Raw genomic sequence first — 55,858 nt, forward strand, 5'->3', positions numbered from 1 at the left:
CGTATTGCAGCCCCAAAATTAATTTGAAGGAGATTGGGCTCGGATTTATTTTGCAGCCCTAATGCTAATTATTTTAATGGCCCAAACCGTTTAATTCACTAGCCCAAAACTTAGGCCCAACAAAAGAAACCCTATGTAACCTAAGTCTTCTTCCTCCCTCTTTTCATTCACCAAATGAACGAAACAGCCTCTCTCTCTCTCTCCCCATCGGTTCGCCGCCGATCCGTCGCCCTGCCAGCGCCGCCTCTCCGGCGGCGCCTGCTCCTCCCTCTCGTCCCTCTCTATCTCATCTCCCTCTCTCTCTCTCTTCCCTTCTCTCCTCACAATCACGCCGCCGTCGCCGCTGCGGATCGCCGTCGTCGCGGGTCCGCCCCAGCCGCTGTCCCCACTGCCGATCTGCCGCCACCGTCGCCGACTCCTCCTCTCCCTCTCCCCTTCTTTCTCTCCAGGGTCTGCCGCCGCCGCCGCCACTGTGCATGCACAGGCGGCGGCTTCAGCCTCCTCCGCGCCTCGCACCGCCGGCCGCCGCCACAGCCGAGACCTCCCCCAGCCGCCGACATCGATTCCCGATAGGTAGGGTGGTTGTTTTTTGTTCATCCACTTCCTCTCTTTTTTTTGTTGTTTATGAAGATTATATTTTTGATGTTGTAACCTTGTAAATTCAAAATTTCAGATTCTAAAGAACGAAAATAGTGACGAATTTTTGGAGCGTGGGCTGTCACTGTCGGCGGCGGAGGGCTGAGCTTGCTGCCGGAAGCTTCTCCGGCAGACTCCTCTGTTCTTTCAAGCTAAGTTTCTATTATTCTTAGATAATCTGCATAATATCTGCATTTTTTTATGTTCTTGGGATGCTATAACAACTATATTATTGAGGCTCTAAATTGTCTATATGAAATGTTTCAATGTGTGAGAAAAGTGAGGTGTGGTACCTTTGTGTGATTGTGAAAAAAAAAGACTTGTTGAATTTGTCTCCCTTGTGATATGCAATGGTCCTGATGGATTGCCTCCTTCCCTTGCTTTGGCTTTGTTGGGAGAATGATGTGGAATAATTGTTTATGTGTGGTTTGTGAAGGGAATTTAGGATATTGATGATGATGTGTGTGAGTGACAACAAAATTTGTATACCCGTACATATACCTAATAAGATGCAAGTGGAGACCTATATTTCAAAATATTACAGAATAGGATATGATTTTACAATATGATTTTAGGATATGCTCTGTCAAAGGATAAGATATGATTTTAGGATATGATTTGATATGATTTCTTTTGCCATTCAATTAATGCAACATTTAATGCTCTTGATACACAAGATCGGCCCCTTTCTTCTTTTTTTTTATTTGTTTATTAAATTAATTATTTAAGTATTTGTTCACTTATTCTTTTAATTTGGTGTAGGTATAATCGGTTCAAGTTCGTGGCCGTCCGCGTTGAAGTACCCGCTTTCTTAAAACATACAATGTATAAATTATATTTTGTTGGACTTTTGTTGGATGTATCGGACATTAATAAATAAATTTTGGGGTCTTAATTATATTTTTTTTTCACTTCCCTATCGTCAAACAAACAACGACAATCTAACGTAGATCGGATTTAATCGCATAAAAGCCACTTATATAGATAATCAGGCTAATAATATTGTTTCTAATAATATTGGTTTAGCGGGTCGTTACATTCTACCCCTCTTAAAAGAAATTTCGTCCCGAAATTTAGAAAGTATTTAGGCAAAAAGTTCAGGATATTTCTCCTTCATTTTCTCTTCTAGCTCTCATATAGCTTCTTCCTGTCCGTGGTTTTTCCACAAAACCTTCAATGTAGTAATTGACTTGTTCCGAACTTGCTGCACCTTTCGGTTTAGTATTTCTACCGGCATTTCTTCGTAACTCAGGTTAGGCTCTAGGGCGATTTTCTTCGTGGCGAATCACATGTTTTGGGTCGAACACGTAACTTCGACTTGTCGTTTTAGTCTTGACACATTTGGTCGGCTCATTATTTTTATGGATGTCAACTTCAGATTATTTAGTTTTTTTTTTTTTTTTTGCGTTTTCTGCAGTGGTCAATGTCTTGTCTCCCATGAGGGTCTCACGCGAGGAAATATGGAGTTGATCTAACCGTTTTAACTTTGATAGGAACTGAATTTGGGATTCCAAGAGAAATATTCGAATCGTTCTTGCTTTGTGTAGGCTCCAAAGTAGTCATGAAAATAAAACGATTATAATTATTTCAATTACGTGAGGGTTTGGTTCACCACAAACTCTCACCAGTTGCTTGCAACAAAGGTTTTTTTATGAAATGCGAAGACTAGGCTCAATTGAGCTCATTATGCTCACCCCCAGAAAAGAAAAGATACAACTTCAAAGGGCTTGAGCTTTACCCATAGAGCTTGAAAATTTTATTGTGGGAAGAGCTTGCCAGAAGGAATAAATTGCGAAAGTGAGAGTATGATGAATAGAATGTAGATGTCAATAATATGTTGCCAATGATATAATCAAAATGAACAGTCAAGTAGAAAAGTTTCAAGTATCCCCAGATGATAACAAGAAGACCTGAGATGGTTGGTTACAAATGGATTTGAAAAGAATGGGAAAAACAAACAATTGAAATTTGCTCAACAACACTAGATAGAAGATCATATCGACGAAATTTTTAGAGTTTATAAGCAGTTCAGGGAAACTAACTAATAAAGAGGGCAACAAGAGGAAACTAGTCAAGGGAGAAGCAATGTGCCAGCTTTAACATAGAGCTTGCAGAAAAGCTCAAATCAAGAGACAACAGTCATATTTGAATTCAGAAAATGAGAGTACTCATGTAAAACAAATAGCTTGTCAATAAGTATGTCTGAAATCACAAAGGGTCAAATTAAATGGTTTAAGGTCTCACCAGATGGCTACTCCAATATAGTAAGACTGAAAATGATTGGGCTCAAGTGGATTTGAGAAAGAAGAATAACAAGGAACTACCCTTTTGGGTCAACAACATCGTGATACTATATCACGTTAACGAATTTACAAAGTTTATAACCAAGTCACGGAAATTAATTAGTAGAGAAGACAACCAGAGCAAACTAGTTCGGGAAGAGAGCAAATTACTTTAGACTTGGAGTTGCTAAAGAGCTCAAAGCATGATGGAATAATTATAGTGGGATTAAGAAGAAGTGACTATTCTTTATAAGTTAATGAGTGTCAGCAAGCACATTTGAAAACACTAAAGATCTACTAATGATCTTTGAAGAATATATTATCATTGAAGAGACAATAGTTTAGGGAAACATGTTCATTATGAAGGCTATAAATAAAGCAGCTCTTAGTATAGGAGTTTGGTGGCAAGAATTCAGAGAGTCAAAGTATTGCTTTTATACATAATGAGTAAAGAATGACCGTAGTCACTGCAGGTTATCAGAAAACATGAGGGAGCAAGCTCAAAACTGAAAGTGATTCACAACCTTGACATAGAAGAGGGAAAATAATGGCACATTACCTTGCAAAGGAAGTCATTCCAGATCTTAATTCAACAAAAGTATTTTGATCAAGGGAGTGCGAGAAAATGGAATTCATGGGAATCTAAGTAAGCATTGCTGATGAATCTTCTTGGTTAACTACGACGGTGATACTCCGTTGTTTAACTCTTTATGGAGGATGGTAACTGAGTTATGGGAAACTTTGGTCACAAGCTACTTTCACCTTACGATTACATCAGATGACCATATGTGGCGATTACAACTCTCTGGTACTCTTGGTTCGTCATAACGCTCATCCTCGTAACACGTTGTTACTTTCTCGTAACGAAGATTCTTTCTTATTGTGTCATTTTTCTTTTCGTCGCTCGGGAAAGCGATAAATGCCCATACTGTACTTCTAAGTTCGAGTTCATATTGTGTTCTAGAAGGAGCGCATAACTAAGTATTCTAAGTTCTTGGAAATTTTGATTTCCCCATTCTAGCAACTTGATTCAATGACTACTCAAAAAGAGGTATCATTTCACAAACTCAAAAGAAGGCATCATTTCAACAATTGGTACCGGACTCATATACTTTATACTTTCATATTTCAGTGGTTTTTTTTTCCATTCAGGAAAGTTACTTCTTTTATTCATACATTCACAGTCTTTAGCCAAGAAAAGACATACTAACTCTTTCTTTAAGCACGCTACCAAATCAAGAAATATCAACTCTTTCTTTAAACTCAGTATTTTCATCTGTTCACCCAAATTAACTGCATGAGTTATTTCTCCATTTCAAACTTTTAAACATCTTGACTTTCTTTTGAAAAAGAACAAGTTACCTTTTTCCTCGTTGAGCGCGATGGGAGGGAGTGCTAAGAGTATTTTCATCGATTAGACAGTCTAGTGGAACAAGGCTAGACCAAAGATTTTCAAAGAAAACTCTCGGGTTCAGAGCGAGAAAGAATGCTCTGATACCACTCTGTCACGACCGCATTTTCTAAGGATAGAAAACACGGTTGATCGCGACTAGGGGAGGATTAAAGAAGCGGGGAAGAAAGGGGAAAATCAACACAACTCAACCACAACCCGAAACAAATGGGAATAGCTCGAAATAAATCAGAGTTTTGAACAAAATAGACTTGAGTCTTTTAAGATGCACAACGGAAGCAAATGAACGCGGTTCTATGTATGAAGACATGAACCTCCGAGAGTCAAAATCTGACTGAAGTAAGTGTCTTGTCTCAATAGCACTTCCTCCACCACTTCGCTGCTCAACCTGCACATTTAGAAATATATGCAGGGCTGAGTACAAAAAGTACTCAGTGAACACATTGCCGAAAATTACACATATACATTTGAAAATATTGTCAAGCCATCATCACAGTAACACTCGGGGTGTTAATGAAAAGGCCCGAGCTTACTAAAAATATCACATTGGGTTGCAACCCCTTTTCCTGTACTTTAGCCATATCTGATCACATTGTGCCGCTGAGATGGTGTTCTCATACGGTCACCTTCCCTGCCCAACACGTCAGAGGTATCCTTGTGCCTGGAAGGTGGCCACCTTCCACGGTCACCTTCTCTGCCGTTCACGGCCAGAGGTTCCAAGTAGGGACACCACCCTACCCGGACTAAAAATCGAATCGATTCACATATTTCATCATTCATAATTCACTTGGCCGTAGCCAACAGATAGGCATCATAACAAAACATTTGTGGCAAGACAACATCATTAAAATCACGAACATGTGTTCGTGTTTTCATAAAATACGATTTGTATTTTAGTATAAGAAAGCTCACCTTGATCGTTTAGTTTCTCTAACTTGAATTTTTCCTGACTCCACCCTTAACTCACGAAGATAGCCTTTTTAAAAACAAACAACGTACTAATAAGACTCGAGAAAATCACATACTTATATGAATGCATGCCCCTACTTTATTTCTTTTATCATTTGTTCACCGATAGAAATTTTTAGAAACTTGCATATTAATTAAATTGGAAAATTTAATTAATAGCACTTCTTTATTAAACTTAATTATTTCTGTGACTTGAGAACGTCGTTTCCCTCTTTCTTTCCATTTCCTTAGCGTCCGCCCGAGGCGTCGCGGGGCGATGCCGGTCGGCCGCTTACGCTCATAATTCCTTCGTTAGCTCCTCGTATTTTCCATCATAATATCGAACAAAAATCCCAAAATTTATTTAAGTGCATAATTGAATTATCGCAACTATTTCCCCTTTGCTAAGAAAAATTATATGTTTTCCGGGCTTGGGATAAATTATTCATACTTCAAAATTATTTCGAAATTAATTAAATAACTCCTAAAAATTTATTCAATCCCATGATTAACTTATCGTAATAATTTCCCACCGAGAATTTATATTTATTTCGGCCTTAGAAATATTCTAAAATTAATTAAACAAGTCCCCACAATTAATTCAATTATCAACCCAATGATTTATTTACAAAACCCAAATTCTCCGCCTTATCACTCAAATTAATATTTTAAAGCCCCAAAACAAAATTTAGATTCGAAAATGGCCACACATTCTCTACGTATTGCAGCCCCAAAATTAATTTGAAGGAGATTGGGCTCGGATTTATTTTGCAGCCCTAATGCTAATTATTTTAATGGCCCAAACCGTTTAATTCACTAGCCCAAAACTTAGGCCCAACAAAAGAAACCCTATGTAACCTAAGTCTTCTTCCTCCCTCTTTTCATTCACCAAATGAACGAAACAGCCTCTCTCTCTCTCTCCCCATCGGTTCGCCGCCGATCCGTCGCCCTGCCAGCGCCGCCTCTCCGGCGGCGCCTGCTCCTCCCTCTCGTCCCTCTCTATCTCATCTCCCTCTCTCTCTCTCTTCCCTTCTCTCCTCACAATCACGCCGCCGTCGCCGCTGCGGATCGCCGTCGTCGCGGGTCCGCCCCAGCCGCTGTCCCCACTGCCGATCTGCCGCCACCGTCGCCGACTCCTCCTCTCCCTCTCCCCTTCTTTCTCTCCAGGGTCTGCCGCCGCCGCCGCCACTGTGCATGCACAGGCGGCGGCTTCAGCCTCCTCCGCGCCTCGCACCGCCGGCCGCCGCCACAGCCGAGACCTCCCCCAGCCGCCGACATCGATTCCCGATAGGTAGGGTGGTTGTTTTTTGTTCATCCACTTCCTCTCTTTTTTTTGTTGTTTATGAAGATTATATTTTTGATGTTGTAACCTTGTAAATTCAAAATTTCAGATTCTAAAGAACGAAAATAGTGACGAATTTTTGGAGCGTGGGCTGTCACTGTCGGCGGCGGAGGGCTGAGCTTGCTGCCGGAAGCTTCTCCGGCAGACTCCTCTGTTCTTTCAAGCTAAGTTTCTATTATTCTTAGATAATCTGCATAATATCTGCATTTTTTTATGTTCTTGGGATGCTATAACAACTATATTATTGAGGCTCTAAATTGTCTATATGAAATGTTTCAATGTGTGAGAAAAGTGAGGTGTGGTACCTTTGTGTGATTGTGAAAAAAAAAGACTTGTTGAATTTGTCTCCCTTGTGATATGCAATGGTCCTGATGGATTGCCTCCTTCCCTTGCTTTGGCTTTGTTGGGAGAATGATGTGGAATAATTGTTTATGTGTGGTTTGTGAAGGGAATTTAGGATATTGATGATGATGTGTGTGAGTGACAACAAAATTTGTATACCCGTACATATACCTAATAAGATGCAAGTGGAGACCTATATTTCAAAATATTACAGAATAGGATATGATTTTACAATATGATTTTAGGATATGCTCTGTCAAAGGATAAGATATGATTTTAGGATATGATTTTAGGATATGATTTCTTTTGCCATTCAATTAATGCAACATTTAATGCTCTTGATACACAAGATCGGCCCCTTTCTTCTTTTTTTTATTTGTTTATTAAATTAATTATTTAAGTATTTGTTCACTTATTCTTTTAATTTGGTGTAGGTATAATCGGTTCAAGTTCGTGGCCGTCCGCGTTGAAGTACCCGCTTTCTTAAAACATACAATGTATAAATTATATTTTGTTGGACTTTTGTTGGATGTATCGGACATTAATAAATAAATTTTGGGGTCTTAATTATATTTTTTTTTTCACTTCCCTATCGTCAAACAAACAACGACAATCTAACGTAGATCGGATTTAATCGCATAAAAGCCACTTATATAGATAATCAGGCTAATAATATTGTTTCTAATAATATTGGTTTAGCGGGTCGTTACAGTTGTCATATTTAAGATTGAAACAATTTGTATGGTGGCGCATGTGAAGAACCCTCCAAATATGTGCCATGCTGAGACCACCACATCTACATTAGAAAGTAACACCCAAATTCTATACTAATTAATATTATCCCATTTCAACCAAATTTCAATCCAGCCAGCTAATCATAAACATGGACTTTTCTTTTCCATTATAAAGAATTTTGAATGACAAATATGCCTCTTCATCCAAACTCAATAATACAGCTGGATCACAGCGACCCCAAAATTAAATAAATAGTAAATCTAAGTGGACTTATATACATGAATAATACCAGTGCTATATTCTACAACTATATTCATACATAAAAAAACTTTAGACAAGGACAAACGCTAACCAACAATATAGTATTCAAATACTTTAAAAGAATATGTATGAGCTTTTTATAACACATTATAAATACAATTTAATATTACAAAGAAAAAAGAAGAATTGAAAAAATTATGCGTTGAAAAAGGCAAAACATGCAATCCTTGAAACCTTGCATGAACATACACAGTTGATGTTAAGGAATGTAACAAGCACCACCACTGCTGAAACCTTGACTGCCATTTTATCTCCTTCCAATCTCCATTTCTCTTGTTTGTTGGCCTTCACTGCTCGAGCCAGATGGGTTCAGCCCGTATTCGCTTGTCGGATTGCTGCATAGGCCACTGCTTCCGTACTCCTGCGTGCCCAGCGCCATTTTCCGGAACTTCTTCATGTCCTCGTTGTATTGCGCTGCGTCATAGTCTGTGCTTCCATTCGAACTGTACACACTGCTGTGTCCAGGCGTGATTCCTTCGTTCAGATCCGACAGCGACACATCTCCTTCCAAGGCCCTCACCACCTGTGCCACGGTTCACAAACTAGGTAAGAATATCATCTGAGTTGCTAAAAAACACATAGATGTGAGCCGCCATCACTATACCTGGCTCATTTTCGGCCTACGCCTTGCAGAATGACGGACACAGGCAGCAGCACACGCCACCAACCGAGCCATCTCATTCCTATTATAGTCACTTCCCAGCCTTCTATCAATGAGGGAATCAAAGCTCCCATCATCAAGTGCGCGAGTCAATAACGGCCTAGCCTGTATCAAAATCGCTTCAAGTTAGCATCTACTCGTATCGATACGTAATTCACAGAGGTTCATACAACAATGTTAAGCAACTGAAGTTTAAAAGACCGGTGTCACTACAAAAGTCAATTGTGTTTGTTCCGACTCACCCAGTCGACTAAACTATCATCCATGTAAGTCTGATTTGAGTCGACAGGCCGGCGTCCAGTGATCAACTCGAGAAGCATAACACCATAGGAGAACACATCAGACTTTTCAGTTAGCTTTCCAGAGGCAGCATACTCTGGAGCCAGATACCTGTTGCACGGAAACGTTGAACGGAGATGAGTTCAATAGGACATCAAAATTTGCTCCCCAAAAAGAGAAGTATTTCATACCCAAAAGTTCCCATCACTCTTGTAGAGACATGAGTATTGGCATCAGAAGTCAACTTTGCAAGACCAAAATCTGCAACCTGAGATGTAAAATTACATAGCATCACCAAAAACCCCATCTCAGAGAAAAATCCCCCCCGGTAGCGTTAAATTCCGAGAAAATACAAGACGAGCTTGAAGATGTTACCTTTGCCTCAAAGTTAAAATCCAGAAGAATATTAGAGGCCTTGATATCCCTATGGATAATCTTTGGGTGACCTGATTAGAAAATAAAAAGCATTTTAAAACATGATTTTATAATTAAAGCAGGATGAACACAGAACACTATTTATGGATCTCAATATACTTACAATCCTCATGTAGATATGCAAGTCCTTTTGCTGAACCTAGAGCAATCTTCAACCTCATTGCCCAATCCATCACTGGTCTTCCCTTACCTAAAACATGCCAAAGTTATAAGGTTTCATGTATAGACTACTTTCAGTTTAACAAAGTTGAAACGACAAAGCAACTGACCATGAAGGTGGAATTCCAAGGTATTGTTCGAAACAAACTCGTAGACAAGCATTCTCTGAATTCCGGTGATGCAGTACCCAACCAAAGATACAAGATGCTTGTGATGCACTCTGCTAATGATCTCGACCTCCGCCTGGAACTCACGCTCCCCCTGTCCGCTTCCGGCCTTCAGCTGCTTAACTGCGACCTCCTTACCATTCGGAAGGACTCCCTTGTGCACGTAACCGAAGCCACCCTGCCCAAGCAGGTTGGCGTCTGAGAACCCCTGCGTTGCCATTGCCAGTTCTTCGTACGTGAACGTGCTCTTCGAGAAGCCTAACGACATGCCTGGGGAAGGCGGCGGAAGGGGCGTTTCGGGGCCTGAGTAGTTGGAGCCAGAACCCCCACTGCTGCTCATGTAAGGAGGAGGAGCAGAATGAAGCGGTGAGAGTGGAGGCCTCGAAGCACCAACGGGCGGCGGGGGAGTAGGATTAGGCGGCATTGTGACAGCGTGATGAGGAGGCGGCGGAGGGTTGTTTTGCCAATTTTGTACTTGGCCACCATAGGGATCAGCTGGAAAAAAGGATGTAAAGATTTAAGTACAATATAATCAGCTATATGTATGATGGAGATAAACAGGGCATCATCAAATATAGCTCAAAATCAACTTCCCCACTCAATATAAAAAATTCCACCATGAATTCAACAATTTAATTCTTTGAGCAAAGCAACTAATCAAAGAATTCCCGATCGAGCAGAAGGAAAAGAAGAATTTGGGGAAAAAATGATCCATGTATTTATCACCTTTATAGGCAAGAGGAGGCGGAGGCACGTAATACTCGTGTTGCTGTATTCTCTTCTTCTTCTTTTTGCAGAATATAAACAGCAAGCTCAGAATCACTAGCAATGCAACGCCTCCCAGAGCAATCCCAACCACCAACCCCGTCGATACTCCTGAGTCTTTCGAAGGCGGCGGTGACACGGGCGAGCCAGGCGGAGACCGACTTCTAGTCGGCGGCGGCGGTGAGCGAGAGACGCCGCCGGAGGGAGCCGGCGGCGACGGAGGGGATCCAGATGGAACGGTCGGGGCAGGCGGCGATGGGGTGGTGGTGGGCGGTGGGGGGCTTGCCGGGGTTGTAGGAGTCGACGGAGGAGGAGCTGACGATACCGGCGGCGGCGGGGAGGAGGTGGTGGTCGGAGGCGGCGCTGAAGTTGGCGGTATCGGCGGCGGAGACCTTGTGGGAGCAGGTGGAGGAGTGGTCGTCGGACTGGGCGGCGGAGGTGAGGTGGCGGCGGGCGGTGGGGCCGTGGTGTTTGTAGGAGGGGAAGAGGGAGGGGGCGCGGACCTCGGCGCCGGCGACGACATTTTTGGATAAACTTTATGAAATTAAGTTTATGAAATTCCGTGGGCTGAGTTTATGTTTTTGAATGTGTTGACTTGAGAGAGGTTCCTGAATTTTGGAGAGAGAAAGAGATTGAGAATTGCCATTGCTTACTCGGTGGTGGTCTGTTTTTGGTAAGTTTGAACTGAAGCAACATGGCGATATTTTTATATTTCTATTTAATTTTATTTGAATTAATATGAATTGTTATTTGCCATTTCTGATGTGGTGAGATCTACGCGTTTTACGTTTTTTATTTTCTTAAAATTATATGGATAATGTTAGTTACGTCTTCATTTACTGAATTGTGGGAATATTTATTTATCGTTTTGCCCATTGTAATATCTTTGTAACTGAATTCTTTTTAATTTTATTAACCTGTTAAATTTGAAAAATATTACTATGTGAATATTGTGAATGTTCTCCGGTTTAGTGTGTGAATATGATCTGTAGTCAATTCATTTATAACAAAATCAATATTTTTCATTGGGACATTTTTAGCCTACCTTAGATATATTATTGAATCTTTCGTATGTTATTAAATGTCTTATGACAACAATAGATATTTAATTATATTCTGTCATTAAATATCTTATTTTATTTTATAAATATGATTGTTAATACACGTTTAATTTGAGTTTTGTTACTTTTTTCGTTATATTTTTATTTTAAATTAGTCCCAAACAAAATATTCTGCTACTATTTTTGAAATCAACAAGGTAATTTTAACATTTTTTCTCTATTCATTTAAATGATTTAATAAAGAAAAGCAATTTTTTGGCCCATTCAAAAATACATTCCAAGTAGATCAAATGCTTTCGCAAATATACATCCGCCACTATTGAAAATCATAAAACGTAGAAATGGAATTAGTCTACAATTGAAAACAATGAAATAGTCCATTCTGCTTTGCCGGCCAATCGTAGTTTGACAATTTTGGTGCTCAATTATTTACTCTCAGTGTATTTCATCAGTGCATTATTAGTTGAATTATAGACATAACCCTCAATTAAAGTATAAACCACAATAGATTAAATTTTAATTTTAAATGATAAATAAATATGCTTAATAATTAGCTGACTACCTCATGTAAAAGGGTTTGACAAGTCAGGTATAACTTTAGATTATGATTTATTTACTTTTTTCCAAACAAAAATTTATTTAAATATGTAGAAATATATTTGAAGAAAAAGTAAATTTGAATAGTGTACAAGCTCATTTGAAGAGAATTCTAACAATAACTCAAAGTTGAACAAAAATTACGAATAACAATTACAAAACACATGACGAAGTCTCCAGTTATCGAGAATTTAAGATTACGTGACTATAAAAATACACACAACCAAATACATCTTACCATGCACCGCTCAGACAACTATTAGAAAACAATAAGGATTTAGCCACTTTACCATAGGCGATGCCTAAGACCGAGAATCATCATAAATGAGGAGAAAATATATGCAAGTGAAACTAGATGATTTAAGGTAAGGTGACTATAATAATACATGCAATAAAAAACTAGCACATCACAAGGGCAAAACAAACAAGCAAAATGAAGCAACAGAAGAACGCTACTAAAGATAATATAATCATAAAGGAAAAAAATACGAAATCTACAAGGTAAGAAAACAATTAAAGTATAGCCTAAAGGCCTTAAACTGTATCAGTCGATATATTTGACTAAAGAATTTAAATTCAGAAGGAATTTGAAGTCTATGAAAATAAAAACTCAATTACTAGTATCTAAGTGACGATGTTTCAGGAATTCGACTAGTTTTTTCCTAAACAATTACATTTAGTATCGATCATGACTCATTATCATATAATTATTTATCTATAATTAAATTATAAGATTATTTTAATTGAGTGAAAATGACTATAATTAATTATCATAAAATTATTCATATAAGATTAAATTTTCGGATTCAATATTATGTACCATATAGGATATACATAATTCAAGATTATAGGACATCCCTAATGGATTATTATAGAGTAACTAATTTACGCGGCGCGACTAATATGATTAACACCGTGCCTTTGCTAAACAGAATTGACTAGTTTTCAATTGTTTTTTCCTTAATAATTACAGCTGTAATGGATTATTACAGATTAACTAATTTACACCGCGCGACTAATATGGTTAAAACTCTACGCTTTTGCTAGATGAAGTTGACTAGTTTTTAATTATTTTTTCTCCTTAAATAATTAAACCTAATGAATGGATGGATTGTTATAGATTAACTAATTTACGCGGATGATTCCTTCGGTTGAGACTCACATGGGTTTGCACATTTTATATTTGTTCAACTACTTTTTTCTACGACCACATTAAAAAATAAATCAAATCCGACAGGCTCGATTTGGTCATGAATCGTTAAAACTGATGTCCCTACTACATGAAGCTGGGTTTCCAAAATTTATAAACAACATAGTACTAGTAGTAATTATTTTCAGTAAATCAAAACAGACTTTATCATGAAAAAAACGATGCTTTTTATTTTGTTTAGGCAAATTAATTAGTCAATAATTTGACGATGAGTGGTCGCCGCTACAGCCTCCGTGATTGACGGCGCGTGACGGAAGATCGAGCGAAGATTGCGACATTTATATGGAAGAGGAAGAGTAAAGGTAACGAAAATTATGGCAAATAGGAGAGAGAATAAGTAAGAAAAGCTAACGAATCACAAAACTTGAGTTGTCTCTGCTTTTAAATTCATAAATAGATCATAATTAAATTTCATATAAAAAAATATAAACGAAGCGTTTACTTTGCATAGTCCAATTTTTCATAAATCGGCCACTGTCCTCATTTTTCTATGCTACTAGAATATAGAAGTTGATGAAATTGTTGAGTTTGTGGATAAAAGGGCGAGATAGTATCAAACTATTTTTGTATTTCTTAAATAAAATCAAACGTGTATGACATAAAAAATAGAATAACTATTTACAAACGAAATATATTATATTCATATGTCGACTATATAATCCCTTCAATCACTGTAATGTGAAAATGTGTAAAATCTTCCAAATTTTTAATATAATTTCATAGTACTATTTTTTGAAAAAAGATAACGTATATAGAAATGAATTAGTTTGGATTACCAATTCATAATTCTCACATTCAACTTAAAATTACTGAATTAACGTTAATCTCATTTTATTAAATATAGTATTTATTTTTTATGTTGACTATATAATCCCTACAATCACTGTAATGTAAACATGTTTAAACTCTTGTTCAGAGCCTTTGTCCTAGCGGCGTAGAGCTTAGACATTAATATTTGAGGGGCCGAGTTTGAGCATATTATATCTAATTTTCTCCTTTGTATACGAGTTTTAAAAAAACATGTTTAAACTCTTCCAACTCATAATATTATGGGCTCCGAAGTTGAATGTCCGAGCAGGCCCAAATTAGAGAAATATGAGCAGAGATTTTTATATTCTTAAATCCTTATGTGTATATAATGATTTTGGATAAAAATAATTTTGCAACAAACATACATCTTAATTTGTACAACAGATCAAGTTACATAAACAACTTTTTAGTATCCATCGTCACAACTACTTCACCACTTGCATTCTTCATAATTTTTATATTACTGTCACACTGATCATGTATGTATGCATAGAAGTAGAACAGTCAGATTTATATAAGCATTCACATGATATGGTACTCACAATCACAAACAAACATTTTGTGTCAAAAGAACAAGCATGCGATGTGATAGAATCAAGTTCGTCTAGTTAAGGAGGCCACTTTAAACCTATACCTTCTATAATATAAGGGCTCAGTCCAGCTATCTTAAATGTTGGGCTCGGGTCAATGAAATACGATATGGACTAGTCCATGCTTAATAAACACTACTCCATCCATCCATTAATACAAGTCTCCTTTTTCTATTTTGGTCCATTCGTTAATAGAAATCCTCGTTTATTTTTACCATAAATGACAATAGGTCTCACATTCCATTAATCTATTATCCTCACATCTTATTTAAAATTAATATTATATATATACAAGTGAGACTCATATACCACTAATTTTTTTTATATCTATTTTTCTTAACATTTCTTAAGATTCGTGTAAAAAATAAATGTGATTCCCAATATCCATTTTTGATATAAATTACTCATATACCACTAACTTTTTTACACTCATTAACATTTCTTAAGTCCGTGCCTCTAAAAAGTTATTTGGCCATAATCTATCAATATATAAAATCCGAGTTTTGAGGACATTTTAGGTAGATAAGAGATGTTTTTAGGGCGATTTCGGTAATTGAGAGATGTTAATGCCATTAAGAAAATATTGTAACAGCAATATTATAAAGTCAAGCAAATCAGAAAGACGTTAATGCCATTAAAAAATGTTGTAATATGATAAAGACCGGACCTCATATAATTCAAATAGTTCTCCACTAATTGAATAATTAAATTATGCATTTAAAGTTAATCAAAATGCCATTGAACATTTTTGACAAAAAAACGTTACATGATGATGGATCGATCAAAAGTAACTATTGGTAAATGAAACTCATAAGGTGGTTCACATTCCAAAAATTAAAGTCAATTTACATTGACATTTATGGAGTGCACTAAATTGTTACAATATACGAGCCACAATCTTCTATAAATACCGCACTATTTGTTAAGCTTAGGGATGTCAATCGGGTCGGCCCACTGGGTTTCGGGCCAACCCTACTCGGGTTGCAGGTCAATCGGGTGCGGGCTAATCGGGTTGTGATTTTTCGGGTTATAAAAGTTCAATCCTAACCCTAAAAGCCCGGGTTTTGGGCCATCCCAACAGGTTAATCGGACTACTACCGATAAAATTAACATACGGTAAATCCAATAAATAATGACGAAAATTAGTTATATTTATAAAATGTAAAATGTTTAATTATGATAATTTGAGATATATACTTAAAATCAAACATAAACACATTCAAATACTAATATTTGAGATTTATGCAAATAAAACATAAACTTATATATTTAAAAGCATGTTTTAGAGCATATTTTAGAAATTTAAATTTTTTTTAAAGAATTTGAAGTTTCTAATTTATTTATCTATTGATATAGTAATAAAAATTTGATATATAATTATTATATTTAATATAAAATAGAATAATAGAAATTTTATCAGGTTTTCAGGCCAGCCCATCTGGTTTTCGGGTCTGACCCTAACGGGTTGCGGGTTTGCGGGTTAATCGGGTGCGTGCTAATCGGGTTGTAAGTTTAGCCCAGAAATTTTGACTACCGAAAGAAATTAGAGAAATAGACCGTGAGGGATGAAGAACAATGGGTATCAGTCACGTAGGAGAGAAGACAAATAGTATTAGTCACGTATATATTGTTAAAAATTTATTTTATTTCTTTTTGCATATAGTATTATTGAGTTAAAGTCTAAAGTTGAAAGTCCACCTAAACGTTTTGATGCCAAATTAATTGTCGTAATAATATGTTTTTAACATTATTACTATTACTATTATATATTACTATTATTATTATTATTAAAAAAGAAAGAAAGAGCTAAAGTCATATTCAAGGAAAGCAAGATGAATGATTCTACTGGGTTGCCCTTTTTGTATGATGGATTCATTTTTTAACCTGAAATTAGCTTTTTATAAGATAGATTTTTTCATCATTTATGTATTAATAATGTTTGCTTTCACCCTCAATTCATTATCCAGATTATTTTGTGATTGGGGAATTGTTTTTGTTTCAATAATCTGTTAACAATATTTATTTTATCTACACATATTTATTTTTGTTTTGCGGGTAGATATTACTTTATTTTTATAAATTTTTATTAATATTAAATAAATTAAAATGTACGCATCGTACATGTATTTAATAGCACATTTAAATTGTTTTACTGATTTTTAACTCTTTGATAATAGAGTTATATTTGATTTTAAGTAATTTATTTAAAATATGAATTTACTATAACGAAATTAAATAAATTCGTGCCTCGAGTGATACTAGTTTTAATATAAAAATATAGTAGTAGTAGTAATTACCATATGTATTATATATAAAAAATATATATACTCCATAAATGAAAAAAGGAATATTTGGAAGCATCTACTTTTATCCTATGATGTCATATAATTTTGACTTCCATATTTAGGCATATCCTACGGATTGATCCGAATCTACTCGTGAACGGAAGTCACTCCTCACATAAGTCAATATCGCTATTTATCACACTTATTTTTTTTAATGTTTTTGGAGGGTGCTGAGCATATGTGGGAAATGGGAATATGAAATGTCTATATTTGTCATTTTGTATCCCTTATAAAATTCGCAAAATTCGGCATATTCCAAAGCATGTCTCTTTATTCTTTCATAGATGTTCTTAAATAATAAAGTAAAAAAGGAAAAAGGAAAAAGGAAAGGGCAGTTAAAGCAAACTATTATATTATTAATTGAAGTCATTTTAAAGCATATTCTAGTCGTTTGGTTGCTCGAGTAATTAGTGCCATTTCTATCAAAGTAGCATTATGTGTTTTTAATTACTCTTTTACATTTTAAAAATTGTCTAACTGTTTATATCGTTTTAACTCCTCATTTTTAATACTATTATCTATCATTTTATTTAAATTAAAGGATGCAAATTTTAGATTTGAATCTCGTGTGACTTCAAAATGAAAACAATCGCCTATAATAATGAAATGAAGTTTAGATTTGAAAAAATATTGTCTAAATATCAAATATTTAATTTGTTCAAATTTGTAATAGTTAGTGACATAGCTCTCGTCTTATATTGGTACTCTTTATTTTGATCATTATAAAAACTTTGTCTTGTCCAGTATTTTATCTTTCCTAAAATAAGAAAGACGCGATTTCCCACGAATTAATGCTCGACGAAATACGATCAAATTAATCTCAAGAAACAGATTTCAAAGTTGAATAAATTAAAATTAAAATTAAATAACAGAACTAATTTTGTAGACACACACACACTCTCCAGTGACTAAAAGCATCAACAACGGTGGTGGGAGGGAAGGTCGCCGTCCGTGCCAGCGAGCAGGCGACGTGGCGGCTTATGATTGGGCAACGGCATAGCCGTTGCCTTTGAATTATTTTTTTATTTTATTTTAAAAATCGTTTTTAAATTATATAAAATGATTAAAAAAAAAAATTTCAAATCCCAAAAATATGGCCGTTTTTTTCCGTTTTTTCTGATTTTTTTTGAGTTTTTTATATTTTTTTCCCCCCAAAATCATCTATAAATACACACATTCATCATCCATTTATCACATCAATTCATCTCCCATTCATCTCTCATTCTTAAAATTCTCATACAAACTATCAACACATTCATCCCTCATTCAAACCTCAAATGGATTTCACCCATATTATGGCGGAAGCGGAACACGAAGAACAAGAATACTACGAACAACATCGTGCCGCTTACGAAGCATATGTCGCGGCAAATACCCCCGCTCCTCCTCCTCAACGAACCAGATCAAATCGGCGCTACATCCATCGTGGCCGGGAGGGAGCCCACGAAAGGCTCGTTGCCGACTACTTTGCCGACCAGCCGACCAGCCGCGGTTTCCGGCAGATTACTTCAGGCGCCGTTTTCGCATGTCAAAGCGCTTGTTCATGCGAATTGTCAACACATTGTCCGCACGTGTTGAATTCTTCCAAACAGGTCAAGAAGCAGCCGGCCGGCAAAGTATCACGCCGTTGCAGAAGTGTACGTGTGCCATCCGACAACTCGCTACTGGGCAAACGGCCGACATCTTCGACGAGTATTTGCATATCGGTAGTCCACTGGAATCCTTTGTCTAAAGAATTTTTGCGAGGGCGTTCGTTCAGCTTTCGGGGATGAATTCCTTCGGGCACCCAACACCGATGATTGCCAACGGTTGCTGCGTCTTCACGAATCAGTCCATGGCTTCCCCGGAATGCTTGGCAGCATTGACTGCATGCATTGGAGGTGGAAGAATTGCCCGAATGCTTGGAGGGGGCAACACTTAAGCGGTCACAAAGGCGGCGGCCCAACACTTATCCTTGAGGCGGTTGCCAACTACCGCCTATGGATTTGGCATGCATATTTCGGCGTTGCCGGAGCCAACAACGACTTGAACGTGCTCTATTCTTCACCACTCTTCAATGATGTGATGAATGGTGTAGCACCGGCGATCGACTTCACCATCAACGGAAATACATACCACATGAGTTACTATCTCGCCGATGGTATCTACCCAAGGTGGTCGACGTTCGTGAAGACGCTCCACAACCCGCACGACCCGAGGCGGGTTCTTTTTGCGCAGCGTCAAGAGTCCGCGCGGAAAGACGTTGAAAGAGCCTTCGGGGTCCTTCAAGCCCGATTTAACATTGTGAAGGCCCCGGCTCGGCTGTGGTACGTGAATAATATCGCCGACATCATGTTCACGTGTATTATCTTACACAACATGATTATAGCCGACGAAAGGCCAAGGGCGGCTAGCTTCTACGACGAGGATGAAGCCGGAAGCTCAACAGCGAGGTCTCCCCCACGCCGAGGTGAGCATACGACGGTTGGCCAGAGGATCGAGACAAGGCACACAATGCACGATACCCGAACCCACATTCAGCTACAAGAAGACCTAATCAAACACATGTGGGCGAAATTCGACAACGAGTAGTGGTTTTTTTAATTTTTAGTATTTTAATTATGTAATTTTTAATTTTTAGGATTTTAATTATGTCGTTTTTTATTTTATTTGTCATTTGTAATATTATTTATGTTTTTTTAATGAATTTTAATATTATGGAAATGTTTATGTTTAATTGAATATTAAATTAATTGTGCTCGTCCTTGCGGAAGAGCACAGTTGTGGGTGTTGTGCTCTTGCCAGAGAGCAGGCATGAATAGTACCGCCTGTGCCCATAACCGTGCCGCTGGCAAGAGTACGGTTGTGGATGCTCGAAAGATGGTGAGGTGGCCACGTGGAATCCCACCAGCAGATGGCGGGAATAAGAAACATAAACGTCGTCGTCTCAAGGGAATAAAAGTATAAAACCAAGATATCCTCTTTGGAAAAGAATATTCCAACTATACCCTTCGCATATTCTCTCTCCTCCTCCGTTTATATTCCATTTCCCCCTTATCCCTTTTTCCTCCTCTGCATTCCAAACGCCAAACCCCATTATTCAGTCTCATTCGCATATACATACACAATTACATAATTCCACACAGGGAGGAGTCCGAGGTTTTGGAAATTGTTGATTTGCTTTTCTGGAAGATGAAGTTTGGGAAGAGTTTGAGCAACCAAATTGAGGAGACGTTGCCGGAGTGGAGAGACAAGTTTTTGTCATACAAGGAGCTGAAGAAGCGGCTCAAGCTGATCGAGCCGAATAAACCTGGCGGCGAGGGGGAGGAGAGGCCGCAGAAGAAGCGGAGGACGGAGGAGGCCCGCCGGGAAGGGGATGCCATGACTGAGGAGGAGGTGGATTTCCTCAAGCTTTTGGAGGATGAGCTCGACAAGTTTAATTCCTTCTTCGTTGAGAAAGAGGAGGAGTATATTATCAGATTAAAGGTAATTTAATCTCCGATTACTCATCTTATTCTTCCTTTTCTGCTTCAATTGTTGCGCCGGCCTTTTCCGTTGCCCTAATTTGTCAATTTTGTTGGAATTTTGTGTTTTTGTTCGGCAACAATGATTCATGAATGCAATGGTAACCAAAGTTGTAGATAGGAGTAAGATTTTATTTACTGCTCGAAATTGTAAGATCAATCTCAGCTATTTTCAGTTAAATCCCAGAAATCAAACCATGATTAATTTCACATTCCCTAATTAATGCGTAAGTCGTATACATGCCATTCAATTTTGTGAGGCTCAGTGCAGCAGTAGTTATTTAATACTCATTGTGTTGGTCATTTTAAGGAACAAACAAACCAACCTTTCTCGAACTCTGGTATTTCTTGCATTGACTATTTGTTGATTAGTAACAGCTAGTATTAACTTGATTTGTAATTTGTGATGTGTACAGGAACTACGTGATAGTGTGGCGAATGCGAAGGATAAGAAAGATGAGATGATTAAGATCCGGAAAGAAATTGTGGACTTCCATGGGGAGATGGTTTTGTTGGAGAATTACAGTGCTCTTAACTACACTGGTAAAAACCTTGGACCTTCTCCTTCTATTAACAATGCTCTGTATTTATCCCGATGCTGATTTGCACGCCCGCCTCTGTCTTTGTTATCGTAGGATACGAATTGTAAATTGTTGTTTGGTTCTGAGCTTTATGCTGCTTTTGTATATTACCAGTATTATTGCTGTTGCCTGATGTTTCCAGTTATATGGAACAGGGCTGGTTAAGATTTTGAAGAAGTACGACAAAAGAACTGGCGCTCTCCTTCGGTTGCCATTCATTCAGAATGTTCTGCAGCAGCCGTTCTACACGACTGACCTGCTGTTCAAGCTTGTGAAGGAGTGTGAGAATATGCTCGATCAAATGTTCCCTCTCCCAGTGGTTGGGAACGAACCCTCTACGAGCAGTGCACCGGAAGAGGGTGTGATGGAGGAACCTAAGGAGCTTGCAGAGATAAAATACATGAAGAGCCTGTATATGAAGAGTACATTGGCTGCGTTGCGCGTTTTGAAAGAGATTCGCAGCGGGAGCTCTACAGTTAGCGCATTTTCATTGCCGCCTCTCCAGATTAGTGGATTGGAGGATCCTTGGAACAAAATCCCTCTTCTGGAACAAGTTGCCAAGTAGAGCTGTGATGCTCCTGTGGATTAAAATAGGCGGCTTGTATATGAGTATTTATTTTGTTTTTCTTGTTTTGTTCACTTAACTCGGGCATTTGATTTTGCATGTAATGTATACTGACAAAAATGTAAAATACTCTAATACTATATCGAGGTTATAGTACCCTGTTCTGGATATGGTTGGCCTATTAAATTGGGTTTATTTGAATCTCAGTCTATTACTAGCATTTTGTGTAAGATAAAGAAAAAATACTCTGTTTTTGGAAAACACAAGGAAGCAAACTTGGAATAAGAAAAATGGCAAAACTATACCACTACTAATCTTCCAGCTATGTAGTAGTAAAAGGTTGTTTCCTCAATATGCCTTTTGCTTTTATAGATAGTGTTTCAGAATTTCAGAATATCTTCCCCTTTGTTTGATTAAACAATCGCATGCTAAATTCGAAGAATTTCATGGGAGAAGTAAATTGTCCATTGATAACACATGTTCTTCCTTTTAAGCTGGCAGAATGTAACTTGCACATAGTGGTGATTGTTTTATTTGACAATATATTGGGAATTTGATTAATTAGCTTGATTTTTCTCTCCTTCTAAAACTTTAGGGCTTTCTAAGTTATATTGGTTATTATTTGTTTTTTTAGTTAATTAGGATAAGTAAATGGAAAGTTGTTGACCAATATTAATTGGCTTCAATATTCTTTCATTCTATCAATTAAAGTTTCTATTTAGTTTACTTTCTTTCTAATTTATTTTCTTTTAAATTTTATTTTTCTTTATGTTTAAGATATTTTCCTGGCCTATATAAATGTCTCATTATTGGACTTAAAAAATATACATTTGAATATTAATATTTTGAATTTTATCTTTGTACTCTCTTAAATTTTTAATTCATTGAGAATTTTATCCGACTTATCAAACAAAATTTCACACCCATTTGTGACGTCATTCACTCCATATCACGACTTGTCAGACGGTTCCTCCATCTCGCTTGTAACGCCATTCATCTACTTGTTTCAAGTCATCCACCTCGTTCTTGCAGAATTATTCATCGTTCATCAAACAAGCGCCAAGGCATTTGGTATCTTTAGTCAAGTTACAATCAAGGTGTTTTTATCAATTTTTTTCCATTTATTATAATTTTTGTGTTTTATTAAAATTTTTTGTTTTTTCCGATTTCTTTTCAATGTTTGTATCTTGTGTAAAGTATTTCTAGAAGAACTGTCCAATACAAAATGAGCTAACTGTCCAAAACTAATACCCTAATCTTGACGATCCAGATCTCTAGATATGAAATAGAGCACAAAGAGAACACCCTGATACGGTTCCGCAACCGCAACCACGAGCGACCGAGGAGCAGCGTGAAAGAGCAGAGAAGTCGCCGATTGAAGCTCTTCAGGAAGCGAACCAATCTTCAATCGCGACATCAAAGCCCAAGAGGAATGTGCGTCCACCGAACAAGCTCGGCGAATTCGTCTCCGAATAATCGAGTAGTTAGCAAGTGATTTTTATGTTTATTTATTTAGTTTATAGAGTCGGATATTGTTATTTTTTTATTATTTATTTCGTAATTGAGTCGAGCGTAATTATAAGTTTCGTCGGGTTTTCTTTGTTGGTTCTTTCCCGAACTAACCCTAGGGTACTTATTTATAAATAGGGCTAATTTATTCATAAACCTCTTATGAATGAAAATATTAATTTGCCCAACTTCTCGTTGATATTCCACAAACCCTAGATCTTGAGCTGCCCGACGGAAAAGTTTCCGCGCACAGTCAAATCTTGCCTCCGCCGATCCCACGATTGGACGCTGGAGAGGTTATCGATCGCCAAGTGCAATCCGTCGATCATAGTTAAGGGAAAAGCCCTTAACAGACCCCCTGATATTATATGGCCAATCTATCTTAAGCAAAATAAACTAAATTTGGATCTATATCTAACAAGATTCGTCCAAATTTTCATCAAACAACATTACTAGTATAAAATTATCAAGTGGGTCGGTTGGGCTCGTCGGCCCAATACTACATCAAATTGGGCTAAAACCGGACTTATCAATTGTAACATATTTCAGTTAGGCTATTTTCTAACGCAACTCAGCTAGCCCAAATCCGATGCCCAGAGTCTACCCAGACAAAACCCACTACAATTATCAATTATGACTATCCTAACTATTTCTCTATTTATATTTTTCCAAATTCCTTATTCTCCCCCTCCATTTTTCTTAAACATAATTATAATAAAATAAATTTAGAACATCATAATTGTTTATATATACTATTAATCTTGTATTTTATGTAATTCTAAAATCAACGCAATAATTATATATGTTGGTCATAGATGAAAATTGGAGATCTTTTAAATATTCTAAGCTGTAACGCCCTAAATTTTTGTTTAGATTGGATTTTCTTTATCAATTAGAAAATTTGCGAATTATAAATTTTAAATTCTTGAATTAAGGTTTCAGGAGTTGTTTTAACACCGAAAAGGACCTGAATTAGTTAAAGACTAAAGTCTAATTTTGGTCCCTTACATTTGGTCTAAAATTCTTTTTGGTCTCTTACATTAAGTCTGTGACCTTTTGGTCCCTAACATATTGTTTTGGTCTAGAATAATAATTTTTTGTTAAAATCAACCGTCAAAATGTTTGATCAATTTAATAAATTAATTATAATTTAGGACTAAAGTCCAATTTTGGTTCTGCACATTTTCCATAAAATTCTTTTCGGCTCCCATACGGCCATACATTAAGTTTGTGACCTTGTTTGGGACCAAAATGTACCAAAACAATATGTTAGGGACCAAAAGATCACAAACTTAATGTAAGGGACCAAAAAGAATTTTAGGCTAAATGTAAGGGACCAAAATTGGATTTTATTTTCAGTTTGAAAAACAATTGATGATTCAAGAGGGTTAAAGAATCATGCACTCCGTTTAGAAATATAATGTGATTATTATCGGACAAGGATAAGAATTTTAATCGGTATTCGTGTAGGGAATTACTATAAGGGCATTTGGTCTTTTCACGTTAGTTAAACTAATCTATTGTCCTGTTTTGGTATGGGAATATTGGTCCTTAAAATCATAAATTTAGGTTAAATTTTATTTTCTTTCATGAACTTTAAAATTGATCTAAAATATCATAGTAATTTTTAAATTTTATTTGTTATTTTCCTCGGCAGGTCAATCACCACATCTGACTAATTTACATGCATTTTTTATTCCAGTTGGCATTACTAAATCAACATGGTATTTTACATGATTTTTATCCTACTTGTTACAAACTAAAAAATTCATTTAAAATATTATAAATATTTCATGGTTGTCCAAGTAAAATAAGTTTTTCGTCAAAGATATCTTATTTGGGTTAGGTGGGAAAATAACAAACAAAATGTAAAATTTGTGAATTTTTTAAAATCAATTTAAAAATTTTTGGATAATACCGCAATTTAACTAAAATTCATGATTGTAGAGACTAAAACACTAATTTATTTTAGTCTAGAGTTACATATAAATTTTAAAATACATGATATTTTGAAGAATACATATAAAAATATCTCCAACCCAGCCATACCCACTTCCAAGTAGGTTTGTGCAAGGTTGCATCTAGATTTATTAAATATTGAGCACAACACAACCCACTTGAGTCATGGTCTTGAGCCAAGTCCGGCCTCAAGTTGACTGAGACTAACTCGACTTGTGTCGGGTGGTAACAACCTCACCAACTTGACTACTCTACTTTCCCACAACGGAAATTTAATTCCGGCATTCCTCAATCTCCGATAAAGTTGTATTGGCGAGGAGTAGAATTGTCATCAGACCGACCCAGGCAACGATCGCAAGCTGGATTATGCGGCTGAGGGATTCCTTAGGAGTTGCTACCATAATGGAAGCTCCATAGGTGATTGTGACGGACACCCACATGATCATGAAGAATCTGTACCTGAAGGGTAAGCCAATAATCAGCAGCAATATAATGCTGAGTGAGGACACAAATGCCACCGTATTGGAGCGTATGAAGTTCCGGTAAATGTGAGGGTCTTTGTAGGCCTCCCCGGCCTTGTGCGCAAGAGTGTCCTCCTGCCACACGCCGCCGGTGGGGCTGACGGCAGCCTGGAACGCCATCACCACCACCATGATGGAGTCGCGCTTCCTGGTCAGCCACTCGACCGGGGGGGTTTGAGAGGAGTGGGTGGATCCAGACCGGAGCAACCGTTTGATTTCATCGGTGTCGTGGTCAGATCCGAAATAGGAGATGCGTTGCTTTAGGATTGTTATTGGTGTTTCCCATTTGGAATTCTTTGATTTCTTGTCGATCTTGGTGTCTTTTGTCAAGTATTGAATTATCTGCCACGGTCAACCAAAATTGGTTTATAATAATAAATATTACTATATCATAATTTTTAAGAATTATAAATACAAAGGTGTTTATTGGAACATTTTAATTTGATCCAATATACTCCCTCCGTTCCTGAAAATTTGTCACATTTCATTTTCTGTACTCATTTTAGAAAAATGATAATAAAAAATTAAAGTGGAGAGAAGCTAAAATAAGAGAGAATAATGTAGATAAAAGTCTTCTCTATATTATTCTCTCTCCACTTTAACTATTTATTAACATTTTTCTAAAATAATTGTAGAAAATGAAATTTGACAAATTTTCAAATACGGGTAATTATTTAAAAAGCACAGTCATTTAAGACTATCTATGTAATGACCCATTAAGTGATTTACTAAATTAATATAATTTTCGATCATCTATAAAAATATGGAGATTATTGTGCATATACCATTTTTCTCATTATATAAAACTTAAATTAATTTTGATATATGTGAAATCAAAGTTGTAATAATGAGAGACTCATTCTCTCTCTTTATATATATTTATATTGATAGAGGGAGGTGATCAATTGCTAACTAGTTAATAATCTAAAAATTAAGATCAATTTTTAACCATTAGATTAGAAATGGAGTGGTTGATATAATGTCAAGTGAATTATATTTTAAATTTAAATAATTATTAAATAAAATTAAAGGGTATTAATGTCAATTATCTCTAATTAAAATTATCCTAAAACTTTAAATTTACGTAACTCTCTCAATTTAAATTATTTTTTAGCAAAAAATATATCAAATTAAAGGTAATTTTATAAGGATTCTAACGAGATCTCAATTGCATATGTTCCAATGACGTTCGGATGATGAAATTTGATGATTTTTATTTCAGTTTTCGTATAGGTTGATAAACAAATTTTTTATCAACATATACATTAAAAAATCTCAATATAATGCATATAAAATCTCAATATAATGAATGTACAATCTCAATAAAATTGTGTTGATATTTTCATGTACTTGTGTTGAAATACTCATGTCATTGTGTTGATATTTGTAATACACTATGTTGATATAAAAAAACACGAAAATTATGATATGATAACAGAATGACGATCTTACTCTTTTGTTGATATTTTATCTATTATTTATTGAGATTCGTTAGATTTAATCTCATACACTCATTTTAAAATCTAAAGGTGAAGATTTGATCTTGATTTTGGATTATGATGTTATAAGCAATATAAGAGGACCTGATTGATAGAATCTCATTTCTATCAATATTATATACAAATGAGAAACAAAGATTCTTTAAAATATTAATGATTTTCTCATTTTAAATTCTTCAATTGACGAATATTCATCATCTGTAATTTATGTGAATTATTAATTTTGAGTCCAACCACAAATATTCAACATATAATATGAGAAACTAAAATTTATAACTACCAACTTGTGGAAATGGTATTAATTAACTATTTTAAATGAAAATATTATTTTGGACTTTTAAACAAATGTTATGATTCCTTATTTAGTGGAATCAAATCGCATAAGTATGCAAGTTATTTTTGAACGATTAGTAAGTTATTAAATATTTATTTTTCAACTCTTTACACTTAGTCACTTACTGTAATCATATTTGCATACTAATATCATTATTATTTATTAGGGTACACAATATCTACATATTACATAACTGATAGAATCATATAATAAATGTAATTCAATTTGCTTATATTGTTTTAAGTTTAACTTGTAAATATATACACTATGTAATTTTTTTTTATTAAAATGAAAATCTTCGCAACGAACGATTATACATATAATCAAAATCTATAAGAATGCAAGCTTTTACAATATAGTTAAAATAAAAATGATGAATGTATAAAATACAATCACAAAAAAAGCGAACGCAATTTTGTAACTGAGTCATTAAATATTTGTTAGTAGTAAGAAAAAGGTTTTGATGCTTAAAACTAAACAAAAAATCAGAAATTTAAGAAAAAAGAAATAAAGGTGTCACCTCAAGTAGGGTTGGAACGGTACGGTATACCGTGCCGAAATTGCCATACGGCATACCGTACCGAAAAGTGCGGTATGACAAAAAACCTTACCTTTACCGTACCGCTTTTTTCGGTATACCGCATACCGGTATACCAAAAAGTCGGTATACCAAAATTTAGATATCGTTACCGTACCGACATTTCGGTATATCGTACCGTGATTTCGGTATACCGCAATATGCGGTATATACCGTATTTGCGGTATACCGTGTTATATCGGTATATACCGTAAATTTACGGTATATACCGCAATTGCGGTATGATGCGGTATAACGCGGTATACCGCGGTATATACAAAATGCATACATTTACCGTACCTAAAACTGTCGGTATGGTATGATACCGTACCGAAAAGTACGGTATACCAAAAATTCGGTATTTTCGGTATTTTTTCGGTACGGTAAGTGCGGTATTTCGGTATATTTTCCCAGACCAACACATGATTCATCACTTTGTTGAACAAATTCACCGTCTAAACCTTGAAAATCAAATTAGAAAGCTAAAAAAAGAGGCCTAACCATATCAGCAATCCTCCCCATCCTCCTCCTCCTCCCCCTCCCCCTCCCCCTCCCCCTCCACCCTCTTGTTCTTCCCTTTCTTCTCTTGACTGTATTGCTTCGTCAACAGGTCAAAGGATTCTTTTGATGTAAAATTCACCTTCCACGGACATGGGTCCATAAATCTGCAAGGATGAGGATCGAACTTGTAGTTGCCGCAGTGCTTACAGAAATCACTGCGGCTGTTGCTTTTCACACCATGGGAGCGCTTCCAGTGCTCCGTGAACGGGAGTTTACTGTTGCGGCGGAAATGGGGACAATCCACATGATTGCAAGGGAATCTCCCTTGCTTTACTTTTTTCTTCAATGGCTTCTCTTTTGCAGAAATGCAAAAGGAAGTTACTCCATTTCCTCCGTCAACCAAACCTACAAAAAAAAACCACAATTAGTTCTTAATTTTGTAAAAAAAGAAGAAAGTTTATTCTACCTAGAGAATGAATCATATCTCTAATTTGAAGTTACAAATACAAAATGATCTAATTTGAAGTTAGAAATACAAAATGAAAACGCATATAACATGTTTTATACTACAACCGTAGTTATTACGGAGAGAGAACGCGCTGCACATTTATACTACATGGCATGCGCACACAAAATCAATGAATTTGTTTCTGCTTTGACTACTATGGAGTAGTATATAATACTTATATCTTTGTGAAATATTGAATGAAACGCTAGGATTGTACACTTGGGCCCACCACACAGAACCTTCATCCCTTCCATTGAATATATACGCAAATAAACTTTTTTTTATGTAAAAGACTAGTTTCATCTTTTTATCATTAACTATTAAAATTGATTTTTTTATTCAAAAGTGTAAATAGTGATGAAATTTTACAAATTGTTTTATCCACATTAGGGTTGGAACGGTACGGTATACCGAGCCGAAATTGCCATACCGCATACCGTACCGAAAAGTGCAGTATGACCAAAAACCTTACCTTTACCGTATCGACATTTCGGTATATCGTACCGTGATTTCGGTATACCGCAATATGCGGTATATTCCGTAAATTTGCAGTATATACCGTTTTATGGTATATACCGTATTTGTGGAATACCGTGTTATACCGGTATATACCATAAATTTACGGTATATACCGCAAATATGCGGTATATACCGTAAATTTACGGTATATACCGCAAATATGCGGTATATATCGTAAATTTGCGGTATGATGCGGTATAACGCGGTATACCGCGGTATATACAAAATGCATACCTTTACCGTACCTAAAACTGTCAGTATGGTATGATACCGTACTGAAAAGTACGGTATACCAAAAATTCGGTATTTTCGGTATTTTTTCAGTACGGTAAATGCGGTATTTCGGTATATTTTCCCAGCCCTAACCTCAAGTTGTTTGTATCTAACAGCCAAATGCAACACTGTCTCCCCAGCATCATCCTCTGCACACACAAACTCACCCAACTTGGTCACCAAAACCTTCAAAGCTCCGAGCTTGCGATGTTTCACGCACAAATGCAGCACAGTCTCTCCGCGGTCCAACCACTCCATAGAAGCAAAGGCATCTTTCTCGACGAGCAATTTTAGCACTTCCTCACGGCCGTTCATGGCGGCCACATGAATAGGGTTCATGCCGTTTCCGTCACGTGACCAGCACATGTTTGGGGCCTTTTCGAGCAGTATAGAGGCGATATCCACGTACCCTTCTGCTGCTGCTATGTGTAAGAGGGTCACCTGAGTGTTTGCAAATGAAACTTTTTTTTTAGAAGAAATGGATCTTTTTGGAGCAAATTTATAATTGTTTCTGTTTTCCCTTCAGCTACATTATCATACAGTTTTTTCTCAGCTGGTTCTATAAGTATTCCTACCATCTCTTCGATGACTCTATCTGTCTCTCTCAAGAATCCATTTATAGTGATTTTCTAGTGTTTAATATGTCAAACCACTTGCATATGTCGGTGCTTCTTGATTACTCAACTACTATTTGAAGATGAACTTGTAGAATTTTGAAGTGGTCTTGCTATATGTTTTATACTATCAAACAAAAGTAGACTTTGATCAATTAATTATATATCAGGACTTTATTTTATCAAGTAGAACCACTAGCTTTTAATTATATATAGCCTTTATAAAATAATTGTGTACCTAACAGTCCACTATAATTATTTATAAAATACTAATTGTGTACCTAACAGTCCAGTATACTCTTCTTTACTAGGGAAGTTAAAAATAGCATTGTTATGTTTAATAATTTGTAAATTGGAAATAAGGTAGAATCTTCTAATTTCTTGTCAAGGTCAACTTTACATGTGGTCTTTCTTTAGGGCTTGGTAAATATGACAACTGACAAGAGAGGATAAATCGTATAGTATTTATGAGGGATTGAGGATAAACTTGGATAAAAATTATTTTGGTCTTTAATAGTTTTGGATAATATGTAAAAGGGTAGATAGTAGATACAGTAAAATGCTAGAAAATTATTTATTTTGGCAAATTCTGGTTTATTTTATAACTTTAAAACTTAGACCTATTATTTTTCAAAATTTTGTCACGAGCTCTAATTTGGGTGAAATTATATCTAATGTAACATCCGAAAAATTCTACAAGAATGAGAATATCCGTTAATTTGATCATTTTTTCCATTACACTTAGTAAATTATTCAATCACATAATCACGTCATAGATTTAAAATACATGTGCGCCAAATAAGTTAAATATTACAACATGAAACCGGAATATTTTGTCATAGAAAAATCGATAAAGGTGCTAAAATCATGCATGATTTTAATGGTTGGGTTTTAAGATTGCGGGATGAACAAAAATTCATTATTTTTTTCGAAAATTTGCTCCAAGTAAATTATGATAAAAATGGATGGGAAAAAACAGCATATTTAGGTGTTAACTCCTAACCAAAGACTCCTCTTCTTTTTGTAATACACAAGGATAAGTCAGCCCTAATAGCAGGTCAATATTTGATGTCGAGAGATATAGGTTTAATTTTGCATCGCAGGCAATATTTAATCTGGTCACTCTAAATGTTTGATTAATGTGTAATTATGAATGTATGGACCGTTTAGATTTAAGTCAATCTTTTTATTTAACCTAATGTTTATAACATTATCTGAATACAAAACGAATTCGAACGCGGCCTTGAGAGAAGGCCAAAAAAATATAAAAAAATAAAATAAACTTGAATTTTACTTATTTAAGAGTTGTAAAGGGTACTATCTGCTTAAGCTCAATTCATAAATGGTGGCAACTCGGTCTATTTTACGATGTGCCATTATAATATTATTAGACCATCCCAAGTATTTTACCCAGTCCCTTAAAAATATACTCCTATATATCAGTTTTGTCATTTTGGGGATGTCCTTTAGAAATAGACAAATTATATTTAAGATTTCATTCTAAAGAGTTGGGTCGGCAGGTTGCAATCTCCACTAACAATACTTCAATCACTTTTTTCTTTCTATCACCTTCTTACTTTACCAATTTTGCATTAAAACTCTGCGTCAATTTCAAAATTTATCTATTTTTTAAGGACGGATGAAGTATATTAATTGGAGAGTAGAATTTAAATAATAGTCCATTCATCTCAAAGTAGATTTAAATTGGAGTATTTTTTTTGTTTGCCTCTAAAAGATATTGATTGGATGGAGGGAGCATATTAATTGGAGTATCACATTTCATTTTTCTAGAAAACGTTCTCTCTTGTATTAATATATAAAAATTTATATTATCTCTTCAATTAACATATAAAATAACATAATTAAAATCTTGTATTATTATTTTATCTTGGAACAATAGTATAATTAGGAAAACTAAAGCATTACGTCCGCTAATAGTTAGTTGCTATTCTCTTCTATAATATTGAATGGGAAAGATTAAAAAATAGACATATGATAAGAGAAAAAAGAAATCTTAAGTTAAAAAAAAAGATTGTCTACCAAGCATCGTTCGGTGCTCGGAATATGCTTTAAATTAGCTCGGAATATGCTTTAAATTACTAACTCTGTAACTCAACCTACAAATGTGGATGAAGCACTTATGTGCTCGGTATTTTCAAGCACATGATCACTGGGCTCAAATGAAACTGGTGCCATCAAGCACCCAATGTGCTCGGAAATATTGTTGCTCGGAATTATTTGCTCGGTAAAAAGTGATTTATATATAATAAAGCCTTCCTCTCTTCAATATGTAAGCACATAATTAATCCTGCTATATATTTTAAGGCTAATTCATGGTTCCTGCCAAACATTTTCTAAAGTTTTTGAGAATAAATTGTTCCCTCTATGTATGATGTAAGGTGGTCTATTTTTTAAGCTTTACGTGGACCTGTTGTCTCTAAGATCATGAAGTCAAACTATTGTGGGTTAATTTGTTATCTCCTCTAGAGTTAACTACATATGTACTTCCAAATTCAAATGTTCTTATATCTGAATTTTCACAACAAATTTTATAAGAATTAAAAGTTCATTGAGATGATAACACAATTTTTTTAGGAGTATGTTCAAAAGTTCAAAATCCACGCAATTAAATTTATCACGGCTATGTGTGGCTGGTACCTAGGTCCTAGGGTACGCAGTAGTTCTCTCTTTCTCCTTTTCTTTATTCATTTACTAACATTTTTTTCTTAGAAAAATGGTTGATGTGCACTGATACGGACGTAGTCCGTACCGCTGCACCAGACACTGAACCTTTGCAGCAGTGCTCGGAAGAGGCACCAACGTCTCCAAGGCTCGTACAGCCGACAACGATTTCGGGACGCCCAAAGAGATCATGCGGACCTCCTAAGAAATATGGAGATTTTGCCTAATCAATATCTAGTTAATTAAGTTAATTTTCCTTTTTGACTAGTTTATATCTTTCCTTACTTTTGGGTCAAGCATATCTTTTAATTTCATTTTAGGAAAGGTTATTTCCTTTTAATTGAGTCTTCTAGTCCTATAAATATGCTTCATACTGATGGGGTACGGACTAAACAAGCCCAACAGCAGTGACGGCCAATCAGCCCAAAGCCCAAGGAAGAGTATCAGTTCGGCATTACCAAAGAGTTCGGCCCCAGCCTACAGCTCGGTAAAAGCCGACCAGTCAAGCTCTACTCTCAGATCGGCTAAAGCTGCTCGGCAATAGTTCAGCAGTTCGGTCTCAGTATTCGACCGAACTGGAAGATAATCAACTCATGCAGGATCACATGCAGGATAGTGGACCAAGTACAGAGATAGTGGACTCATGCCGGATCTCATGCAAGATAGTGGACCCATGCAGGATCTCCATGACCTCAGGATCAATATTGCTCCTTCCATCAAGCCCACGGTCACGATACCGAGGAGTGCCGAAATTTGGCTGCAGGTATTGATGTTCTTGTGAAAACAGGAACGTTAAAAAAATACCAAAGCAAGCAGCCGAAAAAGAACAAAAGGCAGAGAGGTGCGAACTGCAATCCTCAGGATCCGAAAAGGCATGAGGATCCCGAAGACGACGACGAGCCGCAATATGATGGAGTAATCCAGACTATTGATGCTCTCCCTGCCGGGAAGACTAAGTCGTCCCTAAAAGCAGAACGCAGAGGTTCCAATCAAGAGGAGCCAACACATAAAAGGCTGAAGAAAGACGAAGTGATTACATTTTCAGATGCCGATCCCGTCCCAGCCATCTCTCCTCACCAAGACGCTATTGTCATTCAAGCCGGAGTGGCAAACAAACTGATCCACAGAGTATTTGTGGATACAGGAGCGTCAGTCAGCATTCTTTTTAAAGAATGTTTCGATAAAATGGAAGTGGATCCAGCTCGGCTCAGTCCGGCTCCACTTCCTCTGAAAAGTTTCGCCCAGGAGGACACCCGCCCTGAAGGTATTATCAGCCTTCCGATCACGGTGGGAAAAGCGCCTACAAGCTCCAATACGATGATCGAGTTCTTTGTGGTGAAAGCTCGGTCCCCGTACAACATCATCCTGGGGAGAGACTGGCTCAACACAGTTCGGGCCGTTTGCTCTACTTATCACCTCACCATCAAGATCCCCACTAAAGGTGGGATAGCGGTCATCCGAGGTGATCAAAAGAGAGCAAAAGAATGTCTGCAGATTGCGCTTAAAAGTGCCGAGCAATCAGTTCGGCACCATCAAGCATAGCAATCACAGCAACCGGAGTCAGAGGCAAGCGAGATGACCGAAGTCACTTCAGAGCCGAACTCAATGACCGTTCAGTTATACGAAGATGATCCATCCAGAACGGTCAAGATCGGCTTCGCAGGAACGCCTCTACTCCGGGAAAAGACCATTCAGCTCCTCAAGGAGTACAAAGATGTCTTTGCATGGTCTCCGTTGGACATGACCGGAGTGCCCCCCGAGGTAATCACTCATCGGTTAAATATTGATCCTTCAATCCGGCCAGTAAAACAGAAGCAAAGACTCTTTGCGGCAGAAAGAAGCCAAGTCATCCATGACGAAGTCCGCCAATTACTAAAAGCGGATGTACTATTCGAGGTGAAATATCCTTCTTGGGTGGCCAATCCTGTGATGATCAAGAAAAAAGAAGGAGGATGGCGGATGTGCATAGATTTTACCGATCTAAACAAGCACTGTCCTAAAGATTGCTATCCCCTTCCGAATATAGATAAAAAAGTAGAAGCTTTGATCGGCTTCGAAATTTTCTGTTTTCTTGATTTATACAAAGGATATCACCAAGTGTTGATGGATGAGAGTGACGCTCCGAAAACAGCTTTCATTACCGATTTCGGCATTTTCGCTTATAAAAAGATGCCATTCGGTTTAAAGAATGCCGGAGCCACTTATCAAAGGATGGTAGACAAGCTTTTTCGGCACCTAATCGGAAAACAGGTTGAAGTGTATGTCGACGACATAGTTGTCAAAAGCAAAAGCACTTCGGAGTACGAAGACAACCTCAAATCCACTCTCGACGTGCTCCGAAAAGCCAACCTCAAACTCAACCCCCAAAAATGTACCTTTTTGGTAGATTCGGGAAAATTTCTGGGTTGTTGGGTTTCAAAGGACGGACTCAAGGCAAATCCCTCAAAAGTTCAAGTTATTCAGAACATGGCGATGCCGAAGTCCATACACGATGTGCAAAGACTAACTGGATGTCTAGCCGCATTGAATAGATTCCTTTCCCAAGCAGCCGAAAAGCAACTGCCGTTCTTCAAAGTGTTAAAAAAGGCACCAAAGTTTGAGTGGGGAGCCGAGCAGAAAAAGGCTTTTGACGAGCTCAAAAGTTATTTAGCCGAGCTTCCAATTCTCTCTGCTCCAACAGATGCCGAAGTAATTTTCTTATACTTAGCGGCATCCGATCAAACCATTAGCGCGGTGCTTGTACGAGAAGAAGGCCTAAAGCAGTTTCCCATCTACTTTACAAGCCGAGCATTAAGAGGTCCAGAAACAAGGTATCAACCTCTGGAAAAAATTGCTCTGGCGTTAGTAAATGCAGCAAGGAGACTGCGGCCATACTTCTATGCTCACAAGGTATGCGTCTTAACCGATCTGCCTCTTCGGCAAGTTTTGACCAAGCCAGAAGCATCAGGCAGAATCGCCAAATGGGCCATAGAGCTGGGAGAACACTCAATCGAGTACCTACCTCGAAAAGCCATCAAGGGACAAGCCTTGGCAGATTTTCTTGCAGAGGCCAAGTTCGATCAAGCAATCCCTGTCATTGCCGAACAGAAAAATTCTGCCAATGCCGAACTAGCACAGCCCTTGGAATCCGAAGAAGAGCCGCCGGACTGCTGGAGCGGATTCGTAGATGGAGCTTCGAATAAAACGGGAAGTGGAGCTGGTATTCTGCTTATCGCTCCCGATGGACACGAGGTAACCTATTCACTTCGGTTCTCATTCCCAACCACTAATAACGAAGCCGAATACGAAGCCCTCCTTGCCGGACTCCAGCTAGCGCAAAGTCTATATATCAAGTCTCTCAAAATCCATTGTGATTCACAAGTCATAGTGAATCACATGTTGGGTACAAGTGAAGCCCGTGATGAGAGGATGAGGAAATATTTAGACAAAGCGCAAAGCATTAGCCGAAGTTTCTCTTATTTTCGGATAATCCGCATTCCCAGAGCAGAAAACAGCCGAGCAGATACTTTAAGTAAGTTAGCCGCATGTCCAAGCTCAAAGGTGGAGGAATTGATGCATCGAAGCATTGATGAAGCTGAGGTACATTCAGTAACCAGCTCGCCGAACTGGATGACGCCGATCTTACAGTATCTAGGTCAAGGACAACTGCCCGAGGATAAGAGAGAAGCTCGGAAAATCACATGCCGAGCACTTCGGTACGAACTTCATGGAGGAGTCTTATACAGAAAGTCCTACCTTCAGCCGTTATTACGATGTATAGGGCCAGAAGAGACGGACTACATCCTCAGAGAAGTTCATGAAGGATCGTGCGGCAGCCACATCGGAGCTAGAGCTTTAGCTAAAAAAGTTCTAAGATGGGGATATTATTGGCCAACCTTGGTACAAGAAGCAGTGCAGCTCGTCAAGACATGCCCGAAGTGCCAAATCCATGCAAATATCCCAAGGATGCCGCAGACCGATCTATCCACTATGCAAAGCCCTTGGCCTTTTATGCAATGGGGTATAGACATAGTAGGACCACTACCACAAGCTCCTCGGCAAATAAAATTCCTAATCGTTGCCGTGGACTACTTTACGAAGTGGGTGGAAGCTGAACCATTAGCTATGATAACGAGCTCGAAGGCATTGGATTTCGTCTGGAAGAACATAGTGTGCCGATTTGGCATACCCCACATCCTCATCTCGGATAACGGGACTCAGTTCACCGACAAGACATTCAAGAATTGGTGCCAAGAGCTGAATATTCAACAGCGGTTCACTTCGGTCTCTCATCCACAAGCAAACGGACAAACGGAGGTAACAAATCGTATCCTGGTGAAAGGGTTAAAAGCTCGGTTAGAACAAGCCAAAGGACAATGGGTAGAAAATCTCCCTCAAGTCCTATGGTCCTACCGAACTACACCCACAACCTCCAACGGTGAAACTCCGTACAGTCTTGTGTACGGCACTGAAGCCGTGATTCCGGTGGAGATCGGCATACCCAGTCCCCGAACTCTAAATTTCTCAGCAGAAATGAATGACGACGGACTGAGAGCCGAGCTAGATCTTGCCGAAGAAAGAAGAGAATTGGCATGCATAAAAGCAGCCAAGTACAAGGAGCAAGTAGCCCGGTATTACAACCAAAGGGTGAAGAAGCTGCAATTTCAAGTGGGAGATCTCGTCTTGAGAAACAACGAAGTAAGCCGAGCAGAAAAGCTGGGCAAGCTCGAACCCACATGGGAAGGTCCGTATCGGGTGTCAGAAGTCCTCGGCAAAGGGTCTTACAAATTGGCTCACATGTCAGGAGAACAGGTACCCCGAACATGGCACATTTCCAACCTCAAGAAGTTCCATTTGTAAGAGACAGTCCGGTCAGTCAGTCTTGAGTCCTGTTCGGTCAATGTGCTTTCTTTGGTTTGCTTGGTCTTTGTTTGTCTCTGTGCGTTTTGTCTGTGTGTTTTGTCTGTCTCTGTGCGTGTCGTCTCTTACAAATGTTACTGAGGTATCTTGTTCTTCGAAGGCTGATCCCCTTCTTAGAACATATACAAGCCAACGATTGTGAGTCAAAGCTTCTAAAGAGGATACAAGACCACAATTCAGCTTAAGAATCAAGCACTTCGTCTGAAACGAACTGCAACAAAAGTCCGATTCACGCGATAAAACTTGCCTGAATTAGGACAAGGGAAAGTCCGATCCACGCGATAAAACTCGCCGAATTAGGACAAGGGAAAGTCCGATCCCCAAATTAGGACAACGGAAAGTCCGATCCGAGCGATAAAACTCGCCAAATTAGGACACAAACCAAGTCCGGTCAAAGAAGAGTTTACTTCATAAGACCGAGGACAAACATCAACTTACCCCGTACCTTTATCCAGAATGCCGAAGTGACTCGCTTCGCCGAAGTGATTCACTTCGTTTTTCGGGGGGGGGTAGTGATGGGGTACGGACTAAACAAGCCCAACAGCAGTGACGGCCAATCAGCCCAAAGCCCAAGGAAGAGTATCAGTTCGGCATTACCAAAGAGTTCGGCCCCAGCCTACAGCTCGGTAAAAGCCGACCAGTCAAGCTCTACTCTCAGATCGGCTAAAGCTGCTCGGCAATAGTTCAGCAGTTCGGTCTCAGTATTCGACCGAACTGGAAGATAATCAACTCATGCAGGATCACATGCAGGATAGTGGACCAAGTACAGAGATAGTGGACTCATGCCGGATCTCATGCAAGATAGTGGACCCATGCAGGATCTCCATGACCTCCACGACATCCACAACCATCATTAGTGGTGATGCAAGCCACGATCTTAGTTCAATGTATAAATAGAACTTAGATCAGATAGAAAAGGTTAAGTTCTAAAGAAGTTCTCTAGAGATCAAAGATCAAATAGCAAGTCTGTATTGTAAGCTGTAGAAAACAGATCAAGCAATACAACTCTGCCCTCTTTTCTTCCCGTGGACGTAGATTTACCTCAGTAAATCGAACCACGTAAATCTCTGTGTCGTGATCTGTATTTTCCAGCATTCTTCACCATCAAAAATTCGCCAAACCATCACATACCTTCATAATTCAATAAGAAAGAATTAGAATTAAATCTTCTTCTTTCTTCGCAAGTTTTCTTCGCAAGTTTTCTTCACAAGCTCTAAATTAATTGTTTTGCCGCTGCTTGTCTAGTCGAGTTCATCGATCTACACGCCACGGAGATACCTCGGGGTATCATGCACATATGTAAAACTTTTATCAGGACACGTTTAAGACATAAATTAATTTCCGGTGGAAAAGTTATTCCTTATCCAACAATGGCTTAAATTGTCTTAACTATTAGTAACTCGTTTGATAAAAAAGATGGGATATAAGAAGATATATAAAATAAAATAAGGAATGCATGCTTCATGTCAAGATATGCAAGAATATAATTTTTTTCCATTGTTGTTTGATAGAAAAAAATTATCTAAATTTGTATAATACATTAAATAACATGGCTTAACTTGTCAAATTGGTGGGTTACATGAATATGGTTAAAGTTATATTGGGCTTTGAGTTAAACTTAACTATGATATCAAACAATTAGAAATGCTCATATATAATTCTCTATTTTAGTATTATTAACTTATTAAACACGCAGTCAAGAAAATATATTGTCGCTCAAATATTATCCAACTGCACATTAAAAATAAGTATATTTATTATATTGATCTCCAAAAATAAGTGGGAAACTCTTTGATAAGTTACAAATTAACAGATGATAAGATAAAAATATCTTGAAGTAGACAATTTTTCAGTGTATTTTTGGCACCATACCACTAGAAAATTTGCTCGAGGAAATAATTATAGGTCCAAAACATTGGCTTCTCACACATACAAATATAAGAACGTGATCAAATATAAAATTTAGATATTGTACAAATTTCAAACTATGATTTGGACCATTAGAAAATATCAATAGATGACCAAAAATAATATCAACAGAAAATATCAACACAATGTCAACGGTTGACACCATATCGACACTGCGATGATATCAAAATCTTGAAATTTTACACTGTGTTGACGTTGTGTTGACATTGTATTGACACTATATTAAAAAGTTTAGAATGCGTTTTCATTTCATCAGTGGCCTTCAAAGATAAAGAAAAATATTGGTGGCCCATCTACATACTCTCCATACATCTAAATAGGGATGTCAATGTAGCCCGTAACCCGTGGGCTGGCCCGAATAGCCCGCCAAATTTATAGGGTTAGGGTTGGAAATTTCTAGCCCGATAAAATCACAACCCGATTAGCCCGCACCCGATTAACCCGCAACCCATTAGGGCCAGACCCGAAAACCCGATGGGCTGGCCCGAAAACCCGATAAAATTTCTATTATTCTATTTTTTTTACTCTCAATTCGACATTTCATTGATTAATATTAACTAAAAAAATAACTTTCAATTTTATATTAAATATACAAATTATATATTTAATTTTTATTAATATAATAATTGATAAATAAATTAAAAACTTCAAATTCACAAAAAAATATATTTAAATTTCTAAAACATGCATTAAAATTTTACGAAATATCTCAAATATTACTATTTGATCATGTTTATGATTGAGTTTAAGCATATATCTTAAATATATCATAATTAAATGTTTTACATTGTATGAATATTAGTAATTTTAATCATTATTTATTGGATTGATCGCATGTTAATATTATCGGTAGCAACCCGATTAACCCGCTGGGCTAGCCCGAAACCCGAGCTTTTAGGGTTAGGGCTGAGCTTTTATAACCCGAAAGAAATCACAACCCGATTAGCCCGCACCCGATTAACCCGCAACCCGAGTAGGGTTGGCCCGAAACCCGACGGGCCAGCCCGATTGACATCCCTACATCTAAATAAAAGATTGAATAAAGATAAAAAAAATAAAGATTTACGACATCCTAGAACATGATACGACGTCGCACGTGCCCCCCCACCCCCACGGCCCACCCCAAACCTCCAATAGCAGTAGTGTACTACGTGTTCTCACCTGTTCTCAATAAAATATAGACAAACCTAGCCATTTGGGATTGTCCAGGGCGTTATTGATCAGTTATTCTTTCTTTTAAATATTGTTTATGGAGTAGTTTATACACACAATTACATAGTATATTTAATAATCTTTCCCTCCTATTTATCATTTACAAAACCCAATCTCAATTTTTTAGTAAATGTTTTATTAAATTGTAATTCTACTCTATATATCATCTAAATTATATACAATTCACTCAACAATAATTTACAAATACTAATTTTAAATAAAATAAGTATTAATTATAAATATCAATAATTAAAAATAATATTCCAACTAAATTCAATCAATAAGTAACATAATATATTTAACTTAATTACCTCATTAAATGAAGAATAAAAAATCAGGCAATTAGTCATCTAGCCCAAATCATTAAAATAATACTAAAATTAATAGTACTCCATATTTTTTTGGACACAAGTGGTACTCCCTCCGTCCCTCTTTTGTAGTAGAGGCGTTTCATTTTGAGCACTTATTTTGAAAAAAAATGATAATAAATAGTTAAAGTTTAGAGAAAGTAAATAAGAGAGAGAATAATATAGATAAGAGTCTTCTCTATATTATTCTAAGTCTTCTCTATATTATTCTATTTCTCACGTTACTTTTTCTATACTTTAACTATTTATTATTATTATTTTTCAAAATGGGCCTTGAAAATGAAACGCCTCGACTGCAGAGGGACGTAGGGAGTACTCCCTTCCGTTCCACAGTAGATATCACACTTTCTTTTTTAGTTTGTCCCCCAAAAGATGTCACATTTCTCTTTTGAAATTTTTTTTCGTCTCACATCAATTATAAAATTATATTTTCTCTCACTACTTAACACACAGAATAACTTCTCCTAAAATCTTGTGCAACGAAGGGAGTAGTAGTAAATAAAAACAGACGCCAATTAATACACCAATTAATCAATTTGCCCTAAAAAAGAGACGCCGCTTATTTTCTCTCTGATATTTCCGTATCCACATATACAAGTACCTCTTTCTTCTCTTCAGAGACAACACGTTTTTTTCGAGAGGGATCCCTCCCCTTTTTTTTCTCCATTCTCAGCATATTGTCTGCACTCAACTGCAATTCTCATTAAACAATCCGTCTCCATCAACACTTCACTGCTTCCTTGGATAAGAGTTTCAGCACTTTCTTTTTTCTCCAAACGATGGCTTCTATGACACCCATCTCCCGCGCTCAACCCCTCTACAAGAAACCTCAATTGGGAGTTTTGAAAAAGCCCCAAGTTCAGTTTTTGTCGATGCCCATATCGAGCTTATCGGCCAAGAAGTCGAGGATGGTGGTGGTTGCAGCCACCACGGCGGCGGAGAAGGGAAAGAAGAGGTATCCCGGCGAGGCCAAGGGGTTTGTGGAGGAGATGAGATTTGTGGCTATGAAGCTGCACACCAAGGATCAGGCTAAGGAGGGGGAGAAGGAGCCGCAGGGGCAGCCTGTTGCTAGATGGGAGCCTACCGTGGAAGGGTACTTGCGATTCTTGGTTGATAGCAAGTTGGTTTATGATACTCTTGAGAGGATTGTGGAGAAGGCTGCTTTCCCTGAATGTGAGTGTGTTTGATTTTGTTTTGATCATCATTTTTTGCCTTAATTTTTTGTTTGCTGATTATGCATATCTGTGAATTGAGATTTTCCTGATGGAATTTGTGATTTGCTCACTGCCCTTTTTGACTTGAGACTTCTTCACATAACTGATGTGATTTGTTAAAGCTGAACAACCTTGATTGCTGTGTTTCCATTTGAATTGCATCCATGTATTTTATGAATGAGGTGATTGTCTTGAGGACATGACAATTGGTGAGAGTATCATTGTGGATGAATTTACTTTAAACTATTGCTGTGTTTATGTTAACATCTTCTGATATGTGGCATGAATGTTGTTGGCGTTTCTCTTGTTTGTTTTCCCTTTGTGCCACTTTTTATCAGCTCTTATCAAACATAGTGCCAATTTGTGCATAGACACTTTGACTCATTAGCCAATTCTTGAAATGTAACTAGTCGATTCCATCTATGTTTTCCCCTTGTCAGTCAGTCGTATTAGCAATACGAATGTATATTTTGATCAACGCTGTGTTGTCGAATGTTTGACTTTGTTTGTGGCTTAGGATTTTAAAATCTATTTCATGCTATTGAGTTGAAAATTGCTTTTGTGCTCTCAGATGCGGAATTCAAAAACACTGGGCTAGAGAGATCGGAAGGACTTGCTAAGGATCTTGAATGGTTTAAGGAGCAAGGTCATGCCATCCCGGAGACATCATCTCCTGGCATTAACTATGCTCAGTATGTCGAGGAGTTATCTGAAAAAGATCCTCCAGCATTCCTTTGCCATTTCTACAATACATACTTTGCTCATTCAGCCGGTGGCAGGATGATAGGGAAGAAGGTAAGCCGTATTTCAATTCTTTTTCTGCCTTCATTTAAAATGCTAGGTCCCCTAAATATTTGATATTATGCTATCAGATTTCTTCATTGCACGCTGATGTTACCATGACACAGCTTCCCTGCACTAATTTCAATATATTTTCTTTTGCGAGTTCATAACCATGGGAATATTGATGAGATTATTAAATCACTGCCAAAATCTTTGAAATGAAGTTCTATGATTGCCCCAATATGATAAGATAATTATTATTTGGTTGAAAGTAGATATTACATTTAATGTCATTTTTGTTTTAATATATACGCGATAGAGATTCTATAATCAGATTCTTGGCTCTCATCTCATGTCTATAGACATACTTATGAAAGTTCAGATTCTTTAGTATTCTTCGATCCCAAGCAGGATATGTTACTGTTTATTCCTTTAGTTCTATTTCAGTACATTCTAAACAATTGTTTGCATTGTAAACTACGGTGTATGCAAGTTCATCTCATTCAACTTGAAGAAAAGAATCTCGAAAAAGTAATTTACACACAGTGCAAATCTCACTTGCTCCCTCTAAGCTAGTTTGTTGTGATCAGGTAGCTGAGAAGATCCTAAATGGCAAGGAATTGGAGTTCTACAAATGGGATGGGGACCTGTCCCAACTGCTGCAGAATGTTCGCGACAAGCTAAACCGAGTTGCTGAAGTATGAATTTGACACCCTTTCTAAAATTTTACGCAGAATTTCATTAGTTAGAGCTAATGTTTATACGCGTTTGATACTTGGCAGAACTGGAGTAGAGAGGAGAAGGATCATTGCCTCGAAGAAACTGAGAAATCGTTCAAGTTTTCTGGGGAAATTCTTCGTCTGGTGCTGTCCTGACTTTTATTGCCAAACTTGGTATTTCTATGTTTAATTAATTCTAAGACGAAATCTCGTCGCTTGCTAATTAATCACTTGTGTTATATTATCATCATGCTCTGTTTAACTTAAGCTGCAAAATAAATTTATTGGATGAAATCTGGAAATAATGGCATTTGGGAGACGTTCAATTTAGACACCATTTTGCTTTCCTTGAAAATTTTAGTACGTCGCATTAATTTAAACAAAAGCACATATATACATCAACAAGCACACACATAAATAAACACCCTTAACAATCGTTGGGAACATATGGAAATTGGGAAGCTTAGTTAATAGATTCTGCAAGTGAGGAGGGGAAGAGACATGTCCAGTTCAGAGCATCCACAATAGCGGACGTTCGCACGGACGTCCCATCGGCTAGCGGGAAGTCCGTCACGTCCGCTATTGTGTCAGGCGAGTGCGACGAACGAGAGGAAGGAGGATGAGCTGTTGTCCGCAGACAATAGGCGTTAGCCGATCCTTAGCCTAGGGGAAGCCCGCCTATTGCGAGACGAGCGATAGGCTAGCCTATTTTTTTTATTTTTAAAATTTTTTTTAATTTATATTCTGTATTTACAACTCATTGTACCCCACCTATGAAAAGCATAATCGTCTGTAGACGCACAAGGTTTATGAGACTCATAAATTCAGAAATTGTTCTAAAAAACCTTTCTAATTTGGGAAGCTAATTTCCATATATAGCCCAAAAGAAGAATTTCGCCATTGAGAATGATTACTGATTTTTATAATTTTGAGTTTTGAAAATTTGCAATTTGTACTATTTTAACTAGTACTACTATTTAATTTGATCTTAAAATAATGGCTATTGTTGAATAATTTACAAAAGTACCTCAATTATTTTTATAAAAAATGTTTGGTAGGCGGCTTATTCCCGGTTAATTATATACTGGAGTAGTACTTTACATGTTTAGTTGTATAAAATGTTGTAAAGTAGTGATCAACTCATTCTAAAGAAGATGCTCTCTTATACGACAACGCTATTGGTAAACAACTTATTATTTGCGTCGATAAGATCTACTCAAGTGGCTAAATATAAATTTACTGCGTATGTATATCTATAGACGAAAATTACCATTATTTGAATAAAATATTCTGCACCGATTTTAGAACTTGACGACGATGAATTAGTTAAGACGTTTCTCCTCCGCGACCACTAAGTTAGGGGATGAATTCAAGATTAGTAGATTACAAGTCATCATTGGATTATATAGGAAATTATTAGTATTAATTTTTATTAAAATATTAATGATGGCTTAAGAATAAAGTTAAACGCATGCAATGAGTTCCTGGGAATCTGGGATATCGTTTGATACTGAAGAGTACCCCGAAAGATGAACCTGTGTAATAAATAGCAAGATGTGATTTGTGATGCATATACAATTAATGCGTTGATAAATCCAACTATCTCAGTTCTAATTTTGGGCATCGGAAATAGTAGTAAGATAGATTCATCGAAATGAATAACAAATCTAATCTTTGGTGAATAACTCTCACTTTTTTTTGTTTTATTTTGCTTTTTCTCATCTACTCCTTTAATCCAAAAAAAAGTATATTTATAGATGACATAAGTTTTAATGAAAAATTAATAAAATATAAAAAATGAGAAATAATAGGTAAAATAAAAAAGTTATAGAGAAAAAGTAAGTAAAGTACTCCATTTATCCCAATTTAAGAGTCCTATAATTAGTTAGGGCACGAGTTTTAAGAAATATAAAGAAAAGTGTGTTGAATAAGTTAATGGAATATGAATCTCACACACACACATATATATATATATATGGTAGTGATCAAAGTATAACTAATATTAAGGGTATAACTAGAGAACAAATCTCAGCCACTCATTATCTTAATCTAATGACCAAAATAAGTAAATATTTTTAGTTAATAAAAACTGCATAGGGGTATTTTAGGAAATCAACTTTATTCTCATATTTTCATATACACACACTATTCACGCTCACACACAAACACACACTCTCTCCTTCTCTCACGAAAGAGGTGGCGGAGCAGCTTGCACCTCCTCTCCGGCAACACCCTCCTCCGGTCTGCCTGCCTCTCACGGCTGCCTCCCCAACTGTATCTTGAAGGTGCATCCGGCGACGAAGACCACGGACATAAGCATGATCAGCCACTCCGGGAACACGACATTCAGCACCACCCCGCAGCTCACGCCAAGCAGCAGCCATGGCTGGCACAACAGCGCCATCTCGTAGTCAATCAGTCGTGTCGCGGTGTCGTCGCTCCTCTGATGTTTTACATTGAAGCCGTTAGAGCTAGGGCCCATCTTGTGTGCTGGCTAATTTCAATAAATTCATTATACGAGTTTCGTTCTTATTTTTCACTTTTTATTTTTTTTAATTGCAAATTTGAAGTGTTTACAATATTCTGATCACGAATTTCATGTGACTACCAAAGGGAAAATGCCGACGTGTCAATACTGATGCTTTTATTTATTAAACAATATTAATGTACAGTAATGTTTGTACTCCCTCCATTCCATAGTAACAGGGGCACTTGTTTCCGGCACGGAGAATAAGAAAGGGATGTTTAGTGTTTTAAGTGGGATTGTTAATTAAATAGATTAAGTATTTATTTTCCTTTTATTTTAATCAACTAAAACAATTGAGCACACCCCCTCCCAAATTCAAACCAATTGAGCAGCCACACTCCAAACGAATTCGGTGCCCTAGTTCATCAATCTTCTCTCCCTCTCATCGCCCTCCATCTTTGCTGTCAATGGAATCTGAAATGAGCCTCATCGTGCAGGATACTCCCCCTTGGCGTTACCGTAGCCGCAGCCCTCCACTCCGGCGTAACGTGAATCGGTCTTTGTTCAGAAGAGTTATTGTCGCCCCGAGTTCAGATTTTGAAGGTTCAAGGTCCGATCCAGTTGTTTCATTTAGGGAATCGGAGACGGTGGTGCCGGTGGGAGGAGAATCCTCGGCAGAGGCGTGAGAAGGCGACCGTGACATCTTCGCGTTAGATTAGAGTTCTCTGAACAGAACGGCGGTGGAATTGATGGAATTTTTGGGTGAGACCGAGAGAGAGAGAGAGTAGGGTTTAAGATGGAGAGAGAGTGGTTCTGCTGCAAATGGGTGAGGTCGAGAGAGAGAGCAGGTTCCTCATTTTCCATTTCTTTAATTTTGTTTTTTTAATGTTAAGTTTAATAAGGGATTTCATTAATTAAATCTTTTCATTAGTCATTAACTGCCCTAATTATTTCCTTTTTTAGAAACGACTCTATTACTATGGAACGGACGGAAATGGAAAAACGCCCCTGTTACTATGGAATGGAGGGAGTATGACATTTGGAAGAATGTTTGTCGAGCAACGGCTTCAATGTAAAACATAAATGTTTATAATCAAATAAATAATGGACATTTTAATGTTTTTCGGAAAATATTCATAATTGAATTTTATTGAAATACATCACTATAACCATGTTTTTACTTCACTGTTGTTAACAAAACACATCACTATTAGCATGATTTTACTTCACTGTGATTTTACTTTACTGTTGTTAACAAAACGCATCACTATTAGTATGATTTTACTTCACTCTTGTTCACAAAACACATCACTCTTATTCTGATTTTACTTCACTCTTGTTCACAAACACATCACTCTTATTCTGATTTTACTTCACTCTTGTTCACAAAACACATCACTCTTATTCTGATTTTACTTCACTCTTGTTCACAAAACAGATGATGTGAATCAAATTGTACATCTTTATTTCCCTAACTTTGCATGATTTATATAGTTTGATGCTTGCAAAAGTATGTTTACGGTGTAGGAATGAAGCTCGGATGGTGAAAAAGCTGTCCAGAAAGCTCTCAAAATTGGCCACCCGGCCGGGTGTATTTTATGCCTAATAATTCTACCTGGCCGGGTATGATTTTCAGAATACGAAAATTCCAGCAAGTCCTCAAAATTGGCCACCCGGCCGGGTGAATAAATTCTAACCGCAATATTGCAGTTTCATAGGCGGTTTTGGAGAGAGGGTGATGGGACTTTTTGGCAGACAAGAAAAGAAAAGGAAAGAAAAAGCAGGGGGTGACGTGAAGAAAAGGAGGAGCATTAATTATTCAACAAATTGAGGAAAGAGAGTGGACTTGGGTGGCGGCGAATTCCCAGAAGTTCCGACCAACATTCCGACGATCCGTCTCCAAATCCCGATTCCACTCAACGAGAGCTTGAATCCTACGGTTTTTATTGCATATTTCACAATGTTTTTAGGCTAAGCTCTCTATGTTGCTCCAAGTTGTAATCTAGGATTTGTAAAGATGTTCTTACACCATTGAAATCATTTGTTTGATACCAACAAGATGCTTAATGTTTTTCACTATGTTTTTGGCTAATAACGTAGTGATGTTAATTCCTTTGCTATTGTCTCTTTAACATAGTTTGGGAGTGATTGATTGTTGGTATGCTATAAAATTAGAATTGTTTAGAGGATAATTTAATAGTGGATTAGGTAAGTTCGCATAGTAGATGATCTTTAATTCCCGCGCTTCCGCAGGAATTTAATATCTTCGAAAATTAATTCATGGAACAAGTGTTCAGCTGACCGTGAATTATACGTCGCAAACATGTTCAGTGCACGCGATTAGGTTGATTAATTAATCACAAATATGTGCTTTTAATATAGGTGTAGAACAATACAAGCCTAGTAAGCAACTTGGAGTGACATATTTTCCCATTCGAATAGTCTTTCACTCGTAGCTATCATCTCTTTATCATTTTTTTATTTTATCAATCTCGAATTAAATAACCTACGCCTCCCTGTGGTTCGACACTCTTTTACTGCAACTACATCTGTACTCTTGCAGATAGGTTGTAATTTTAGAGTCAATTTATTAAACTTGTGTGAACTTTACACTTGATATTTAAACTCGAAAATTACACATCAACACATCACTCTTATTCTGATTTTACTTCACTCTTGTTCACAAAACAGTTCACTCTTACTGTGATTTTACTTCACTCTTGTTCACAAAACACATCACTCTTACTGTGATTTTACTTCACTCTTGTTCACAAAACACATTACTCTTACTGTGATTTTACTTCATTCTTGTTCACAAAACACATCACTCTTATTCTGATTTTACTTCACTCTTGTTCACAAAACACATCACTCTTATTCTGATTTTACTTCACTCTTGTTCACAAAACACATCACTCTTACTGTGATTTTACTTCACTCTTGTTCACAAAACACATCACTCTTACTGTGATTTTACTTCACTCTTGTTCACAAAACACATCACTCTTATTCTGATTTTACTTCACTCTTGTTCACAAAACACATCACTCTTATTCTGATTTTACTTCACTCTTGTTCACAAAACACATCACTCTTATTCTGATTTTACTTCACTCTTGTTCACAAAACACATCACTCTTATTCTGATTTTACTTCACTCTTGTTCACAAAACACATCACTCTTACTCTGATTTTACTTCACTGTTGTTAACAAAACACATCACTATTAGAATGATTTTACTTCACTGTTGTTAACAAAATACATCATTATAACAGAGAATCAAAGAAACTTCACTCTATCCTGAAACACATCACTATTTGTATGATTTTACTTCACTGTTGTTAATAAAATACATCACTATAGAACTACACAGAACTTCACCGCCATTTTGTGTCTTTACTACCTAATCTCTTCTGCATGTCTAAACTTGCGACCTTCATTCCCATCTCTACTTTTCCCAATACACTTTTCCATCATAGTAATCTCATTTTTCACCCTTTTCCTCTTTCCTCTCTATATCTAAAATCCCTCCCCATTTTTCCAAAATACCACATGGATTTTGATGCTCAAGATTTCTCCCTTGTTTGGTTTCATGCACCACAACTTCCAGATCTAGATGTTGCTTCATCTTCCCTCTCTTCCGACATCCTCAATCAGAATGCGGAGATGAATCATTTCCTCCACCTGCAGGTCAAAATCTAACTTAATCAAAATCCTTATCTTTTTGAGAGTCAAAATTTTAAAAAAAAATCTGAAAATGTTTGAAACAGAGAAGCAGGCTGCGAATAGCAATCATGGAAGAGGAGGCGCGGCAGAGAGATAACAATGCAGCGATACGAAAGCAGAGCAAACACTCTCCTCCTCCACAAAGACCAACAGATCGCCGCCGCAAGAGACAGAAAGATGGAGCTCCAGCTCTGGCGGCGGCGTAAATGGCGGTGGTGGCGGCGAAGGAAGAGCTGCAGCAGCAATTCACCGCCATTTTGTGTGATACTAATTGATTTTGAAGAAGAGGAGAGGAGAAGAGAAGAAGAGGAGAAGACACGCGGTTTCTTTCAAATGAATTGAATTGAATTGAATTGAATTGAATTTGAATGACGTAACCTAATTTTGGTTGCCAATGACCATTATACCCCTCTTGGTTATTGTGGAGTAAATTTATGAGAAATGGAACTAATTTCTCCTTTAAATTCTAAAATTACATGTATTAATACTAGCCCTTGATTTTCTTGATCTTGTGGCTGTGATTTGTTCTCTAGTTATGTAGTTAGTGGGCACTTGCCCTAGATCACTACCCTATATATATATGGATGTATTCATTTCCTTTTTCCATATTTCCTCCTATTTCCTTCTATTTCCTTCTTCATCTTAGCCGTTGATTTACTAGATCCTATGGCCTAAATTAGTGGGTTTAATCATTTAAATTAATCAGTAAAAAAACCGAAAAGGGCTTAAATGGAAATCAAATTATTTGTTGGTTATGGCAACTTCCTTAATTTACTCATCTCAAGATCTTTACGTTTATTCTCCTTCTTCCAATTGATTTTTTTGCTGCAGACGTGAATTACTCCATTCTTCACTCTTCAATTGATTTTTCCTCTCAAGATCTTCACGGTTTTTCTCCTTCTTCCAATTGATTTTTTCGCTGCAGACGTGAATTACTCCATTCTTCACTCTTCAATTGATTTTTTCGATCAGCCACTCTTTCCAATTATCGAATCTCCATTCACGTTTCCTCATTGGTACTATCGTTTGTTGCCGGCGGTGTAGAGATCGTTGTTCTCTCAAAAATGGAAGAATGTAATTAAGCGCCGTGTTCGTTTGTTTTTGTATCGATTGTGTTAATAACAATAAAGATCAGTCCGAATAGTCGGTTGTTGGTGAGCAAGTCCGATTAGTCTGATTAATCGCTCGTTGTTTATGTATCGATTGTGTTTAAACATGTCCCGTGATGGAGGATCGCGTGTATGTGAGAATTATTAAGGGTGTAGATATCGGCCTGGATATGGTTGTAGTTTAAAAGATACAAATAATGCACCACATGTTAACTAGTAATGGATATTATTGACTATATAATGCTCAATATGTGAACCGCAATGCATACGAATAAGATGCGTCGTGTTTCGTTATTTGGCACACGATTATTGTTTATCCTAAGGGTTTAATTAGTTGATGGGCTTGGGTTTAGTAGCGACGTCTAAAAAAACGGATACATATAATGCACCAAATGAGTATGCATAATGATATCTACTGTCTGTATAATGCATAAAACGTTGGAGGACGTGATGAAGGACCTCGAGTATGCCTCATTCATTTAGGTTTTTGATGTGCCGTGTTTAGATGTTTGGAACACGTTACTTGTTTACCCCAAGCGTTTAATAAGCATAGGGGCTAGGGTATAGTACTTACATATATAAATCACGTACTTTTGTAATTTAAATTTTTTACCGAATAAAGTTAAGAAAAAGGTGCACGGTTACATATAATGCACCAACTGAAAGTGCATAATGAAACTTATTGTCTGTATAATGCATAATACGTTGGAGGAATTAATGATGGACCACGAGTATGCCTCATGAATTTAGTGTTTTTGATGTGCCGTGTTTAGATGTTTGGAACACGTTACTTGTTTACCCCAAGGGTTTAATAAGCATAGGGGCTAGGGTATAGTACTTACATATATAAATCACGTATTTTTGCAATTAAATTTTTTACCGAATAAAGTTATGAAAAAGGTGCACGGTTACATATAATGCACCAATTGAAAGTGCATAATGAAATATATTGTCTGTATAATACATAATACGTTGGAGGAATTACGGATGGACCGCGAGTATGCCTCATGAATTTAGTGTTTTTGATGTGCCGTGTTTAGATGTTTGGAACACGTGACTTGTTTACCCCAAGGGTTTAATAAACATAGGGGCTAGGGTATAGTACTTACATATATAAATCACGTATTTTTGTAATTAAAATTTTTTACCGAATAAAGTTATGAAAAAGGTGCACGGTTACATATAATGCACCAACTGAAAGTGTATAATGAAATTTATTGTCTGTATAATGCATAATATGTTGGAGGAATTAATGATGGACCGCGAGTATGCCTCATGAATTTAGTGTTTTTGATGTGCCGTGTTTAGATGTTTGGAACACGTTACTTGTTTACCCCAAGGGTTTAATAAGCATAGGGGCTAGGGTATAGTACTTACATATATAAATCACGTTTTTTTGTAATTAAAATTTTTTACCGAATAAAGTTATGAAAAAGGTGCACGGTTACATATAATGCACCAACTGAAAGTGCATAATGAAATTTATTGTCTGTATAATACATAATACGTTGGAGGAATTAATGATGGACTGCGAGTATGCCTCATGAATTTAGTGTTTTTGATGTGCCGTGTTTAGATGTTTGGAACACGTTACTTGTTTACCCCAAGGGTTTAATAAGCATAGGGTCTAGGGTATAGTACTTACATATATAAATCACGTTTTTTTGTAATTAAAATTTTTTACCGAATAAAGTTATGAAAAAGGTGCACGGTTACATATAATGCACCAACTGAAAGTGCATAATGAAATTTATTGTCTGTATAATGCATAATACGTTGGAGGAATTAATGATGGACCGCGAGTATGCCTCATGAATTTAGTGTTTTCATGTGCCGTGTTTCGATGTTTGCCACAGGTGTCTTGTTTACCCCAAGGGTTTAATAGGCCTAGGGGCTAGGGTATAGTACTTACACATTAATAACAACTATGTAAAATAGCGCGCGGTTGACCTATATATAAATAACGTATTTTTGAAATTTACATATTTTAGTAAACATAATGCATAAATTAAGTTCCGTAATGCATAGTCTATACTACAATATGCACATATGAACTGCTAATGCTGTGTCTCAACATGAAAATGCACATGTGTTACACACAAAATGTATTAAACTATATAAATAATACAACGCATTTAATGCAGACATTACTACAAAAAAATGCAAGATTACAGTTCCACAATGCATTGCCCCCACATCATAATACAAAAAACTCATCCTGACTGAGCATATATTACAGACGATCACTCTTTCGTCCCTTAATCTGTTTCTGTTCACCTTCACCTGCGGACGTACTAGGGACACCCTCTGCCAACCTATCCCTCAACTTCTTAGCCAATGCAACTGGAGTAACATCATCAACTGCATTGTCGATTTCTGATCTTAGCCGCTTCTCTGAAATTGATGCATATATCATATGAATTAATGCATAACACAGCCTCATAATGTAATCTATCATAACATTTTCAATAAAGTAGGCTACATAATGCTTACAGATGTTTACATATTAATGCATATATCATATGAATTAATGCATAACACTGCCTCATAATGCATTAAATATTACTGATAATCCATTTTCTTAACATGAAAATGCACATGTGTTACACACAAAATGTATTAAACTATATACATGATACCACTCATATAATGCAGAAAATACTACAAAAAAATGCACTATTACAGTTCTCCAATGCATTGCCCATACAACATAATAAAAAAAGCTCATCCTGACTGAGTATATATTACAACACATCCAATACCCCCTGTAATGTATATTTTAATAAACATAATGCATAAATTATGTTCCATAATGCATAGTCTATACTACACAAAATGTATTAAACTATATAAATAATACAACGCATATAATGCAGCCAATACAACAAAAAAATGCAAGATTACAGTTCCACAATGCATTGCCCCCCACAACATAATACAAAAAACTCATCCTGACTGAGCATATATTACAACACTCCCAATACCCTGAGTAATGCAAAATTTAGTAAACATAATGCATACATTATGTTCCATAATGCATAGTCTATACTAAAATATGTACATATGAATTCTTTCCTGTGTTTAGTCACCACACCACCCAACATGGATAATGCGGGACAATACTACCAAAAAATGCACTATTACGATTTCACAATGCATTTCCCACACAGCATAATAAAAAAACCTCATACTGACTGACCATGTATTACACATCCAATAACCTAGCTAATGCATATTTAAGTAAACGTAATGCATAATTTATGTTCAATAATGCATAGCCTTTACAAAAATATTTACATATGTACTGATAATGCATTGTCGCAAACTGAAAATGTACATGTGTTATACACAACATGTTTTTAACTATACAAATAATTACACGCATATAATGCAGACAATACTACAAAAAAATGGACGATTACATTTCCACAATGCATTGCCCACACAACATAATACAAAAAAACCATCCTGCCTGAGCATATATTACAACACTCCAAATACCCTGTGTAATACAAAATTTGGTAACCATAGCCTATATAAATTATGCTCCAGAATGAAAACGTACATGTGTGACACACACAATGTATTAATCTGTATAAATAATGCAGCCATTACTACAAAAAAATGCATGATTACAGTTCCACAATGCATTCAATAGATATGCACTTATGAACTCTTTCGTGTGTGTAGTCACCACACCACACAACATGGATAATGCGGATTCAACAGAGTTGCTAATATCCTTTCAAACAATCGACAATTAAGATACTGAATTGTTTAAGTCTGATGCAATTTTTACCTGCGGCCTCTGATGCTTGAGGGAGCGGTCGACCCCTCTTAGTCATTTTGGATCTGCAGACACCAAAAAAACATAAGATACCGGAATTGATGTTTATTGAACCGAACCCAATATCTACACTACAGATTCAGAGAAAAACATAAACAAAGAACAAGTTATTTCTGAAATTTCTGCACCTCCGCATACTAAAAGTTTCAATTTTAACAATTCGGGTATGCAAAATCGCGGAAAAAACATGCCCACATCCCTTTTGAAACATACCTTGTCGATAGGAGTCGGTGTTTAGGAGCAGCTGTTAACGCCGGTAGCTTGTTGTCGCAGAAATTTTGGTGCACTGCTGCTATTTCTTCGAACGCTGCGGCATGGAGTGAAAACTAGGGTTTGCTGTAGT

At 36.9% G+C, this 55,858-nt stretch overlaps 4 protein-coding genes across 4 annotated transcripts; 2 read left to right on the forward strand and 2 right to left on the reverse strand.

Annotated features, from left to right (window-relative positions):
* Positions 1–8,039: 8,039 nt before the first annotated feature.
* On the reverse strand, positions 8,040–11,150 carry LOC121752147 (proline-rich receptor-like protein kinase PERK1). Its single transcript, XM_042147054.1, has 8 exons — positions 10,445–11,150; positions 9,662–10,213; positions 9,496–9,582; positions 9,333–9,403; positions 9,149–9,225; positions 8,921–9,068; positions 8,622–8,783; positions 8,040–8,540 (listed from the first exon to the last, which is right to left on the reverse strand). The coding sequence occupies exons 1-8, from the start codon at positions 11,004–11,006 to the stop codon at positions 8,265–8,267; spliced, it is 1,935 nt and encodes a 644-aa protein (XP_042002988.1). The 5' UTR covers positions 11,007–11,150; the 3' UTR covers positions 8,040–8,264.
* An 8,941-nt stretch (positions 11,151–20,091) lies between these two features.
* Positions 20,092–21,915, forward strand: LOC121753165 (SPX domain-containing protein 1-like). Its single transcript, XM_042148363.1, has 3 exons — positions 20,092–20,561; positions 21,016–21,142; positions 21,336–21,915. The coding sequence occupies exons 1-3, from the start codon at positions 20,268–20,270 to the stop codon at positions 21,743–21,745; spliced, it is 831 nt and encodes a 276-aa protein (XP_042004297.1). The 5' UTR covers positions 20,092–20,267; the 3' UTR covers positions 21,746–21,915.
* A 3,570-nt stretch (positions 21,916–25,485) lies between these two features.
* LOC121752714 (ankyrin repeat-containing protein At2g01680-like) lies at positions 25,486–30,523 on the reverse strand. The gene is made up of 3 exons (XM_042147814.1): positions 30,476–30,523; positions 30,039–30,386; positions 25,486–26,076 (listed from the first exon to the last, which is right to left on the reverse strand). Exons 1-3 carry the CDS (start codon positions 30,521–30,523, stop codon positions 25,486–25,488), a joined length of 987 nt encoding a protein of 328 aa, XP_042003748.1.
* An 11,699-nt stretch (positions 30,524–42,222) lies between these two features.
* LOC121753146 (heme oxygenase 1, chloroplastic-like) lies at positions 42,223–44,720 on the forward strand. Its single transcript, XM_042148339.1, has 4 exons — positions 42,223–42,822; positions 43,435–43,658; positions 44,237–44,344; positions 44,429–44,720. The coding sequence occupies exons 1-4, from the start codon at positions 42,429–42,431 to the stop codon at positions 44,519–44,521; spliced, it is 819 nt and encodes a 272-aa protein (XP_042004273.1). The 5' UTR covers positions 42,223–42,428; the 3' UTR covers positions 44,522–44,720.
* The last annotated feature ends 11,138 nt before the right edge of the window (positions 44,721–55,858 follow it).

This window comes from Salvia splendens, chromosome 10 (genome assembly GCF_004379255.2).
Source record: "Salvia splendens isolate huo1 chromosome 10, SspV2, whole genome shotgun sequence".
Taxonomy (NCBI): domain Eukaryota; kingdom Viridiplantae; phylum Streptophyta; class Magnoliopsida; order Lamiales; family Lamiaceae; genus Salvia; species Salvia splendens.

What these genes read in the sequence shown, in the direction of transcription:
- LOC121753165 (XM_042148363.1), top strand. Translation starts at nt 20,268, where the DNA reads ATGAAGTTTGGGAAGAGTTTGAGCAACCAAATTGAGGAGACGTTGCCG. An exon ending in AGTATATTATCAGATTAAAG is followed by an intron (nt 20,562 to 21,015) that starts GTAATTTAATCT and finishes TGATGTGTACAG; the next exon opens with GAACTACGTGATAGTGTGGC. An exon ending in CAGTGCTCTTAACTACACTG is followed by an intron (nt 21,143 to 21,335) that starts GTAAAAACCTTG and finishes TATATGGAACAG; the next exon opens with GGCTGGTTAAGATTTTGAAG.
- LOC121752714 (XM_042147814.1), bottom strand. Translation starts at nt 30,523, where the DNA reads ATGGTAGGAATACTTATAGAACCAGCTGAGAAAAAACTGTATGATAAT. An exon ending in AGAAAAAACTGTATGATAAT is followed by an intron (nt 30,387 to 30,475) that starts GTAGCTGAAGGG and finishes GCAAACACTCAG; the next exon opens with GTGACCCTCTTACACATAGC. An exon ending in TTAGATACAAACAACTTGAG is followed by an intron (nt 26,077 to 30,038) that starts GTTAGGGCTGGG and finishes TGACCGTGGCAG; the next exon opens with ATAATTCAATACTTGACAAA.
- LOC121753146 (XM_042148339.1), top strand. Translation starts at nt 42,429, where the DNA reads ATGGCTTCTATGACACCCATCTCCCGCGCTCAACCCCTCTACAAGAAA. An exon ending in GAAGGCTGCTTTCCCTGAAT is followed by an intron (nt 42,823 to 43,434) that starts GTGAGTGTGTTT and finishes TTGTGCTCTCAG; the next exon opens with ATGCGGAATTCAAAAACACT. An exon ending in AGCTAAACCGAGTTGCTGAA is followed by an intron (nt 44,345 to 44,428) that starts GTATGAATTTGA and finishes GATACTTGGCAG; the next exon opens with AACTGGAGTAGAGAGGAGAA.
- LOC121752147 (XM_042147054.1), bottom strand. Translation starts at nt 11,006, where the DNA reads ATGTCGTCGCCGGCGCCGAGGTCCGCGCCCCCTCCCTCTTCCCCTCCT. An exon ending in GCCTCCTCTTGCCTATAAAG is followed by an intron (nt 10,214 to 10,444) that starts GTGATAAATACA and finishes CCTTTTTTCCAG; the next exon opens with CTGATCCCTATGGTGGCCAA. An exon ending in TGCATATCTACATGAGGATT is followed by an intron (nt 9,404 to 9,495) that starts GTAAGTATATTG and finishes TTTTCTAATCAG; the next exon opens with GTCACCCAAAGATTATCCAT.